Here is a 72,089-nt window from a genome sequence, read left to right as displayed (position 1 = left end):
ACATTGCATAGTAGGCATGATGAATGTCTCCATTGAATATCATGTGATGGTATTAGTATGGGTGATTATAAGAGGTGTGTCACTAAGACATTAGCATGGATAAACGGTTAGTGAACTATTTATCGAAAATAATCGATTACGATGAATCACATGGACGTGGTCAATGATGCATCATAGGATTATGCTAGTGTATCACTGATCCTTAGACTTGAGACATCACGGTCAAATTCAATATAAGATGTTTATGGTTCATATGGTGTATAAACACGAGACTAGTCATGTCTTATGTAATAAGTTTAGTTTGGTCATAAGTTATTCATGTGCGAGGACAAGTAATGGTCAAGATAGGATCCGTTAACTCAAAATAGTCCAATCTCAAGTTCCCAAATGAATGTCAATAAACATTGGAAAAGAGAAATCTCTGGCCAAAGTATAATAAATGTCAGATGAAAAGTAGTTTCATGTTGACGAGTTCCATTGTATCGATTAAAAATTCGATTAAAGATTAAGTTAAGGGTTTTGGCATACCATGAACCATTCTTAATTGGGATTAGATGATGGAAGGATTTTACTACACGATACGTATGATCAGAAAAGGTTCAATGGAGTTTACACTTCATTGCGGTTTAAGGGTTATGGAACATTGCTAGATGTCTACCATAATTAGTGGGAGTTTCAATTATAAAGAGTTATAACGAAACATATATTGGGCCCATGGCTAGATCACAATGAACCAAAATGGTCACACATAAAACCAAGCTCAAGGAGAAAGAAAGAATAATACATATAATTAATCAGATTAATGATGTTCGGACGTAAACAGTTGTATTCGAATTTACGTATTGGTGAAAAATGATTATCCATGGATAGCTAGCACTAACCAAGGGTAATAAGGATTTATTAAATACTATTATTGAATCGGATTTAATAATGGGGACAAAAGTGCATTGGTTTTATTCTAAAGAGTTAGAATATTAAATTGGATTAAAATTTGGGCTAATTATGAATTAACCATAAAGCCAAGGACTTGACATAAATGCTCTTTTCCAAGATTAATTTTAAATTGTTTGAGGACTTCCTAAGACAATTTAAAATTACACTTTATGCCCATGGTATATAAACCAAGTGTTATACCATTTTCAAAGAATTGAATCAATTGAAACAAGATCACTCTCTCATTTTCTCTCTCGACTCTCTCTTCCTTGATTTGTGTGGATCACATTTCGAGGTTCTTCAAGTTCACTTGAAGAATTAAGATTCCAAGAAAGAAGATTCAAGTGTTAAATAGCAAAGGAGTAGGTAATATTCCATCCTCACCTTGAAATTTTTTGGGCTTATGTGTTATGTTTGTGTTCTACCTTGCATCCATCATCTTGTTCATCCATTTTACACCATTTCCATGTTGATGCATGCAAATGCAACACCTAAAATCTTTCCCGCAGAGGATTTGTGAACTTAATTAATTATTTACTTCTAATGGGGTTTGTCGTGAATTATAAAATCTTAACAAAAACTAAAAAGAACTCAAAGCAAACAATGTAAATCAAGCAATTAATGATGATAGAGAAATCAATGAGATAAACGAGATTGAAGGTTTATTCGCCACCACTAGACACAGATTGCATATAATAAAAGCACTCTTTAACTTTCTACCCACTTGATCACATCAACTCAGAAAATACAAAAAGTTGATAAGTCACATCTCTCCTTACTGAGTCGTTGGACTAGACACGGTCATAACTCAATTCCCTATTCATTAAATAACCTAGGATACGATCTCTAGATTCAAAGTAATAAAAGCATTAAGTTGCGAGATACCTACTGAATCAAGGCTAAACTCATATGGTCGGTTTAGTTATCTTGAGTGATTACCCCCCATGTATGCAGGCATACACTTTACCACTAGTTATTTAGGTTAATAAAACAATTCCGTACTAAACAACCTAAATTGGCATTAATAGATTAATCCTAACGATTTAATTGGCCACTTAAACAATTAGAAAAATCTAGTTAGACCCTATTTTCAGAGAAATAATCACATAACCAAGAGGGATCAAAAGATAAAAAAATGCAGATTTTAATTATTAATCACAAGACATGTCTAGGGTTTTGAAATCACCCTTAATTACAAAAGAATTAGTTCTTCATGAATAAATATGAGAACATCATTGTATTATTCATAACAAATAATAATAACAAAGAAGAAGAAAAACTTAGTGAAACTTGGTTGGATTAATGAAGTTGATGATGATCTCCTCCAATTCTTCTTCTCCAAGCCTTCTTTAATCTCCCTTTTTCTTTAGTTCTTGAATAATCTTTTTTTTTTTTTTTCCTAAAAGAATTCCCTTAAAATAATGCTAAAAGACTTCTATTTATATCCCACAAGGGTCAGGGTTTTGTTTTTCTTAATTCTAGTTAGTTTAGGACTCTTAAACCCTATTTTTCTAGTCAAAAACGGAAGAAAAGTTCCCAGCTGTCATGACTGTGCTGCGACACAGTAGCTACTGGTCTTCTTCCCGCATTATTCCACTGTTCTTTAGAGATGGTGATTTTTGAACTCAATAACGATGAAATTTGAAAAAGTGGTAAACATATGAAATGTAGCCCTTTGAATCAGCTTTCCAACAGTCCAAGAATTGTCTTAATCTGAGTTCTAAAGCTCAATATATTCTCAAAATACCAAGGCATGCTCAAGCTGAAACGTAATCTAGAATCTTCTCTTTACTTCAACTTCCATAACTTCTTCAATTCAACTCCGATTCTCGATCCGTTTGTTTCCAATCATCAAAACTTCTCTCGCCAACATCATCTCTTATCCGAATATTATTTTTGAGCCTTATATTCCCTAAAAGCGCAACAAAAATACCCGTGATCCCGAAAAGTGCATTTATGAAACAATTAAGTTAATTCATGCGAATTAATCCTAATTTCCCACAAATAATACCTATAAACCACTAAGTATAAGTGTATTTTCAAGTACTTATCACATATCCAAAATGCATGAATCCCAATAGTTTGATCCATTAGTTATCATGTGATTTGAAGCACCAGAGTCCGTGTACCAAGACTGATCACTTAGAGTTTGTGGAGTATAGCTTGCACAATGGGGGCTGAATTTACTAGAGTGTTTTGAAGACCTCTTGGTGCAAAGTTCCCAAGGGTATCAACTGTTGTGCTATGATAAGTAGGTGCAGAGGTATGTTGACTATTTAGTGCAGATGGATAGGGTACAGCAGAATTAAGAACCATCTGTGGAAATCCAAAAGCTGAGTGATCATGAAAAGGGACAAAGGAGGTATTAGGTATGTGAGGGTTATTATAAGCAGAGAAATTGAGATTTGTAACAAGAAGAGCCTGAGATGGAGTATCTGATCCTTCAGTAAAAGTGTTTGATAAAGATACTGAGGGAATGTAGTTACTTTGACTATGGTGGATAATTGTAATTAGGAGCAACAAAGCCTTGATATACTTGATCAAATCTATGATAACACTGTATGGCAGAATGTCTAATCTTTCCACATACATTACAAAATAGTTTCGGTTTGAAGTAAACCCTACTCCTGCCTCTTCCTTTTACTATACTGTTGTTGAATTGAGGTCCTCCAGCAAAGAAATGTTGTGTATTAGGTGAATAGTAGGGTCTGCCAAATTTTTTTCCTTTAAAACTATTGTTACCAAAACCAAAGGTTAACCATGTGGGATAAGCTCCTGCAGAAGTATTAGTACTTGCACTAGAAGGAAAACCATAACCTGAACCTTGAGATGAATAGTTTGACATTGAACGCTTGACTTCAGATGGAGTATTTGGTGCAAACGTAGATGTATGAGGGTTACTTGGATCTTGTCTGGAACCAAGCAAAGGAGAAGTCATATGTTCATGAAAACTGGTTAGGCTTCTTTGTTGTCTTTCTAGCCTTATCTCATGTTTGTAAAGCATGAATTGAGCTTCCTGAATACTAGCTGAGCTATATTGTAAGTCAAGTTTGCTACTACTGCATCATATTCTGATCCAAGACCATCTAGAATATACAACCATAACTCCTCATCATTTAGACTAACACCACTAGCTACAAGTTCATCTCCTAATTCCTTCATTTTTAGGACATTCGTTGATGCTCAATGAGTCTTTCTTGGTAGTTTGTAACAGGTTCCTTAAATGCAATGTCCTAGCCTTCGAAAAAAGACTGAAAATGTAACTCCAAGGTATTCCAAATCTCATATGAACTCACACATTTTACTATATGTCTAAACATACCTTCAGATATTGAAGAAAACAACCAACTTAATAGACATTGATCTACTCTTTTCCAACTAAAATACTTAAGGTTAGGCCTTTTTACAATTTCTTCATAATCATTAGATTTTTCAATAACAAGCATAGGGGGACAAACATTCTCACCAATTATGAAGCCATCAAGGTCATGAGATGCTAAAGCTGGGAGAATTTGTGAGCGTCAGTGACTGTAATTCTTCTCTCCAAGCTTGATAGAAATGGTAGGTAACTGAACACCAGGATTTGTGCCATTTCCGGCATAGGTTTGTTCGATTTCTGATTTTGAAATAGAGTTTGAAGATTCAGGATTCGATTGAGCCATGGACATTGGTCGTAAGCTCTAATAACATGTAGGTTTTTGCAAAAAAAAAAAAAAAAAAATCAAGAAAGGTCTAGAAGCAAAGTTGAACACGCAAGTTAAGAGAGGGAAACAATAGCTAAACTGAAGAGAGAGAATGCTTTTTTTTTTTTTAAAGTGTAAAAGTAGTTACATCGATTTATATAATAGACAAAGCTGTTATACTAAAAACATAAGCACTAAACGATGACGTTTTTATATTGCTTTACATATTTACAAAAACAATCTCTTCATACTTCTAAAAGCGTACAAAATCAACCCTGTAACATATATTCAACATACTCAATAATACGCAGCTCTGTTTTAAGCCATAAAAATTTGTTTATGATGCCGTTGGGGTTTAAAGGATTAATATTATTCTGCACTAGGTTAGATTGAAACGCTGATAATCATCATAATTGAATCAGCAAAATGAGCAAAAAACCATTATAATTGGAACTGTTTTTCCACTGTTTGCCAGTCTGGTATTCAATTTATATAAATCCTGATAATAATAAAAAAAAAGAAAATCATCTCAATTTTAGAATCCGACATCGTTAGCAAACATTTATCTTTACCAATTTTAGAATCCGACATCGTTAGCATCTCAAAACACAACACAAATCGCCGAGCTCAGCAACGTGAGCTTTTGACCCAAGTGGGGGCAAATAAGTGATGGAACATTGGCTCAATTCAATTGAGTTGGTTCAAGCCAAGAGTTGATCCATGTGTTTCCGGTGTGGCTGTTTACTGGCTGCTGGTTTCACAAAGCAGCGACCTCCCGCTTTTAGCAGTGGAAGGATAACAAGCTAGTGCCACCTCGTCTAAATATGGCTCAATGGGTTGACCCAAAATTAACCATAACTTTTTATTTTTTTTCCCCACCTTTCTCTTTTTTAATAATAATTTATTTTCCTCTTTTTTATTCATAAAAACTGGGATCATCCAAAAGCTATGTTAATTGTATTATTATATTTGGACTAACTGGGTTGTTTTTGTATCTCACATCATCAAGTTAATGGGATGACCATTTTTATCCAACAGTATATATGTGTATTATTTAAGAGATAATAAAATAGACTCTTCTCACCAAAAGTTAACTAAACATATCAATCCTAATGGTTCTTTAAATAAAAGATTGATTAATTGGTAATTTATGAGGCTAGTGCTTCTTTTGAAGAAGGGAATGCATTAATAATCTGGCCAAATCATTTAATTTATGATAAATTTTTGGGACAAAATTTTATATAGAACAGTCTTACCATATCATTTGTTGATAACGTGGCAAATATCATTGTTTCTTCTTTATTTTTTAAGTTTTAATTATCTTATGTCATATGTCAATTTAAAGTTTCAAGGGTCCAGATTTAATATTTAACTTTCTCTCACATAAATGACCAATATTTAATGACTTAAACACATCAAATGGGATATTTGATCTAAAGAATTGACAAAATAAAAAAGAAAACCAAAATATTTCAGAAAAAAAAAAAGTACTAAAAACAAACTGTAACTTTTTTCAGTGACAGAATTTTTATAAAAACAAACTGTAACTTTTTTCAGTGATAGAATTTTTATAATAAAATTTAAAAACTTAAATAAAATACAAAAAAAAAAAAAAGAGCATATATTGGCTGTAGTGATAACATTTTTTAAATTTTAGACTTTTTAAAGAAAAAAAAAAATCAAAACAACGTGTATTCTTTTTGAACAAAAAAGAATTTTCATGATGAAATTTATATAAAACACTAGAAAATGAAGAAAGTTACATGTTGGGTTAGAGTTATAGCCTTCGTAAAATTCTTGTTTTATATTGGCTTAGAGTTTTTAAAGGAAATTTTTTTAATAGATAAATAAAATTTATTAAACAGAAAGAAGAAAATAAAGAAAGAGAAAACTTTGAAAAGGAAATAAAATAAATTAGAAGATTTGGCTCGAGGTCATATTACCTTACGGAGGTAATCTTCGTTTAATTTTTAAAATTCCCTTGTTTGGTTTGCAAGTAATAAAATATTACGGCCATTTTTTGTTGTAAATAGTGTTTACTATTGGCAACATAAGGGATAATTAGATTACCCCCCAGTGGGTGTTATTAAAAGATTATCGAGGTAATTTGATTTTTATACCTATTTTATCCTTAATTAAATATCATTTCGGACACAATTACCCTCAAATGTCTACCAAATAACTATTACTCAGACTCCCTACATTTGCAAATTTAGCTAAAACACTACAACCACAAAAAAGTTTAAAAGTTAACAAAATACCCCTAACCACCCAAGACCACTGCTGGCCGTAGAGACAGTCGCCGTAATGGCACACGACCGGTGGGATCTAGTTGGTCGTTCGACAGTAAGGTTGTTTCCAGATCTATGGTCAGAAATGGTCAGATTTGGTTATTTCTATGGTCGTTTCATGACCACATCTTTGGTTGGTTCCTCATTTTGCCAATTCAATTATGGTAAAATGATTGTTAGCATTTGAATCTAAACTAGTAAAGGGTGTAGAAAGCAAAATAATATTAATCCTTTAAACCCCAAAAGCATGGTTTGAATCTAACTTAGTAAGGGGTGTGAAAAGCAAAAAATATTAAGAGCAAACGACATGTTTCCACCCAAAGATTAGTGAAATGGCAAGTTTCCACTTCTAGTTTCATTTATTTTAGATTCTCACTCTTAAAGTGACACTGTAAGTGACTTTGGAGTTCTAACATAGGTGCAGAAGGTGTTATTACTAAACTACCCTTGAACCTTTAAAAAGTTTTTTGTGTTGTATTTTGAAATCTAGCCGTCAACCTTTTCGCCATTTTTATGACTTTTTTCACCTAAAACCACCATCATCTGCCTCCCTGAACCTCCCACACTAGAAACCCAACCTTTCCTCAGCCGAAACCAACCATTCCCACCTCGAAAACATCGGCCATAGTTGGGTTTTTTTACGTGTTGCTTGACTGTCCCTAGCCAAATTTTGGCTGATTTTGACAGCCTCAACCCCAAATGACACCAGCCCTGCACTCACAGACATCTCGCCTCAAAACCCCCAACCTTCTCGACCACAATTGCTTGTCGTTCACCGCCGCCACTCACCTTAGGGTTTTGCAAATTTAATTGAAATTAGGTTTGATTGGAGACTATTTTTTTTTTTTTTTTAAGTTGTTGAATTGGAATTTGATTAGGTTGTGGTGAATTGATTGTTGATTAATTGGGTTCTTTTTATGGCTTTTACCGTGCCATCGACCACCCTTTCTCTTGACCTCTTCAACGCCTGCCACTTGCTCAATTAATTGCCCCAACCAAATTACCCAACGGCCACCCTTTCAAATTATAATAAAATACCATTTTAGCTTTTAACTTTAAAAAAAAACCTAACGATGTCACTTTAAGGGTAGGAATCTGGAATAAATGAAGCTAAGGGTGAAAACTTGTCATTTCACTAATCTGTGGGTGGCAACAAGTCGTTTGCTCTAATATTTATCCTTTAAACCCCAATGGCATGATAAATATATTTTTATTGCTTAAAAAATAGAGTTGTGTTTGCTATGAACGAAATAGAGATAAAATGCGAAACCAAAAAAATAAACACACAAACCACAAACAGTAAAAGAAAGAAGAAGTATGTGCAATTTATCCTAATTCACCCAATTAATAAGCTATACCTAGCAAAGTTAATATTATTTCAATACTGTCTAACCTCTCTTGTTTACAATAAAGTAATTTGTCCTATAATTCATATCACTTATTACAAGAGAAAAGTGTGTTTATATACTATTTTTAAAAGACTAAAATATAAGATTACAAGGATTCATATTCTTAAGCCCAAACTCAATAAAGAATTAATAACTTAAAAAAATCTTTCGATGATTATCCATGAAAAAAGTCTAAATTGCCTAAGGGCTAGGGGGCGTTGCCCCCTCGATCCTGCCTGCTCACCGGGGAGTGGGATCCCCACCCATTGACCGAACAGGGAGACCTCCAAATATGTCTAGTGGCCTTTAGTGTTGAAGTAGTCGACTACTCCAACGTGCTACTTACAAAAAAAAACCCACTAGAAACAAACAGGCTCCATGAAGTAACCAGTGCGTCAGTATCTATTTTATTGTTAAGAGAAAATACAGAACGTGGCTTCATATGAGACGGCTTAAAACAGAGCTGCGTATGCTACTTACTAAATACCCACTAGAAACAAATAGGTTCCGTGAAGTAACCAGTGTGTCGGTATCTATTTTATTGTTAAGGGAAAAAAAAGAACGTGGCTTCATATGAGACGGAACACTACTACTCACCAGAAGGCCGTAGTGCTTACAGGAAACCTAGAACACCAATGGCCTCAAAATTCAAAATTCGCGAGTGACAATTTTTTTCTAGTAAATATGGTAGCCACGACATACAATTCCACCATGTTTGGTCAACCGAAGCCACGTGAACCACTTCACTGTCCAGAAAAATATCCAGAAGACGTGGAACCAAACTATCAACCACCACTCTTTACACCTCCTCTACTATAAATATCCACTGGTATTTGTCTAAACAGATTCACAGCTCTTGCTCAATTCTTCTAAGATTAAGAGTGCTCCTCATTGTGGTAGATATAAACGGTTGAGTCGGGCACTTGATCGTTCAGCATTGCGTCGTGAGATGGCTGCATCATTTTCAGTTGCTACTCAATCTATCCTGGGAAACCCAGTGTCCGGTGTTACGAACAGATCATGTGGAGTAAGCCAGTTTTTCCCGGTCAAGTACGTGCCTCGTCTAGGAAGAAATGCCGGCGTACAAGTCCGTTGCATGGCTGAGGTTAGTGATGATGACTTGATTACCATGCTTTGTTATTTCTTTGAACTCTAATTTATAGATCCTGTTTTGTTTGAGAGTAATTCTTAATCCTTCTTCTCAACTCTGCAGGAAAAACAGAAGGCAAAGGTGAGCACGAAGTTCTCAGACGTGTTCGCATTTAGTGGGCCAGCTCCGGAGAGGATCAACGGCAGGCTTGCTATGATAGGCTTTGTAGCTGCAATGGCAGTAGAGGTAGCTAAGGGTCAGGATGTGTCTACACAAATATCAGACGGTGGGCTTACATGGTTCATAGGTACAAGCGTTGTACTATCACTGGCATCTCTAGTTCCTCTATTCAAAGGAGTGACCGTGGAGTCCGTGTCAGAAGGGTTGATGACGTCGGATGCTGAGCTGTGGAACGGGAGGTTCGCAATGTTGGGTCTGATTGCTTTGGCTTTCACAGAGTATGTAAAGGGTGGTGCTCTTGTCTAGGCCTTTTCGCTTTGGCCCTCACGAGTATGTTAAGGGTGGTGCTCTTGCATTATAGGCATTCACAGAGATTATAATATCAAAAAATAAATAAATAAATAAATAAAAATTATGTAATCAATAAACAATTAATATTTTTCTATATAAATTTGTTATAATTGTCAAATAATGAGGAAACTCTGTTACGCTGAAAGGATTTAAATATTTTCTATATAAATTAAATTGAGAAGTATTATATGAAAGTTATTGTTAAATTATAAGTAAAAAAATATAACACAACAAATTACTATTTTCCTTAACTTAAAATTGGCTTGTTTGTACTAACAATATTTATCCAATTGATACGATCTTTTAAAAAAATGTTCAAATGAGATATACTTAAGGTTGTGAAAAATCTAGAATATTAAAAAAAATACTATATCAGTTATGTTACAAATCAATATTTATGTCATGATTTTTTTTCTATTTATCATTACAAATAATATGATTGATCATTGTTTGATTGATTGATTTAACATATTGACGTATGTATTTTATACTAGTAATCTCATAATGCACATACTTAGGTTATTTCATCTATTGGTTCAGAATTTTTAGTGGATTTATAGTAAATGATTATCTTCTTATTAACTTACGTTGTTTATGTCTCAACTTTATATTGGTATAACATTACTGATTTTTCTAATTGATTCTTAATTTTTTATTTTCATTTTTTAATTTATGAGTTACATATATTGTGATCTATGCTTGGAATTGTAACATCAAAGTGAGATTTTCATTAAATATTTGCAATAGATAGAAAGGAATAGCTTCTTATATGATAGATGCTTAAAACATATCAATCTTAATGGTTCTTTTGAATCAATTTCGAAATTAATTTTTTGTGTTCAGTTTGGTTTCAACCCTAGTTAGTAAATACGGGTACGGCAAAAAAACAATACGGGAATTATATGGGTATAATACAGTAAACGGTGAAAAATATGTTTATAAAAATTCAGCCATAAAATTCGAATACAGGAAAAATACGGTACTGGTATATACGGGTTTAATACGGTGCATTGTCAATAATACGTTTTGAAAAATACGGCAATATCAATCTTAGTTTTAACACTTTTATAGACTACCTGGTTAAAATCAACATAATATTTCAAATGCAAAGTATTCAATTAACCAATAACACAAATACACAATATATAACTGATATTCAAATTATAGTCTCCAGACTTAAATATAATATTTAGCCAAGATTCAACTATATTGTCAAATTAAACACATAAGTCATAACAGAATTGAGTTATGAGATGTGATAATTTTAACGCTACTGATGAGTGATGAACCCTCTTCTGCTTTTCAGGCCTTGGGATAAGAGGGTTAAAATTAATCTAGTACTATAATCAAACTATTTTGAAGTATATTGATTTATTGGTTAGAATTGGATTATATAGTATATTTATTTATTTGAATATAAGAAATAATTTTTATTTTACAATTAAATAATAGAGAGTCACATATTTTAATAGGCTGAATGACATTTTCTCAACCCAAAGTTTGGCGAATCTACATTTTCCCACCCATTATTAAAATTCTTACGTTAGTTTTAATGGTTAAAAGACATTCTTGTCAGTCTAGTCTGCACAAATTTTATTATAAAGTTAATATTACTTACAGCCCTAAAGTACAAATAGATGGTAATTACCTTCATTAACTTGGAAATTAGTCACTTAAACTCCTATCTTCAATTTCTATTAAAATTTTTATTTTTATTAAAAATCAGGTTATTAAATAAAAGAAAAGTTAAGTTTTATAAAAATAAAATAAAATAAAATGTATAAATTAATAAATAACCATTTTTAATAATTAAGAAAAAAATCAAATTTTAAAAAAAATATAAAAAAAAAAAAATTGCCCCATCCCCTTTTATCCTTCTCCCACACCCCACCGCCACAAAATCCTCCACCCCCAATATTCTTTCATAATTCACACCTGCTACGCACCTTCCCTCATCCCCAAAATCTAACAACCCTAGCGCCCCACCTTCATCATCTTTCGAAACCACTACGAACTCTAGCAGGGCCACCTCCTCTAATTTCTTTTCTTCTTTCTCTTCATTCTTGTTTTCCCTCTCTCACTATTAGTTTAATGTTTTCATGGATTTGTTCATTTTCAAGGTGAATTTGATGGTTGTTTGGGGCGCACTGCTGACTGCCGAAGAACTGAAGAAGAAGGACTAAACCAGATCTGTTTTAATTTTTTGTATAAACCCACTAAAACGACGTCATTTTGGGGGTGTGAGATTTTGTTTTTTTTTTCAAAAATTCGCGAATAATTCGTAAATTATACGCAACTTATACAGGAAACCTTATTATACATGAATTATACGATAGATTTTATAAAATGCATATACACGCGAATTATACGACTGTCCATACAATTCGCGTATAATACATGTTTTTACTAACTGAAACTTTCAGCTAACATATATTTCCACTATTTATTACTAAGAAAAAGACAAAAGAATCTAGAATACCACATCGATAACAAACAATTATTTTTACCAATTTATAAGCATCTTACAACAGATTGCAGATTGCCGAGCTCAACAACATGAGCTTGTGACCCAAGTGGGGGCAAATAAGTGATGGAACATTGGCTCAATTCGATTGAGTTGTGTCCGGCGTGGCTGTTTACTGGCTTGCCCGTTCCAAGCCAAGAGTTGATCCATGTGTTTCCGGCGAAGGCTAGAACCACATGTGTCTTAGAGTGGAGGGCACTGCGTGAGGCTGGTTTCACAGAGCAGCGACAACCTCCCGCTCTTGGCAGTGGAAGGATAACAAGCTAGTGCCACCTGGTCCCAATATGGCTCAATGGGTTGACCCCAAATGAACCATCACTTATAATTTTTTTCCTCCTTTCTCATCTTTAATAAAAACTTCTTTTTAATGTCTACTTCATTTGTTCTTTTGGGCAAGACTTGCATGTGTTACCTGGTCCCAATATTTAACTCTCACATAGTTGTACAAATTTAATCTTCTAATTTATTTTATTTTCTTTTCAAAGTTTCCTCTTTCTTAATTTTTTTTCTTTCTTTCTAATAAATTTAAAAACATTTATTAATACTATCTTAACAAAAATATTATCTAAAATCCAATGGAGGTTCCCTTACATGATCTAGAAGTGTTTATTTTAACTAGAATGCTTTTGACACATCCGGTCCTTGTCTCGATCTAGTAGATTTAAATAATCTGCTCAAACGGTCATCGGCTCACCTACCCTCCATATATACCTGTATTATATGCATGATCAAACTACGTATCTCAACCAAAAGTGTACACACATAGTATGCTTTAGTTTATCTTGAAGCAACCTGGGAGCTTAGCAATAACACATTTTTGGGAATTTAAAATATATAAAACCACTATGAAATGTATTTTTACTTTCTATAATAACAATAACATTCATGTTTCAAACATTTACCGATAAAATACAACTTTCCTGAAAATGTTAATAGTTAAATGTATCCACTCATAAATAGGGATGTTCAATTGTTCATCTCCACCTAACCTCTTAATGCTCTTCTGACTTCTGAGTAGGAGTGGACAAAAATACCGCGCAACCGTACCCATTATCTTTTTGTTTTTTATTTTGTTTTTTTTAACATACCTCCTAAAATACCAAAATCCTCTAGAAATATTATAAAACCTTCTAAAAGATTATCAAAAAAAAAAAAAAAAACCTACAAATGTCAAAAGCCCCCACTGAAAAACCAAACGGTATCATACTCATTTTTTTGGTTCGGTATGGTTTAGTTATATTACTTATAGGGGGCGTTTGGATCATATAATGTTTTTTTATCTTAGTAATCAGATTACCGCAAAGAAAGATTACCTTGTAGATTACCGGGTTTAAATTATTATTATGCTTGGTTCAATTGGGATGTATTAATAATTAATGTGTTTGGTTGACAGTAATAACAGATGTCCTGAAATACTAAAATGCCCTTTAGATGATTATTAGATATAAATAATTAAGGGCTTGTTTGTTTTATTATTTGAAACCTTATTCTTTATCATATTCCTAAAATACTTATTTGTTTAATTATTACTTTTTGGTTTAACTATTTTGGGAAATACTATTCTATTTTTTAATTACTTTTAGACCCCTTGAGTTTATTAACCTAATTAAACACCCCTAGAAAAGAAAAGTTTAAAAATTAACAAAAACAACCCTACCACCCATAGTTGTCAGATTCCGGCAACCACCGTCAGTGGTGGCCGGAGTCTATCACAACGGCCTAAAAACAACCGAAAATGGTCATTTATTCACCGATCTGGCATTTTCCGGCCAGATCCACCATAGATCCGACCGGAAAAGGCCAGATCTGGCCGTCAGCGACAGCCAAAGAAATGGCCGTCGTTGACGGTTAACGACGGCCAACTCTTGGCTGTCGTTGACAGTCAACGACGGCCAACTCTTTGGCCGTATCTGACGGCCAGATCTAGCCTTTTTCGGCCGTCGATGGCCAGATCTGGCCGAAAAAGGCCAGATCGGTGAATAAACGGCCAGATTTGACCACTTTGAGTCGTAACGGCAAATTCCGACCAGATGCACTGTGGTGGTGGGAGTGTTTTTTGTCATTTTACAAATTGGGTGTTTTGTAATTATTAACCAAGCCAAGGATACTTTCGTCTGCATAATATACTGTTTAGGGGCAAGATTGGACATAAATTATGATTACCCGGTAGCGTTTTAATAACAGCCCCCCATGAGGTACAAATATTCCCGGCAATTTACCCCCCTTTGAGCACTGTTTGTCATCTTTTTTTCCCGTAAATTTTTTTTTACAAAAATGCCAAACACAGTAATCTGCTAAATTAAACAAATAGTACCCTTGTTAAAAAATTTAAACCCGATCCAAATGGGCCCATATAGTATGACTTTTTTACAAAATTTGTGGTACAATATGGTTTGGTTCAGTTAGAAAACCGAATCGTACCTCATTTGTCCACCTTTACTTCGAAGTTCCTTATTGAATGATACCAAAACAATCAAGCGATGACTGAAACCAATGACAACAAGTGATACGAAAAACCACCGTCGAATTATATCAAGATTCAGATACTAAATAATTTGAAAATTCTTCGGTTTTTCAATACTTCATTAACATATAATAAGCCAAAAACTGTGTTCTTAGAGCTGAAACAGCCTTTCAATAGTGCTCTCCTAAAACCTAATGAAAAAACTAAGGAAAAGTAGGTTCAACAATCATCACAAAATTTACAAAAACATCCAAAAAATTATAAAAACACCCCTAAAAAATATAGAAACGTTCAAAAACCCTTCCGAACGAAGTCTGAAGGCTAAAAACTGTCCACCCTCGTTACAAAAAATATGAGTTTTGCTCGTTAGACCGTTTTGGAGTGCTCGGTCAAAGATCATGGCATTCTAACACCGTCAATTCACCCTGTGGGGTCTGCATCATTGAAACTCTTTTAATATTGCCTTTTCTCTCTCTTCTTCGCTTTTTCAATCTTCAAGATTGAGCTAATGAGCTGCATCATTGTTATGTGCTTTGCACCGCTTAAGCATGAAGGTCAGTAGCCACTTGCAAGTGCTTCTAAACTTGAGCAGAGTTGGTTGGCTTCACGTGAGGAAACGGTCCACGAGATTTTTTTAATTTCTAAAAATTAAGTATGATAAATTGCATTAAATATTAGTATATAATTGAGTAACGTACTTGAAGAAAAAAAATTTAAAAAAAAAAAAATAAAAAAAAAAAAAAAAAATTAATAATAATTAAATTTAAAAATAAAAATTAAAAAAATTTTTTTATTTCCACTATTCACACTTTCAACAAAATTATATTGACACTTGGCTTTCTTAGCTGGATTAAAGTTACACTCAAACTAACCCATGTGCAGTAAACAAATAAAATTTAAACAATAAAAAATCATTCCATTACCTCTCCATTAAATGTTTTCTAATCTTTAATGAATCTCGTATCAAAATAACAAAGCATCTTCATCAAATTAATGTAAACAGAAAATGGTCGGCTGAAAATACTGGGAAAAAATAAAATTTTAATCTTATAATTGTTATTATAATTAAATTCTTGTTATTATACATTATCTTGAATGTTTTGATTAGTTTTTTTCTAAATCTTTTGATCCCAATAAATACTTTTGTTTCTTTTCTTAATATAATTTATTATAAATTCAATTTATTATGTGAATATTGTTTTCATTTTTCGTCCTTTCAAAAACAAATTATACTTCTTATATAGTAAATCTCATTATATTAAGTAATACTTTCCTAATAAGGCACTTTCTTCTTATCAGAATATGTGATAACTTTTTATTTTAAGTTTACTAAAAAAAAAAAAAGTTTACAGCCCTCCCGATACTTAATCCTGGTTCCGGAAAGATATAATTTCATGGAGAACATTCATTGATAAGCAGATTGAAGTCCTATAAAATTCTTCATCTCTTCAATCAACAAAGACGACTCGGGAATCTGAGTGTGAACATAGAAAGAGTGACCACAATTAGGGTACTCAATCAAATAAGCTTCTTTTCCACTTTTCTTCAACCCTTCATAGTACCTCCTTTGCCAATCTTGCAATGGATCAAACCCTCCAACAACAACCATCGTCGCCGGAAAGTTTAGCCCGGAAATATCAACCGAATTTGGCCCGAAAATGTTCGTCGCTGGATGGTCTCTATTTGAACCTTGAGGCAGAAACGCCTTCCACATCCAATCAGTACGGTGCATTGGCATTAATGTAGATTTTTGAAGCCTAATTTCTGACTCTGTCCTTTCTTCTCCGCCTAAAAGTGGTTGAATCGCTATAAGTCCAACGATTTTCAGCTTCCGAAATTTTTTCTCAATGGCTCCAAGTGTTACCTGATGTGCCAAGTTCCCTCCCGCACTGTCTCCAGCAATGAAACATTGCTTGAGATTAGCATAAGCAGGGAGGTTTTCAATATTTGTTTCGTCAATAAACTTGAGCACATCAACGCCATCTTCTCGTTGACATGGATGTCGATGCTCCGGGGCGAGGCGGTAGTTGACTGAAACTATAACAGCACGGAGCTCCCTGGCGAGCCTTCTGCAATACCTATCAAAGCTAAATGAATTTGCAGCCAAGTAGCAAAAACCTCCACCATGGAAGTAGAGAACAATCGGCATGCAAGCACCGCCCCCGCCACCGTGAGTTTCAGGCGTGTAGAGGCGGAACCAGAGATTGCGAGAGGGGTCAACTTTGATATCTGAAGTTGCAACGCCATTGTTGGGTTTTTTTGATGCTGGAGCTTTGAAGTCGAAGAGGTTGAAGAGACGGCGGTTGACGGTAATGTTTGGGCGGCGAGAAGTTGAGGTCGACAAGGAAGGCGAGGAAGGTCATCAAGAGCCGGGGAATCCATGGGAGGTTTGGTGAAGCTTTAGGGTTTTGGGACATCTTGTACTTCTTGCATAAGATGGGAAATAAGGTTTTAAATAGTTGTAAAGCATTTTTTTTTTTTTTCGAAATATTCTTATATAAAAAAAGTATGAGTTGCAAAGATGTGGGATTAAGGAATTAGTTATGATTAAGATAGTTGTTATGCCTGAAAAGTTAGGGCTGGCGTAGACTTATCAACAAGAGCCAATCATGGTTCAGGAAGGTGTTTGTGCCATTCAGACGCTGCCACGTCGCACAGTGATGGAAGAGCATGTTCTTGTCAGTGCAGCAGGTGAGTGCATGTGAGTGCCAGGCTTGCGAGTGGTTAGGAATTATCCACTTGCCCGAGCCTTGAGCATTTGAGGATATTTTTCATGCAGATAACTAATGGGATGCAAAGAATGTTTGCATGAAACCTACCACTTACAGACTTGTAATCATTACCTTGAACTCTCCCACTATAAATAGAGGACATCTCTTCATTTACGGGATTGGCTAATCTTAGTCTAAAACAACTTGTACTCTCTCTCTCTCTCTCTCTATCTTTGTATTCTCTTTAGATTATAACTCAGTTTGCCTCACGTGACCTGATTTTACTCATCTATTAATACAACTCTCTCTCTATCTTTGTATTATCTTTAGATTATATCAGTTCGCCTCACGTGACGATTTTACTCATCTTTAAACAATAGCAGTGGACGTAAGATTCACTTTTGAGCATCAAACACTTTAATATCGCTTCTCATTCATTGTTTCATTTTATGTTTCCTTATCACGTGTGATTTTTAAGTCCGCTTAGTACTTTGCACTGTGAATCATTGGTATCAAAATCAAACATCACAATAGTTGACCCCTGCGGACCAGCAAGAAGGAAAGTAAATGACTTTTGCTTTTTTTTTTTTAATCTTTATTTATTTTTAAAATTCTTAGACATGTGCAAGTGTTGTATTGGATAAAATTACTTTAGTTGACTCTATTTTGCTTTTATTTTCTTTATAACTTGTACAATTATTGATTTGCCTAGTTTCCGATTAAATGTGACTACAATTAATAGTAAGTGTTCTTAGATGGAACAAAGTCATCATTCAGTGTCCCAAAATATTGAACAAATTGAAACTTGTGTTTGTTTGTCCCTAAATTAGATTTAATAGAGAAGGGTTAATGACCTTCTACCCTCATCCTCCATATAGTAATAACCTTAATTCGCTCAACACTTCCTCGCCTCTTCTCGTTGTAGCAGTCCTCACCCATCGGAAATCCGATGCCACTGCTCCAATATTACTGTCCTGAATATGGTCATTTTCTCCCCCAAAACAAATATCTCCTTCAAACAACAATTAGAAAAAAAAAAAATAGTTTGATTATAATAATAAGGGGTATATTATAGAAATTTACTTGACATTATTATTACAAGTAAAAAAATTATAAGGCCAATTTTTTTTTTTTTATAAAAATAATAAATATGGTTTGGATTAGGATAAATCCCTTATATCTTAGGATTTATTCTAAATTATTGTAATTTAGTTTAACTTAATTAGATTTTTTTATAGGTTTTTTAAACTGTATTGACAATAATCGTTTTCTAAACATTAAAATGCGTAAAAGAAAATTGTAATTTTATGTAATAAAACAATTAACAATAATTATTAAAGTTTTATCATTTATTATTATGTTGAAAGATAATTATATTACTTGTAAAAATTTGAGGATATTTTTCATGCAGATAACTAATGGGATGCAAAAGAATGATTTGCATGAAACTACCCACTTACAGACTGTAATCATTACCTTGAACCTCCCACTATAAATAGAGGACATCTCTTTCATTTACGGGATTGGCTAATCTTAGTCTAAAACAACTTGTACATCTCTCTCTCTCTCTCTCTATCTTTGTATTCTCTTTAGATTATAACTCAGTTTGCCTCACGTGACCGATTTTACTCATCTTAATACAACTCTCTCTCTATCTTTGTATTATCTTTAGATTATAACTCAGTTCGCCTCACGTGACCTGATTTTACTCATCTATTAATACAATAGCAGTGGACGTAAGATTCACTTTTGAGCATCCAAAACACTTTGAATATCGCTTCCATTCATTGTTTCATTTTATGTTTCCTTATCAGTGTGATTTTAAGTCGCTTAGTACTTTGCACGTGTGAATCATTGGTATCAAAATCAAACATCAACAATAGTTGACCCTGCGGACTAGCAAGAAGGAAAGTAAATGACTTTTGCTTTTTTGTTTTTAATCTTTATTTTATTTTTAAAATTCTTAGACATGTGCAAGTGTTGTATTGGATAAAATACTTTAGTTGACTCTATTTTGCTTTTATTTTCTTTATAACTTGTACAATTATTGATTTGCCTAGTTTCGATAAATGTGACTACAATTAATAGTAAGTGTTCTTAGATGAACAAAGTCATCATTCAGTGTCCCAAAATATTGAACAAATTGAAACTTGTGTTGTGTTTGTCCCTAAATTAGATTAATAGAGAAGGGTTAAATGACCTTACTACCCTCATCCTACATACGTAAAACCTTACTTCGCTCAACACTTCCTCGCTTTCCTCGTTGTAGCAGTCCTCACCCTCGGAAATCCGATGCCACTGCTCCAATTATAGTCCTGAATATGGTCATTTTTCTCCCCAAAACAAATATCCTTCAAACAACAATTAGAAAAAAAAAATAGTTTGATTATAAATAAATAAGGGGTATATTATAGAAATTTACTTGACATTATATATTACAGTAAAAAAAATTATAAGGCCAATTTTTTTTTTTTTTAAAACTTAATAAATTATGGTTTGGATTAGGATAAATCCCTTATTATCTTAGGAGTTATATTCTAAATTATTGTTAATTTGTTTAACTTTAATTAGATTTTTTTATAGGTTTTTTAAACGTATTGACAATATCGTTTTCTAAACATTAAAATGCGTATAAAGAAAATTGTAATTTTATGTAATAAAACAATTAACAATAATTATTAAAGTTTTATCATTATTATTATGTTGAAAGATAAATTATATACTTGTTAAAAATTTGAGGATATTTTCATGCAGATAACTAATGGGATGCAAAGAATGATTTGCATGAAACCTACCCACTTACAGACTTGTAATCATTACCTTGAACTCTCCCACTATAAATAGAGGACATCTCTTTCATTTACGGGATTGGCTAATCTTAGTCTAAAACAACTTGTACTCTCTCTCTCTCTCTCTCTATCTTTGTATTCTCTTAGATTATAACTCAGTTTGCCTCACGTGACCTGATTTTACTCATCTATTAATACAACCTCTCTCTATCTTTGTATTATCTTTAGATTATAACTCAGTTCGCCTCACGTGACCTGATTTTACTCATCTATTAATACAATAGCAGTGGACGTAAGATTCACTTTTGAGCATCCAAACCACTTTGAATATCGCTTCTCATTCATTGTTTCATTTTATGTTCCTTATCACGTGTGATTTTTAAGTCCGCTTAGTACTTTGCACGTGTGAATCATTGGTATAAAATCAAACATCAACAATAGTTGACCCCTGCGGACTAGCAAGAAGGAAAGAAATGACTTTGCTTTTTTTGTTTTTAATCTTTATTTATTTTTAAAATTCTTAGACATGTGCAAGTGTGTATTGGATAAAATTACTTTAGTTGACTCTATTTTGCTTTTATTTCTTTATAACTTGTACAATTATTGATTTGCCTAGTTTCCGATTAAATGTGACTACAATTAATAGAAGTGTTCTTAGATGGAACAAAGTCATCATTCAGTGTCCCAAAATATTGAACAAATTGAAACTTGTGTTTGTTTTGTCCCTAAATTAGATTTAATAGAGAAGGGTTAAATGACCTTACTACCCTCATCCTCCATATACGTAATAACCTTACTTCGCTCAACACTTCTCGCCTCTCCTCGTTGTAGCAGTCCTCACCCATCGGAAATCCGATGCCACTGCTCCAATTATACGTCTGAATATGGTCATTTTCTCCCCCAAAACAAATATCTCCTTCAAACAACAATTAGAAAAAAAAAATAGTTTGATTATAAATAAATAAGGGGTATATTATAGAAATTTACTTGACATTATATATTACAAGTAAAAAAAAATATAAGGCCAATTTTTTTTTTTTTTTTATAAAATTAATAAATTATGGTTTGGATTAGGATAAATCCCTTATTATCTTAGGAGTTATATCTAAATATTGTTAATTTTGTTTAACTTTAATTAAGATTTTTTTATAGGTTTTTAAACTGTATTGACAATAATCGTTTTCTAAACATTAAAAGCGTAAAAGAAAATTGTAATTTTATGTAATAAAACAATTAACAATAATTATTAAAGGTTTATCATTTATTATTATGTTGAAAGATAAATTATATTACTTGTTAAAAAAAATTTGAGGATATTTTTCATGCAGATAACTAATGGGATGCAAAGAATGATTTGCATGAAACCTACCCACTTACAGACTTGTAATCATTACCTGAACTCCCCACTATAAATAGAGGACATCTCTTTCATTACGGGATTGGCTAATCTTAGTCTAAAACAACTTGTACTCTCTCTCTCTCTCTCTCTATCTTTGTATTCTCTTAGATTATAACTCAGTTTGCCTCACGTGACCTGATTTACTCATCTATTAATACAACTCTCTCTCTATCTTTGTATTATCTTTAGATTATAACTCAGTTCGCCTCACGTGACCTGATTTTACTCATCTATTAATACAATAGCAGTGGACGTAAGATTCACTTTTGAGCATCCAAACCATTTGAATATCGCTTCTCATTCATTGTTTCATTTTAGTTTCCTTATACGTGTGATTTTTAAGTCCGCTTAGTACTTTGCACGTGTGAATCATTGGTATCAAAATCAAACATCAACAATAGTTGACCCCTGCGGACCAGCAAGAAGGAAAGTAAATGACTTTTGCTTTTTTTGTTTTTAATCTTTATTTATTTTTAAAATCTTAGACATGTGCAAGTGTTGTATTGGATAAAATTACTTTAGTTGACTCTATTTTGCTTTATTTTCTTTTAACTTGTACAATTATTGATTTGCCTAGTTTCGATTAAATGTGACTACAATTAATAGTAAGTGTTCTTAGATGGAACAAAGTCATCATTCAGTGTCCCAAAATATTGAACAAATTGAAACTTGTGTTGTTTTGTCCCTAAATTAGATTTAATAGAGAAGGGTTAAATGACCTTACTACCCTCTCTCCATATACGTAATAACCTTACTTCGCTCAACACTTCCTCGCCTCTTCTCCGTTGTAGCAGTCCTCACCCATCGGAAATCCGATGCCATGCTCCAATTATACTGTCCTGAATATGGTCATTTTCTCCCCAAAACAAATATCTCCTTCAAACAACAATTAGAAAAAAAAAAAAATAGTTTGATTATAAATAAATAAGGGGTATATTATAGAAATTTACTTGACATTATATATTACAAGTAAAAAAAATTATAAGGCCAATTTTTTTTTTTTTATAAACTTAATAAATTATGGTTTGGATTAGGATAAATCCCTTATTATCTTAGGAGTTATATTCTAAATTATTGTTAATTTAGTTTAACTTTAATTAGGATTTTTTTATAGGTTTTTTAAACTGTATTGACAATAATCGTTTTCTAAACATTAAAATGCGTAAAAGAAAATTGTAATTTTATGTAATAAAACAATTAACAATAATTATTAAAGTTTTATCATTTATTATTATGTTGAAAGATAAATTATATTACTTGTTAAAAATTCGCCGTGGCTGCGCCACTAACGTCAACTATAAACCAACAAGCTCAAATTCACTGAAGACCTTCTACACTCTCTTTAATGGCACAAAATCACTCTCTTCGATGGCACAAAAATCGAAATCTAACTTTGCTTCCTCCCAAATCCGCTGGCCATAAAACTTTCCTTCTTAACCAAAACTAACGCAATATTCAATCAAGAACAACTTTATCATTCACCTCAACAACGAACAACTTATCACCACCCTCTTTTAACACAATATGCACCCTTTTGTCGCTGAACTGATTTTTGATAAGATTCAAAAAAATTTCCATTCTCCATGATCATCTTATCACAATGATCTAATTCACCAAAAAATTCTGTTAATTCTCCATAATACATGTAAAATAATGGCAAAGTGTAAGTTTTTCTATTTCACCATATGTCTTCATATACACGATACATTAATGAAATTTAGGAGAGAAATCAGCAAAAAAATAAGCTAATCTAGCTAAGAAGGAAATACAACTAATATTTATTAAATAAAAGATTCAACAGCTAATGTTTATCTCCAATACAGCTAATGCATATCTCCAATATAATGTTTATCTCCAATATCCCCCCTCAAGTTGGAGCATGAAGATTACGAATGCCCAACTTGTGTAGTAGGAATATAAATTGATCACATTCGAGGGCCTTGGTGAAAATGTCTGCGAGTTGAAGTTGTGTAGGAACATATCGGGTGCGAATGTCATGAGATTGCAAGCGTTCACGAACAAAATGACAATCAATTTCAATGCGTTTCATCCGCTCATGAAAAACGAGGTTAGCTGCGATATGAAGGGCATCTTGATTTTCACAATGTAAATCCATAGGTTGCAAAGGAGAGATAGTGAGATCAGTAAGTAACCGTCATAACTAGACAAGTTCACTAGTGGTAGATGCCATGGAGCGATATTCAGCTTCAGCAGAGGATCTAGAAATAATTTGTTGCTTTTTTTTTTTATTTCCAAGTGATAGGGGAGGAGCCAAAGAAGATAAAAATAACTAGTAATTGATCTTCTAGACATCAGGCAACTGGCCCAGTCAGCATCACAGTAGCCTTTAAGACAAAAATCAAAACTGGAGCTAAAGAAAATTCCTTGATTAGGGGAGGCTTTGAGATATCGAAGAACATATGTAGCTGCATCATGATGAGGTTGACAAGGTTTTTGCATGAATTGAGCAAGAATCTGAACAGCATAAGCGATGTCGGGACGAGTAATCGTAAGATAAATTAGACGACCAACCAAGCGACAGTATTGTCCTGGATCCTTCAAAAGTTCCCCACAATCGGAAGATAAATGATTTTTTTTGTGGAAGAGGAAAAGATGCAGGTTTACAACCGATCATGCCCGTTTCTGTCAAGATAGCAAGGGTATATTTTCTTTGGCAAAGAAGAATCAACATGCAACCTCTAAGCCAAGAAAGTATTTAAGATGACCGAGATCCTTAATAAAAGAAAATCATTGAGATAATGCTTGAATTCTTGAATATGTGAAGCATCATTCCCAGCGATAACCATATCATCCACGTAAACTAAGAGGGTAAGGAAGGATTTTCCCTTAGTCAAGGTAAACAATGAGGAATCATTCTTAGACTGTCTGAAACCAAATTTCTGCAATGAGGAAGAAAATTTATCAAACCATTGGTGAGAAGCTTGCTTCAAACCATATAAAGACTTATGGAGTCGACACACACAAGTATCCCCTGATGTTGTAAAACCGAGAGGTGGAGACATGTAAACCTCTTCATGTAAATCACCATAAAGAAATGCATTGTTGACATCTAATTGGTGAAGTTCCCAATTCTTAGCAGCGGCGACAACCAACAAGCATCTAAAAGTGGTCAATTTTGCTATCGGTGCAAAAGTCTATGTGTAGTCTAGACCTTCAATTTGTGTATAACCTTTTGCCACCTGACTTTGTACCGTTCCACAAAACCATCAAAGTTGTATTTAATTTTAAACACCCACCAAGAGCCAATTGGGTTCGTTCCTTGAGGGAGATGTTCTAAGCTCCAAGTATTATTTTTCTCTAAAGCAGAGATTTCTTGTGCCATGGCCTCACACCATCTCGGATCCTTAACAATCTGCGAATAAGATTTAGGCTCACTATGAATAGAAATGTTAGCAAAGAAGGCTTGATGCGACAAAGCAAAATGAGAATAGGATAAATGACAAGAAATAGGATAAGGTTTACCTGAAGAAACTGCATTGGACGTAGGTGGTGGTAACTTTTCTGCTTCAGGGAGCTGACATACATAATCCTTAAAACGAGTAGGTGGACATCTTACTTGTTGTGGCCGCAGAGGAATAGAAGGAGGAGATTGCTCCTCGGTCAATGGTGGGGGAGAACAGGAAGTAGCGGCAACAAAAGGTATGCGAAGCCCACTGAAGTAGTATAAGCCATCACACAATTCACCCATTCCAATCAGCTTCTTCGAGGTGAGGTCTTGCAATATGCAAAATGTAGGAAACAAAGTCATGGAGCAATTAAGATCTCTTGTCAGTTTACTTATGGAAATAAATTACATTTGAAAGATGGTACATAGAGAACATTGTTTAAATTGATGTTGGATAACATCGTTTTACTATGAGAATGTATAGGCAAGGTTGACCCATTGGGTAATCTAACAAGTAAGGAATAGTCCGAAGATGTTATATAAAAAAGAAAGGATTTATTGGAAGTGAAATGTTCCAAAGCACCAGAATCTAGAATCCAATCAAAAAGTTTTGTAAGGGGTTCAGATATGTTACCAACATAATTTGCTATGTTAGGATTTCTATCAGAAGACTATAAGGACATAAGTTGACCATACTGTTCTTACATAAGAGTAAAGCCCGCATTCGAAGACTGTTGAGGACCCGAAATGATGTTGTTGACAGAGGCTGGATCTGTTCCCCCTTTGGTGAATTTCTTTTTGCTTTACCATCCTGGTGGGTATCCAACAATTTTAAAACATGTCTCCTTTGTATGACCTATGAAACTACAGTGCACACACCTATTCTTGATAGCCCCTCGTGATTGCTCTTTCCAGATATCAGCCTTGGGATGACTTGTGTGTTTAGCGGCAAAGGCGGTTGCCTCCACTATTTGTGTTCGAGTTACAACAACACTTTGCTGCTTCTCCTCTTTTTTCACAAGTGCATAGGCTTTGCTGAGTGTAAGGAAAGGCTCCATGTTTAATATTTGGGAACGAATGAGTCCATATTGATCATTTAGACCCACAAGGAATTAATGAGTATTCTCTTTTTCCTTTTCTGCTAAAATCCCCTTTCCAGCCCCACAAGTGCAAGATGGAACCTCAAAATAAGTAGCCAACTCATCCGAAAATCCCTTTAATTTCATGTAGTAAATTGCTACAGAGAGGTTCTTTTGTTGTACAAGACATATTTCTCTCTTCAGTTCGTGAATACGTGGGACATTTCCTTGATAGAAACGTTCTTGTAAATCGATCCACATCTCATAAGCTGTATCTACATATGCAACACTATTATGTAATTTTGGAATTAAAGCATTAAAGATCCAAGAGATTACCATAGAATTGCATTTTTCCTAGGTTTGTATCTCATGTTCTTCTACTTCTGACTTCGGTAGAGATCCATCAACGAAGCAGAGCTTGTTCTTGGCTCAGAGAGCATTCATCATAGCGCGTCTCCATGTGGGTAATTGTCACCACTGAAAAGGCATGAGACCAAGACATTCCTAGGATTGCCTGAGGAATTAAGGAAGAAAGGAGAGGAGAGGTCATGTCTGGGTATCAACTTTGATGACAAACTTTTTGTGGTTGCCAAACTTTCTAGGGAATGTTCTGATGTCTTTACACCATCCATGTCTCCAAGCTTTGGATCCATGACTGAAGGTTTTTGGGAAATCAATATTGATTTCTTGTTTGCTCTGATACCATATAAAATAATGGAAAAGTACAAGTTTTTCTATTTCAGCATATGTCTTCATATACACGATACATTGATGAAATTTAAGAGAGAAATCAGTAGAAAAATAAGCTAATCTAGATAAGAAGGAAATACAACTAATGTTTATCAAATAAAAGATTCAATAGCTAATTAATGTTTATCTCCAATACAACTAATGTATATCTACAATAATACACAAATAGTGTTCTGCCATTCTGTTTGGCAGAGAAAACCCTTTGATTTAAGGGAAAAAACATGTAACTCATCTTATCCATCATAAAAAGCTTTAGAAAGGGATTTCCAAATATCTCGAGCAATGGTTAAGCGAATGTACTGCTTCATAATTTTTGGGGATATAGACATCATCATCCATCTCTTGACCTTTTGATTATCTGTGTACCACATTTCTCATATCAATCATCCATCTCCGTGGGTATTGATGAATTCCCACGAATAAAAACTCTCATTCTCAGCAATATGCGTCTCCATGATTTGAGACCACAAATCATAATTTGTCTCATTGAGTACTATCCCTGCATTGAATGAGGAACCTTTGGTTTGAACAATAATGGGAGAAAATTTGGTTCCAGATGCTTCAGCTTCAGAATCTGACTTGCCCACGGTGGTGAGGATTCAATGAGGGATGGAGGTTTCAAAGCTTTGGGTGTGGCATAGATGGAGGATGAGATAGAAAAGAGGCAAGTCCTTTCGTAACCTAGGTATATACCAACTTGAATAATACATTTTGAGGAGAAGAAGAAAAAATACTCATGGTATCATAATATACTAGCTAATATGGTAATGTAAAACACACAATATCAAATATACATGGTAACTTAATTTACTAGCTAATATGGTAAAAATAATATATTGCATAATCATGGTGATATGGTAACAAAATATACAACCAATATCTCAACATATTGGTGAGGGAGGAGGAGAGGACCGATGATTGTGGGAGAAGAAGGGACATATTGAAACAAGTCAACAACAAAATACCTTCAAACAAGACTCCTAGTTCCTTAAACATATAACAAGTTTGATTTCAATTTATTTATCGAAGTTTGCATTTTAAATTATTACAGACGATCGCTCCTAATTCCTTAAACAGATTTTGTAACATTTTAATGCATTGTACTCTTTGATTCTTTTTAATTCTTAAAATGCCATGCAATTTTAATGTAGTAAACAGTAAATATTTTAGTAAAATGCGAGCCTTTCCAGTTCAAGATATTTAGTCTGAGTAAACTTATAAACTATTACAAGTGGTCAAATTTTATCCATTTACTTAAACCTTTTTAAATCGCTTTTGGTCCAAAAGTACAACAGATTACATAAATACCTCTCCTATTGTCACTTTCCACCGTTAGATCTAACTGTCAACCAATGTTAACCAATAAAACGACAAATACCCCTTGCTCGTGAAAAATGAGTTTAAGGAGTAAGACTTGATTTGACATTTTGTTATTGAAAAATGGGTAACAGTATATTGACTCAAATCTCTTGTACTGTCATTTAATATTCATAAAACCAAAAAAAAAAAACTCAATTTACTAACTAAAAAGTGTGTAGCGGCAGTATTAAATTTATACCCTTTTTTTTTATAAAATAAGAAATAATAATAAAGATTGCCTTAAATCCTTAAACATATAATTTATAATTTTTTCACTTTTGTTCTAACAATGTCATCAGTAAAATGTTTTTTTTTTTTTTACAGATTCATCGTGTGATACGGAAGTGCAAATTGTTTTCTCAAGCCAAGGGTGTTTTAGTGTTACCCCTTTGTTTTTTTGTTTTTAGAATAGTATTCTATTTTGAATAAGATTTAATCAAATATGATATGATTTTGAGAATGTGTTTGGTATATTTTTGGAAAATATTTAGATTATTTTTTACCTTTTACATTTGTTAATTTAACTAAACATCATTAGAGGTGGAAAAGTAACCCGCCAAGTCTGACCCGACCCGGCCCACTGTGGGTTACGCAAATTGGCGGGTCGGTCCTGACCTGCCCGCCAACATTGGTAGGTCGGGTTAGGCCCACCAATTTTGGGGGATTGGCTGGCCCAACCCGGCCCGCCAACCCTAACCCGTCGGTTTAGGCTGTGGGTCGGGCCGGGTTAACCCCCTCTTTGATTTTTGAATTTTGTTTTGTTTAAGTTTAAATATTTAATTAACTTTTCAAATGAATAATTAACAATTTATAAATGAATAATGTAATTGTTTTTAGTTAACTTCTTTTCAAATATCAATAATTCAATTAAATTAATTTTTTTTTTTTTTGTTAACATTTCAAATATTAATTCAATTTTAATACATTAAAATTGTAATATAAGAAAAAATAAATTTATTCAGTTATCAAAAAATAAAATAAGAAATTACAATAATTATTACCTCGTTAAAAACCTCACCAAGAAAAACCCAATGGGATAAAAACTTGGTAAGGAAAAAAGAGTGCAATAATTGACAATTAATTTACAAGTTACAATTTACAAAACAACTAATTTTGGGGTTGACTAGGATCTCCCTCATCCGTATCATCTATATTACAAAATTGAAATGATTCTATTAAAGTATCGTCGAGAACCTCGTATTGATCTTGATGGCGCGACCGTTCCCAATCTCGAAGACATATGAGGACTTCAATCATTTTTTGTGAAAGTTTAGTCCTCCTTTCATTTAAAATTCTTCCACTTACACTAAATGTTTGTTCGGATGAGACGGTTGAGACTGGAACAACAAAAACATCCAAGGCAAGTCTTGATAATACCGGAAAAATACATTTTCTGGTTTTCCAATATTTCAAGACATCAAAGTTGGCTCTTTGTTGTGGATTTGTTGGTAATATTTCAGGAGTTCCCAAATATTGTTAAAGCTCGTTACTCTGTGACTGCATGGCGGACAGTAGATTCGTTGTTGCCGTTGGTGCTTCTGAAGAGGAGGCTGCGTCTGTGCTTCGGGTTCGGTTCCTCTTCGGCCTATTAAATGCACTCCAGGTGTAGAAGTCTTCATTTGTTTCTTCTGATGAAACTTCCCTTTGTATTTCGTGTCTTTGTGGGTTCCCATACCTGTTTTCATATTAGAAATATACCTATGGAAGACAATTTTTTACCTCTTCTATTTGATTGACAAATGCTAAGTTTTGTAAATTTTCAGTTAATGTCTCTAAACCATTTTCTAAACCTTCTTGTTTAATTCTAGGATAAAAAATGACACATAAACAATAAAGAAAAGGAATGGGTTTAAAATATTTTAAAAAAAAAATTTCATTGCCTTTATTGGTTCTTTTAAAATTTCATTGTTTTTGTTTTTTGTAAATAACTCTGAAATTTTTACAATTGTATGTATTACCAATGGACTAATAGGATAATACACATCAGAAAGTTGTAAAGTGGATTGGTAAAATTTTTTAAGAAAATAATGAAATACTTTAGCTATTTGTCAATCATTTTTTATCAAATAATGAGGACCTCTATTATTTACTACAAAATAACTAATTAAATTAAAATAAGGTAAACATGAATCAATCATTAAATAAGTATTATTCCATCTAACAGGCATGTCTAATGCAAATGTTCTAGGAGACATATTTAATTTTATACAAGCATCTTGAAATTCAGCATTTCTTTTATTACCACTAGTAATCCAAGCTAAACAATCTATAATTCTATCAATATTTTCTTTAATTGTTTTCATACCACTTTTCATTATTAAATTAATAACATGACATGCACAACATTGGTGAAAAAACTTCAAATTGTTATATAAAAAATAATTACTTTGAAAATAATATATAGCTCTACTATTAGAACTTGCATTATCTAAAGTTAAACTTATCACTTTACTAACAATATCATAATCTTCTAAAACTTCAATAATTTTATTATAAATTTGTTGACCACTATGATCAACACCCATTAATCTAAATCCTAATAAAGATTTATTTAATTTACATTCATTATCAAAATAATGACTAGTCACACAAATATAATCTTGCCATTCCAAATATCGGCAGTTAGAGCCACACTAACATGACAAGTATGTATTTTATTTTTTAATTCTAATTTCATTTTCTTAAATAATTTTATTAAATCATTTCTAGTTGCAGTTTTAGAATAACTTTTAAATCCTAGAAAAAATGAATTTTTAATAAATCTTTCAAAATATTTATCTTCAACCATATTAATAGGTTGATCAGTTGCAGCAATATATAAAGTTAATTGTTCCCTATATACATCAGAATTATAACGTCAAGTAATACCCATATTAGTTATTTGAGTTTGATTGATTTCTCTATTTCCATGTTGAGCAATATGTTTATTAGCATGCCTTTTTAAAGTACTAGTACCATTACTTGAATTAGCTTTATAAACATTTCCACAATACTTGCATCTTGCTTTCTTCACTTGAACTCCATTTTCTACCTCGTAAAACTTATCGAAATGCGTCCAAACGTCTGATGTGTATTTGTTGTTGCTTTCGACAGCAGTTGATGAACCCGCTTCAGCTTGAGATGAAGTTGGACAAGGACGACGATTACGAGGACGACTTCTAGAACCACCGGGAGCTATATGGGGAGGAATCGGGGGCATATTTTGAGGTGTATCGGATTCTGAGACTGGGAAAGTTGCGGGACTATTTGAATCTCCTGCATTTATGTTAGTAAAATCAGCAGGACTAGGACTAGGATAGTAGTTTTCTTCATCATTGATATTGATGGAAGAGAAATATCTATGCATTGTAGTTGAAAAAAAAAATTGATGTAGAAAAAATAAAAAATTAAAGAAAGAGAATTGGAATATGAAAATTGGAAATATGAATTGAAAATTGCAAAAACTAATAAAAATTAAAATAAGAGCAAATTGATAACAAAAAGATTAAGAGAATAAATGAATAATTGAGATATTAGAGATTAGAGAAAATGACAGAATGAGAGAATTTGAGTTGTGAGAAAAGATGAGAGTTTAGGGCCAATTTATAGAAAAAAATGGGAAAAGAAAATGATGAAAAAGACCCCTCCAACGGCTATAAAACAGCTATATTTCAAGGGTAAAAGGGTAATTGGAAAAAACAAAATAATTTTTTTTTTATTTGTTTTTCGGCCAACCCACCGGGTTGGCCATTGGTGCAACAGCCAACCCGCGGGTCAACTCGGCGAGTTGGCGATTCTTTCTCTAGAAAGGAGAAAACAGCAACCCGCGGGTCGCCGGGTTGCCATTTCTCAACCCGGCTATCTCGGGGGTTGCTGGCGGGTTGGGTTAAACCCGGCTTGCCTTATTGACGGTCCAGGTTGAACCCTCTTGAATGCGGGCCAGGTTAGAGTTGACCCGCTTAACTCGGCCCATTTGTTCCACCTCTAAACATCATCTACAATAAAAGTTTATAAATTAACAAAAGCACCTCCACCCACCCAACTATTGTCGGCAGCTGGCCACCACCACCGAACGATGGCCGGAAGTTGCCAGAATGGCACACGACTAGTTGGATCTTGCTAGTCATGTGTTGATATGACTTTTTTGGACCAGACCCACCATGGATCTAGCCGGAAACTACTAGATCGACAGCCAAAAATTTGATTGTTGATGATGGCCAAACAATGGCCAAGATTTCAGATTTCCGGTTGTCGTTTTGTCATCAACGATGGTTAAGATATGGTCGTCGTCAATAACTAGATCTAGTTGTCAACGGCTAGATCCATGGTAAATTTGGCCAGAAACAGTCAGATCAATGCACGAACAGCTAGATCCAACCGATCGTATGTTATTCCGATGACTTTCAGCATCGTTCAGTGGTGGTGGCCGACTACCGACAACAATAGTTGGGTGGATAGGAGTGTTTTTATTAATTTATAAATTTTTATTGAAAAAAGTTATTGATAAATGTTTTGAGTTGAATATAATAAGATTGGATTTTGAATTGAATAGTTAATATTAAAACAAACATGTATTTCACTAGATTGAATAGGATAGGGTTTGAAAAGTTAAACCAAAGGGGGTAGCCTTTTCATCAATCTCCTTGAACTTCTTTTTCACAAACCAAGGGTATCATCTTTTCATTAGTCTCAAACTCGTTTTATTCAAACCTTGGCCTTTTTATTGGTTAACCGTTAGATTTAGGGTTGCATTCATTAAACATAGAACTTTAGTCGTTTTCATCGATGATTCATTTAAGGAGATTTATGAGAACGACAAAAAAAATTACAGATAGAACAAATTTAGAAGAACTCATCGATTCATCAAACAGATTCTGTAACATTTCCGTATCAGTAGTAGCTCTTGTTAATGCAATGTACTGTTTGAGATTTTGATAATTTTGCAACTACTTCTTATTTCTTAAAATTGCATCTAATGGATTCGATACAATTAGAAAAACCATCATCTTTAATAGAATGAATTGATAGATATTTTTTATCTTTCTAAAAAAATTGTTTCTTAACTGTTTTGAATAATTTTTGATATTTATTAACTACAAAGATTTGTTCAAAAATAAATTATAATAATTTTTATTTGACGGTTGTAGTTTCAATTTTGTGACATTTTTTTTAACTGTTAATTAAGTCGAAAAAACAAACCCCACCCCCTCCCCGCGTTGAATTCCCACCCATTTTGCGACAATCAATCTTCTTCTCAAATCTTCTCAATCAATCTTCTAATTGCTCTTTGCTTCTCAATCTTCTTCTCGTTGGGATTCGTGTAATTGCTTTGTTCTACTCAATCTTCTTCTCGTTGCGATTAGGGCAAAAGGTTTTACTTCATCTCGAAAGTGCTTTTGTACTTTTATGTTTCATAGTATTTGATGCCACATTTCTTGCTTTGGACCTTATTACTTGTGCTTTTAATTGCGAAATCACTGAATGACATTTTGAAATTGCTACCATGTGCTATGTAATTGTGATGGTTTCTCTATCAAGCTTCCTTGATGTCAACCGTAGTGCTTATCATTTGTTTATTTTTTGAATTAATTTGATCAAAGGTCTCTCTCTCTCTCTCTCTCTCTCTCTCTCTCTCTCTCTTTTTGGTCAATCAAGCTGCTCTTTCATGTTTTGTACTTCTTACTTCAATTCATCGTCAACTTCTATCCGGACATTTAAATTGAAGGTGTTTCATTTCAATGATTATCAGATGAGTTTTGTGGCTGATTCTCCAGTAAATTCATCCAGCAGCGACGACTTTGCTGCATTTCTTGATGCAGAGCTGGGAGGTAATTCAGCCTAGTCATCACCGGATGAAGAAGCTGAAGATGATGACTTTAAAGATGAGGAAGCAGGGGATGAAGAACCTGAGGATGAGGAAGCCAGGGATGAAGAAGCTGAGGACGAGGAGGCTGGGGATGATAATGACCTCAATAACAAGAGGTATTTGTATGTATATTTATTTATTTATTTTTAAATTCTTTTTGGGTTGTGAATGAGGCACGTTTGGAAATGTTGTGATCTTTTGGAAGTTCACTCTTTTGAAATTTAGATATAACAAGATTTAGGTGTTTGTATCATTTGACCTGCTCTCTTCATGAGTAAAACTTTTCATGCTTTTAGTAGGTCTACTCAACATTTCAGATTTTAATTTACTAGCAATGGTGTCTTCTTTGGTTTTCATATTGATGAAATTGTTGGGTTGTTTGAAGGTATGTTAACATGATATAGGTCTGGTATGAGAGCTGTTTACGCATATTATTTAAGATGATATACTTGTGGGTAGAGTTTTATATTATTATCTGTGTGCATAGAAATTACTGTGCAATTCTTGCTACAGAAGTACTCTTTCAATTTTCATGGCAGAATTTTAATGCTTTATTTCATTGTGTAGTATTATCTTCATTGAACATCAATGGTTTGATTCACTGAGAAAGTAGAGATTTATTTTCGCCTAGTATATTCTTTGTTTCATGACAAGTTGTCCTAATTTTTGTGATGTGTGATGCGTCTGTCCAAACTTTTATCTTTTTTAAGTTGTCCACTTATGGTTTAGTTTATATCACATGCTCGATTCATTTGGCATTGGGGGATATATGGAGATTGACTTTAATGATGTAGAAGTGAGAGATTATTTTAATGGCCGAGGTATCTAGTTGCTGGGAATGTTATTGAAAGAAGTGAGGATGTATTTGGTGTCAAATCATCTCAGCATGTGATGATGCTGCCTTTGATTGACTTTTTGTAGATACCTATACTCTAGGTCTTTTAAGTTTATAAGCTTTAGTGGTCAAAATACATGCACATTTTTTGTTTTTTAATAAATATTCTTCTCTTGTAAATTCATTTAATGATTAATTGCAGGATAAAAAGGTGCAAGGTGGAAGTGTTGGAAAGCATACACAAACAGGGGTCAACTTCTTATGCAACTCTAGAACAGCAAACAGGTATAGTTTTCTAATAGAATTTGGTGTGTCTTTCAGTTTTGTTGGACCTAACACTCCACTAGTCCCACTTGATGAACTGCTGGAGACTTATTTGAAAAAGAAAGATCTAGCTTGTGCTTATGTCAGGCATAAATTGTGTTTCTCTTTCGTTTGAGGTTTACTTTCATTTAGACTAGCACTAATTTGGCTGGATTAAATTTCTTTGAACAATGTTATGATGTGCAGAAGCAACTGCAAACGTGGACATATGCACACATCCAGGATCCTTTGGAGAAATGTATTGAATAGATTTCTTTTGCTCCGTTGTTTCTTTCTCACTATTTGTAATAAACATTTCTCAGGTTGCAGAGAAGCCTAGCATCACTCTCTCAATTGCTACTGCTCTCTCATGGCAAAATACTTGCCCTTTGCTCTCTTTCGTTGTTTTTGAGATAATTAATTCAATTTCTTTTAATACTACAATGTTTATAGCTCAAGAAAACAAGTGAATTTGGTGTATCAAGCTTATTACGTTTCGGTTGAATGAGAGTTATTGATAAAACATATCTTTGATAATAAGTCTTTTATAACTAGTTTTGTGCAAAACTTAGAGTAAGGAATTTTGGATTGACAGATTGATTATTTTTCATATGCCATATTTTAGACCCATTAGTTAGTTTCTATACTTTAATCCAATTGTCTGCAACTTTAGTTAAGATTTGTGTGAAATAAGCTCTTGGTCCTAACCTAATGCTAGTTTCATGTTACTTCACTTCTTAATGGATTTATTTTAGGCTCTACTAATTTCTTGAATGCCATGTTTTTTGGTATCAGTAATTTACAAGGTTTGAATTCCATGCTACAGATGTTTACAAGGTTTAAGTTCCATGCTACAGATGTTTACAAGGAAGGATAGTACTGAGTTTCACGAGTTCGATGCTGTATTTCTTGGATCTCAAGCGCATTACGAAGTCACATTGGTCATTGGACATGTTTTCAGGTCAATATTTTTTCTAATTATGTTGACTAAAAAGGGAAAAAGGTATATATATAGATCTCAAGTGCATTATAAAGTCAATCGGTCATTAGGCATGTTTTCAGGTCAATCTTTTTTCTAATTATGTTGACTAAAAAGGGAAAATCTGCCATTGCCAGGTCTGCAGTTGCTTACACTTGTGATTTTCAAGGAATCATTTCCTTGTAGAGTGTGTTTAGAATACTTGAAGAAATGAATTTAATTGAATCCCTCCCTCTTATGGTTTAGAGTCTTGTCAATTGTACTAATTTTATACTCTAGAATTTAATTATTTTGGGAATAAAATATGTAATTCAATATTATTTTTTATTTCAATCAGATAGGTGGGAATAATTAGAAATGGGGGGAAATTAGAAAGACTATCTCTACATGTTAGTTCCAATTCAACCTCTACGGATATTTTATGTGTTTCAGTTTTATGCCTTTTTTGTTGTGATTCTTTAAGATTTTGTTTAGAGGTGAGCTATGTAATAAGCAAAATCAAATTCTGGACTTAGAGAGTAAGAAATGAAAGTTAATGATAATTATGCAAAGTTTGCTATGCTGTGTCCATAAACTTGTCGCAATTTGCTTCCAGAAAAAGAACCTTGCTATTATGTGTGTGTGCCTCTCCCTCATGCATGGTTGGTCATGGAGATGTTGTTTCTTGGAGGTGTTTTTTTTTTTTGGTTTATTTGTCAAGAAACGAATAAGAAATTTTTGAAGATGTTAGAGCAGAGGAGGCAATTTCTTGTGGGACAGTTTTATTCTTACATTTTTATGGGCTTCTGGTGTTGGATAAGTTTCAGAATGGCTTGAGGTTGATGTTATTTTTTATGCTACTTTTTTGTTTTTTCCTCGGGGATATTTGTTAGGGGCAGAGAATAATAGAGAGTGTGTGTGAGAGCTTTTCAAGTACTCAGTAATTTTGCAGATGGGTCATTATTGATGATAAGAACAATCTAATGGCAGACTGATTGGATCTATCGAGAGAACTCTAATAACAAATTATGTGTTCAAGATTAATAGATAAGGTTCTTTGTGGTGGAATACTGGTTCACTTCCTTTGAATCCTTTCTTTCTTATTGATATATTGTTTGTTATCAAATATATATAGTGCTGGAGGTTCAACATAGCCACTCCTTCCAATCAATACTCCCTTGCTCACCATCTTTCTTTTTCATGCATACATTTGATGCTTAAGCTTTATCTTGACATAAATTCTCATTTCCTTTGTAGTTTTGCAACATCATCACAGTTCTTAGTTCATTGTTAGGAAAACCTAAATGATATTAGGTTCTTTGTGTTGTAGGACATATAGGAAGGATGCATAGGGCTATTTGGCCTTTGTCTTTCTATATTTTAAGACTGAGCTGTCTTAGTAATGATAGAAGGCCTTATTTACAGCTTAAAAAAACAAAATCCTAATCAAAATATTTTTTACTGTCTATGTGTGTCTAATGCTGCATCTATTATTGTAAAAGAAGGTCATGCTTGATGTTATTGGTTATACATTCTATGATATTGCTGTTTGAGGAGAAATATGTGGTCTACTTTCAGGTGTTGAAGGGGGATTTGACAACAATGAAGCTGAATATGACGAAACTCATAATATAGTCATATTGCCTGATTATGTAACACTTCCTTTTCCTTATGTGGAGTTACCCGAGAAGGTAATTGTTGTTTTGCTTTCTTATTATTTTTGCTGTAAAACTATTTCTATCGTCTCAAGCAAAGATCTTATTATGATTGTTCCATGTGAAACATTGCAGGTAAGGTTGGCAGTGGATGCCATCTTAATGGCTGAGGGTGCTGAGCGGAAAGACCAGTTGCAGCATGGACAGCTAATCAGAAGCAAACCACTGCATATGCAATGAATTTGCAACAGATCGACAATGGTGTTATTGATCCGCCAGCTGGGTGGAAACGTGCTAAGTGTGATAAAAGGGATAATCTCTGGTTGAACCTTACCGATGGCAATACTACTATCGATCAATTTCGTTTACTAAATCAATTGAAAGATTGTTGAATGTTTAAGTTTATTGTTGAATTGTGATCATTGTTGTTGGTTGAGGAATATTATGAAAAATTTCATGAATTATTCTATTATTTAATTGGTAATAATCAGGAAAATAAACTAATTACAAAATAAAAATATTTAAAAAGAAATATTTACAAAAAAACTTTTTGACAGTTTTTAAGCTATAAAGGATGGATTATTATTATTATTAATAAAATTTGATTAATATTATTATTATTCAAATTTCTTATTTTTTGGTTAATCCTTTCTTGACAGGGGTTTTAATGATAGTTTAAAAACTGTTAAGGAACACCTTTCTTAACAGGTAATAACTATTAATTAAGAAAGGAGGTTTTTCTAGTACTGGCAATAATCAGTTACCGTTTTAATAATTAGAAAGATCACTACACTGTACAAAAATATTATATCATGAGTTGCATAAAATATTGAAATATGTATTATTTATTGAACACTTCTTGGCTGCCTTAAAGTAACAATGAAATTATGAAAATAACCCATTTGCATCAATCAAGTAGAGAACACAAAATCATTTCCTTCCTATCAACAACTCTTCAAATAGTTAAACAAAAGGGAAAAAAAAAAAAAAAAAATTACATCGGACAATCTTACCACCTTATTTGGCTGACATGATGAGAACATACAATAAAGAAAAGGACACATATTATTAATTTTGAAACCTAACTCTTATAATGGATAGTTATTTGTGAATCTTGGTGACGGATGAATAAAAGAGAATATTTGACAAAAATATGATAATACATACCATTATATTATTGGATATCTCACTATGTCAACCATGTGAGGTGGTAAAACTATCCCATATAAGTTCTCTCTAAAACAAGAACTTGCAAGGTAATCTGTGCTCTAGTAATGCGAATGTTTGCATTTGACTATTTCCGGTTTCGGTAAACTTAGAATTAGTTTAGGATTGTTTAACAGTAGTCTAGGTTTATTGGGCGGTATATATGTGTACTTTCCAGGCATAATAATTGAGCTCTTTTTATCAAATTAACTTTACCATCTCACTTGGTTGACATGATGAGAACATATAATAAAGAAAAAGACACATGTTATTAACTTTGAAACTTACCTCTTATATATGATGGTGGTTTTTGATGAATCATAATGGATAGTTATTTGTGAATCATGCTGAGAAGACATTTGACAAAAATGGGATAGTACATACCATTATATTGTTGGATGGTATCAATGTGTCAACCGTGTGAGGTGGTGAAACTGTCCCATATAAGTATTTCTACAAAAACGAGAACTTACAAAATTACATATCTAGTTGGTAAATGATAATCCACCCTTTACTAATGCTAACGTTTGCATTTGACTATTTCTGGTTTCAGCAAACTTATAATCCATTACATATGATCAATTTTCTTGCCAAAACATGAAAATTTTAACGCATTATAAATGCAAAAAATGTATAGATTATAGCACCATATCACATATTTCATTGAATGAACAACACACACAGTTTTATTCAAATATTCAGGGAAATAACATGTTTTACTATTTTCCACCATATTTCCTATCCTATTTTCAGAGTGAGTGTTTGTTTTATTATTCATAAAATACGATCTTCAAAATTTGATTCCTCACAATTGTGACCGTTGTCTGTCTTTAATATGTTGACATTTTGCAATGCTTTCTTCTTCTTCTTCTTCTTCTTCTTCTTCTTCTTTCTTCACTTTTTTTTTGTCTTTCTTCTTGTTCTGTCTTCACTCCTTCACCACGGTCACAAATGATCTTCTACTCAATTCCCAAATCTATCTCCAAACGATCTTCCACTTGAATCAGAAAAAAAACCCAAGATCTTGCAGCTCTCCTTTCCCAAGATCTCTGTCCCAAAAACGGCCATAAAAATTAAATCTGTTCCACCCACCGCACATTGTCTGTCTTCCGCCACCACTCATCACCGGAAATCTCTCTTCCTCCTCCATAACCATTGAACCTCTTGCAATGCCCACATGCTTTAGCCTTGGACCACCACCGTTGCACGATCTCCAAGATCCACCACCATCGTCGGCCATCCTCCTTCAACCCTAGGCCACCGGCTTCCACCACCACTCATCACCGTCGTGTTGTCTTCCAAACACACCACCGTTCAAGATCTGCCCATTGCCCAGACGTTTCAGGCTTCAAGGTCTACTGTCGCACGAACTTGAATAGCCACCACCATCGTCAGCCACTACAATTTATTCAACTCTATATATTATCCTAAATACTTTACCAAACATCAAATTATATTCTCATAATAATAACCCAACTAAATACTCTACCAAACACATATTTTTGAAATCTTATTCTCGAAATAATAATCCAACTCAATTTTACAATAATATTTTAAAAATACCACAACTAAACAAACGCATAACTTTTTTTTTTTTTTTTTCAACAGATACACATAATAATGCGGTAACTCTATATCACCTAAAATCATTCAATTAACTTTTAGCAGATTGAATTCTTATAAAATCCTTGCACTCCTCAATCAGCATAAATGACTCAGGAATCTCAGGGTGACTATAGAAAGAGTGAACAGCATTAGGGTACTCTATTAAATAAGCTTCTTTTCCACTTTTCTTCAATCCTTCATAGTACCTCTTTTGCCAATCTTGCAATGTATCTAACCCTCCAACAAATACAATCGTCGCGGGAAACTTCACGTCCGAAATATCAACCGCATTCGGCCCGAAAATGTTCACTGCCGGATGGTCTTTATTTGAACCTTTTGGCAGTAAAGCCTTCCACATCCAATCAGTCCGCTCCATCGGCAATAATGTAGATTTGTGAAGCCTAATTTCTGATTCTGTCCTTTCTTCACCACCAAAAAGCGGTTGAATCGCTATAAGTCCAATGATCTCCAGCTTCAAAAAATTGTTCTGAGTGGCTCTAAGTGCTACTTGATGCGCCAAGTTGCCACCCGCATTGTCTCCAACAATGTAACAATGCTTGAGATTAGCACAAGAAGGGAATCTTTCAATGTTTGTGGTGTCAACAAACTTGAGCACATCAATACCATCTTCACATTGACTTGGATACCTGTGCTCTGGGGCGAGACGATAGTTGATAGAAACTATTACGGCATGAAGCTCCTTGGCTAGCCTTCTACAAAACCTATCAAAGCTAAATGAATTGGCTTGCAAGTAACAAAATCCTCCGCCATGCAAGTAAAAAATGACAGGCATGCTAACGTCATCTCCACCTCCTTTTTCAGGTGTATAGAGGCGAAACCAGAGGTCACGAGAAGTGTCAACTACGATATCTAAGGTTGCAACGGCGTTAATGGGGTTTTTTGATGGTGGAGATTTCAAGTCAAAGAGGTTGAAGAGACGGCGGTTGACGGTAATGTTAGGGCGGCGACTGGCGTCGACAATATAGGCGAGGAAGTTCATCAAGAACCAGGGCTTCCATGGGAGGCTTGGGGAACTTTTAAGGTTTTGAGACATCTGGTTCCTGAATGTAGTTGATTTTTAAAGAGAGAAATGTTTAGGGGTTTAAATAGTTGCAGAATAAAACTTTTCAGGAAGTCTACTTATATAAACAATGATTTGTAGGACTAATAAAAAATTTATAACCTAAGACAAATCAAGTTTTAAAAATAATTAATGTTATTGGAGTAATTAATAAGAGAAAATCTAGAATATCTCTATGTTACCACCTCAACATTTTGAGGTTGTACCACGAACCAATAGAAAATTAACATTTATTTATTGAAAATTATTATTTAAGCTTTTAAAAATAAGCCATCTCAACTATAGCCTTAATTTATGATTTTTTCATTGAAGTTGATGAAAAAGATGAGGTGGCATTGGAAGTTTTTACATGAAGAAATTATTTATAATTAGAATATATACAAAGTTTTAGAATATTTTTATTTTACTTTTAAATAGGGTTTATTTTATTTTTAGCTAGTGAATGAAAATAACTTGGATATGCTATATAAGAAAGTTCAATAGTTGTATCATAGAGAGTATTCAATAAAATAAATATTTCTCTACTTAATAATATTGACAATCTTTATCTCTTTCAGTTTTTCTTCAATGTATTATTCTTGAGAAGTGTTAATTAATTGATAAATAAGAGTCTGTTTATTGACAAAAATACAATTTGTCAATGTTTCCTTTCCTTTGGTTTTGTTTTGTTTTTTTTGTTTTTAAATGTCTCCCCATTAATAATTTTCGGATTAATACTACTTACCCAAGAAATAAATTAAAAAACAATACGACATTTTGAAACAAAGTAATTATTCCTGCATTTTATATAATAAGTTAAATACACCCACTTTTCAAATTATATTCAATTTTCATAGTTTTAAGAAATTCATTTTTCAATTAGTTTAATTTGGTAATGGATGATAGACTTTCATTTCTAATTTTAAGTATTTCAGTTAAGGATGAATAGACTTTCATGTGTGTTGAGTGTATTAAAGATAAATACCCTTGTGATTAATTACTATATGATAAAATTAAAACTAGAGATACACATCTTTAATATCGCATGTGTGTTGAGTATAAAGATAAACACCCATGTGATTAAATACTATATAATAAAACTAGAGATACACATCTTTAATATCACATGTGTGTTGAGTATAAAGATAAACACCCATGTGATTAAATACTATATAATAAAACTAGAGATACACATCTTTAATATCACAGTGTCTTGAGTGTAAAGATAAATACCCATGTGATTAATTATTATATAATAAAAATAAAACTAAAGATAGACATCTTTAGTTTCACATTTGTGTTGAGTGTAAAGATAAATACCCATGTGATTAATTACTATATAATAAAAATAAAACTAGAGATAGACATCTTTAGTTTCACATTTGTGTTGAGTGTAAAGATAAATACCCATGTGATTAATTACTATATAATAAAAATAAAACTGGAGATACACATCTCTAATATCAAATTTTTTTACCTATTTGTTTAATTTATATTTCTTATCACATCAATTCATCATTAATTAGTCTTGATCCTCGTAAGAGATAATATTTTATAGAGTAAACCACATATTCCCACCGCGATTTGACGATGCGGTTACATTTATTTTAAATTCTCACATTCAAGTGATGAAAAATTGTTTAATATAATAATAAAGGGGTAATTAGTCATTTTGTAAGAGATGACGCACGTTAGCAGATTACTGCTTCTAACAAGACTCCAATGCATGTTAGCAGATGTAGCCCTCAACATTTTTTACCCTTTTCCAGTGATTCTTCCACCTAAAATCACTATTGTCACTACTATTTGAACCACATCCTTCCCTTTAAAAAACCTTATCATTTACAACCCCTTATCACTCGCCGATCACCGACCATGGTAGCGGTGTTGTGTGACTTTTTTTGCCGATTTTCAGCCATTTTGAGTGACAACAATCCCAACCAACACCATCGTTTGACTCCCTACAAAACCCTTTACCTTCCTAGCCACAACAGCTCATCGTTTGCTAGCCACGATAGCTCCAAAAAATGTGATGAACACGAAACTCTCGGCCGACAAACGATGACTAAACGGTTGCTGGGGACATAGGGGTTTTGTAGAGTTGGAGACGCTGGTTGCAGTGGTGGTGTCCAATTGGATTGTTGCCGTCGGAATCAACCGGAATCCGACAAGGAATAGCAATACCCTAAACCTAACGGCATCAATGATTGGAGGGGCCACTGAGTCAAGAACTAGAGGGGTTTTGGACGATGGGCTATGGGGAAGGTGATGGAGGTGACCACGGGGTTCAATGCCGTCAGAAACAGCCCAGATTGGGGAAAAACTGATAGGGTCTGTAGTTTTCGAGGGTGTTATTAAAATAATTTGAAAATAAGATGGTTAATTTTATAATTTTACTATTTAGTAGTTAATAAGTATTTATTAATTTATTTGTTAAGCGTATTATGGTAATAGCACATTTCTTTATCCTAAAAATTGTTAATAGTGTTATTTTAAGAGTGGGAATTTGGAATAAATGGAACCAGGGTTACCAACTTGGGATTTCGCCGAACTTCGGATGAGAATATGTCGTTTACTCTATTCTATACTACAAAATTATCATGGAATATTATCTCAAACTTCTCAATCCTAAATAATGTTTAATTAATTTATATTAAATATCACATCAATTCATCCTTTATATAACATGCCAAATGCAAAATATTCAGGATCTTAATTAAAATACAATCTCAACCTTTCGTATCATTTACAAAAAATAAAAGTATCTTTATTAACCAACAACAGCAAAAGATAAGTGGTGTATGCTTCAAGTAATATCACAAGAGACAAGTTCATTGAATAATAATTTTAATTTTGTGAAGTTCAAGCAAGTAAAGATAGGCATTAAATCATTTAGAAACAGAAGAAATTGAGATTAAATTGAATTAATACACCATTACGCTTTTGTATTTTGTCAATCAATCTGTGCGTGCAATTTTCTCTTTTTAATTTTATATCTCCTTTCCTGTTATTCTTTTAATTGCTAGAGTTACAATTTGAATTTTTTGCTTATACAGTAGTAAAGCAATATATATATATATATATATATTACGACAATCTATGTATGCTGGTGCAACATAATTTTTTTTTTTATTGGCCATTAATTGCGACTTGGCGCTTCTAGAAGGCATCTTAGTTTGTTGCCATTATAAGATATTCTTTAATTCTTTTAGTTGTCTTATAGATCTAATTTTAGTTATAAAACAAAAGGAGATACATACCCACCTCATAAGATAAAGAGAAACGTGAAATTCTCTAGTTTAAAAAGAGAGGTTATTTTAGGTTGCAATTATGCGATTTGTTCTTAACTTTAATGATTATACTTGTTATGTTTATCATTGCTTAAGGTTAAGTGCAGAGTCTACAAATCACCTACTGTTTAGAAATGCCAAAAATTGTAACAACGCTTATTCAACCTTGAAATGTAGTCTAGAGGCCTAAGCCTACTATTTCAACCTTTAAAAACTTTAAATTTAAGAATATATATATTAGACTGAAATATAGAAACGAAATAATTAATTTGATTGTGGTGTACTTAGTGGACTTAATTTGAAATGATTATTGTTGATGCATGATTTTGACACCAACAAAACGCATGTGTAAAATGTTGAGTTGACCCAAAAGACACACGTGAATAGAAAGGAAAATGACAGTCAATGCAGTGAGAAAGCAGTTTTAAAGTGGTTCGGATGCTAAGGAAGCAAGTCCTACGTCCACTGATGTTTTTGTTATTGATAAGGGTCAGGTTGTTTTAGACGACTGACTTTACACTGAGAATACAAGGTATCAAATGCTGTTTATTCTAGAGAGAGAGAGAGGTTGGTCAAGAGTAAATGTGCGAATCCCTTTAATGAGAGAGGAACTCTCAACTTATATTGGGATGCATTGAGGTAATCATCACTGAATCTGTAAGTTGGTGGGATGATCCGTGCAAATCATTCTTTATGTCACATTATCCATCTTCTAGAGTAATTCACATGATTTGCTATAGGGATTGGACACGCGGGATCATCACAGCTCCTGGCTGGCTTGACGTGCACCCACTATTCTGACGAAAGTAGGCTGTGGGTGTAACCATGATCACACGACGCGGCTGCGCCAGAATGTCAGTAAACTCTTCCCGAGGTCTGACCTTTCGCACTTAACTGGGCACCACGTCAACCATATTCTCCTAGGCATAACAGAAGTCCCCTGGTTTTTAAGGTTTGAGAATCGAACATTGGAAACTACCAGTCATGCCGCAATTGGATGATTCCTGGAAATTCTGGTGATTCCGACCTGTTTGAAAGTAGGTCGGGACAGCACTTTTTTGTGAACACGACCTCGCATGATCATTGTTTGCAGAGGACGAGCAACCTGATTTCGTTAGACGTCACCTGTTGTGCTTTTGATATGGGTGCATTTAATGAAATAGTCTTTGTGCTGACAGATGTGCCTTGTGTGTGATAAGTGCCAACCAGATGCATTAAATGCATTGTACGCTGACACAGTACGCCTTATCAGGACATTAAATGCATTATACGTTGGAACGACACCCCTTATCAGAGCATTAAATGTAGATTTGAGACGCAATTAATGCTTTGAGAAAGAGAAATGGCCGTCGTTTGAGCTTTTCAACGGGAAAGATGAAGGTTTGACTTTATCCCGTCGTGACGCTCACTCTTTCCTATTGATGTGTGACACGTGGCTGTGATCAACGGTGAGAAACCTTTGCCGCCCAAACGCCGTTTCGATTCCAAGAAATCCAAACGCCGATTCATACGCTATAAAAAGCTCGAGTCTTTCTCAGGCAATGTCACTAGAGTCTTTTTCACAGAGAGTAAAAGATTTTCACAAACCTGGAACCTTTGCCTTCCAAACTAGCATTTTTCTAGTATTCGAAGCGGAAGCTATTCTCATACTCTGAGAGGTAAGAGTTTCTCTCTGTTTTTGTTCCATTATTTTCCATGGTTAAATGGCGTCTGTCTTCCGGTAGCCTATCGGAGACGAGATGCTTAGGTCAGGTTTGAGCCATGAATGGCGACTCGAATCATGCCATTAGGGTTTCCTTTGGGACTTAGGGAGTTTGTTTCCTCCCACGTCATCGTACGAAATAGCGTACAGCGGCTAAATGACCCTTCTGCTTGTCACTTTTGTAGACCAGCAAAATGGACCCCTCAACAACCAGATCCGACAGGGAACCGGTTCGTCCCCACAGGGTGCTCCAAGTATCCCTATCGAGGTCTTCTCGGTACTTACTGAGGATGAGCTCGAGAGGGTAATAAAACAGTATGGTATCGAGGTGGACGCTTTCCTCGACGTGGCACACTCATCGCAATACCCGCTAAGTGGTCTGGCCGCAGTCTCCGAGGAGATCATCAAGGGTGGGGGACTGATCCCCTTCCACCCTTTCATCAGGTCGCTTTCAGACCACTTCGGGGTCGTACCGATGTAGTTGACTCCGAACGTGTATGTCATTGCCGTTGCAATGTACATCACGTGCCACGAGAATAGGCTGGGCGAGCTAACCCCGACGGAGGTCGGCTACTCATATTTTTTGAAAAAGAGCAAGGACAAGGATTCTTATTACTTATTCAGGCGACCTACTATCGCCGAAAGAATACACAGTTATCCAAGCAACACGGGGCCTATGAAATGAAGTTTTTCTTCTTTCATTATGACAGCCATTGCCGCTTCGAGGAACCGAGTAGGCCTCTTTTTTTTTTTTTTTTTTTTTTTACAAATTCATTACATTCGAAATGTGCTCTTTCTAACGACCTGATTCCTTTCTGACAGTTAACAAGACTACCAACTTAGGGCTGCTATTCGATAGAAGTAGGATCGTGCATTTCGGCTCCCTACTCGAGGACAAGCGCGACGCGAAGAAACTCGTGACGACCGCGAATTTGCGAAAATACAGTTTCTTCAACGCAAATGCGTCGTTAGAGCCCCCATTGAATAAGTCCTGCTAATTGATCCTTTTCTGGTCGTGAAATGAGATATCTTTACTAATGATGCTTTGCATGCAGCAACCATGCCTCCGAAGGAGTCAGAGTAGTCGCGACGAAAGCCACTCAATTTCCCTCGGTTAAGCAAAGCCAAGGCGACCGATGCTACTCTGACCGTTCCCCTAGCTGAAGGCGCAATATCAGGCCCACCGGCGTGACCTTCTGGAACTTCTCAGGCACAACCGTTAGAGGACGCACCAATACGAACCATGAAGGTCTCCCAGCAGTCGCCTGCTTGCCCGAGGCTGAAGACAACGGCCCAGCGAAAGAAGAGGAGACAGATTTAGGTTGAAGAGTCAGAGATCGAATTTGAGGGCGATCAACCCAAGAGGTCGCAGCCGGACGTGAGAAGGTCGGGTAAGGAACTGATGGACGACACGACCACTGCTGAAGCCACGAAGAAGGATACTCTAGTGTTGGACTCGCTGGGGAACCTGTTGGAGTACCTGCAGCTGGTGGTCTACACCTTATTGGAATGCGAACTCTCGGAATCATTCGAGCAGTTCGCAAGTTCCAATGATGTGGACCTAATGTCCACATTGGTCCAACACTTAAGCAAGGTTAACAAATTGTCCTCGGCGAGGACTTCCTTTAGCTTCTTTTGATTAGCTAACTCTATCTTTCTTTGTTCGCAAACTCTTCTTTCCATGCGAATGTCCCTGGAGAAGGTTCAACTAGGAGCCACAAAGGGAGACGTTGCTCTGAAGGAAGAGAACGCAATGTTCAAGTGAAGCCTGGAAGTCGCCGAAACAGAGAGAAACCTGTCTTCTGAGTCGGCGAATCGGTACCTGAACGAAAGAGATGCGGCTGTTCATACGGTGGACTTTCAAAAAGTGTAGCTCGAGAAGCATGGAGAGGAAATAAAGGAGCTACAAAGGACCATAGCCAGACTCTCCAAGGAGACCGGGGAGAAGGACCAGGAGCTCAAAGTGACCTCTCCGCAAGCCTTGCGAACAGAACAAGAGAGGGACGCCTCCGAGAAGCGAAGGCCGCCTCCGAGAATCGAAGGCAAGGTCTCGAAGTTGAACTTCAGGTAAGTCAAGGAAAAGTTGCTTCCTTGACACAAGAGATGCATAATCAGGCAGCAGAGGTAGAGGAGAAGACTGTCGAATGGGCGATCGAGTCTATTTATGCCTTGCGACCGAAGAATCCACGACTTGACATGTTCAACCTCTCGGAAGACTGGCGAGATACACTTATGTCCATGGCGCGGGAGGATGATGAAGCGGCGGCCTCCCGGGCAGGAGGTTCGGGATACCCCTCGGATAAACCCTCAGCTGACCAGCCCTAGGACAATGAGGTCGGCCCTCTAGGAGCCGGATTAGTGCTTGTAGTCATGCCATTTTGCTTGTTGTACTCCACATTAATGAAATACATTTTTGCTTTTACAATTTCTGTTCGCTTTATTATACATGAGTACTTCCTGATTGCTTACATTTACTGGAACAAGTGTGATAACATAACACATTCACACGAACAAGATTACAAGATTGTTACAAGCGCACAAAATGATACTTTACAAGGAAATTATTTACACAAATCACAAGTTAATTTATAAGGAAAACTGAGTTCGGAATTACTGATAGTATGGTCGAAGGGGCTTAACATTCCAAGCTCGGGGCACTTTGGAACCGTTCAGCCTTTTGAGATGATAAGTCCCCGGTGTTATCACTTTGTCGATGTGGTATGGACCTTCCCAGTTTGGTCCTAACACTCCCGCACTTGGTTCCCTGGTACCAAGAAGAACTTCCTTTAACACAAGGTCGCCGACCTGGAAGTCTCTTCGCCTGACCTTTGAATCGAAGAAGCTCTTTGCACGTTGCTGATAAGCTGCTATCCTTAGCGAAGCCTTGCTGCGATGTTCTTCAACAAGATCTAGGTTTGCTCTCATAAGTGCTTCGTTGTCGGCCTCATTATATAAGTCCCTCTGAAGTGAACCAGTTCCCACCTCTACAGGGATCATCGCTTCGCATCCATATGCTAGCGAAAAAGGTGTTTCTAAGGTGGAGGTTCTTGGAGTTGTTCTATACGCCCATAGGACTTTAGGGAGGTCGTTGGCCTAATTCCCTTTGGCTACGCCAAGTTTGGCTTTCAGAGTGTGCTTGATGGTTTTGTTGACAGCTTCAACTTGGCCATTTGCTTACGGTCTTGCAACTGAGGAGAATTTTTTATGGATGCCCAGCTCGTCGCAAAACTGCTTGAATTCCTCGTTGTCGAACTGTTTCTCATTATCCGAGATGACGGTATGAGGAATTCCGTAGCGGCATACAATATTCTTGAAAACGAAGTCTTTGAGCTTTCTGGTCGTGATCGCGGCTAATGGTTCGGCTTCCACCCATTTGGTGAAGTAATCTACCGCGACCACGGCATATTTGACTCCCTTTTTACCGACTGGCATGGGACCGATGAGATCGATCCCCCACATGGAAAAAGGCCAAGGGCTAGTCATGGTTATCAGTTCGTGGGAGGGAGCTCGCGATATATTACACCTTTTGACAAAGTTGTAGGTGTCATCTTAGATTCGAGGCCAATAGTACCCCTGACGAACAACCTTGTTCGTAAGAGATCGCGGGGCGGTGTGATTACCGCAGATCCCTTCATATATCTCCCTCATAATGTAATCCGCTTCTTCGCTGGTTACACATCGGAGGAAAGGGGCACTAAACCCTCGCCTATACAGCTGGTCTCCAATGAAGGTGTAGCGAGCAGATCTTGTTCGTAGAACCCTTGCCTCGACCTTATCGTCAGGCAAGATCCCATCCTTGAGATACCGAGTAATGGGGATCATCCATGAGTCTGAACCCGTTACATTCACGGCCTGTTCGATTGGGCTGATACTGGGGATTTCAATGAATCGAACAGAAATGTTCTCCAGTGCATCCGAGTCTAATGATGAGGCTATCCTTGCCAAGGCGTCCGCCACAGAATTGTTTTCTCTGGGAATTTGAGTGATCGTGAAGTGCTTGAACGACTCAAGTGCGACCTTAGCTTTCTTCAGATAATTGATCATGTTATCTTCCTTGGCTTGATACTCTTCCAAAATCTGGTTAACGACAGCATGGAGTCACTGTGGACGCTGATCGTGGTTGCGCCATTTCCTTGGCCAACCTAAGTCCAGCGAGCAGGGCTTCATACTGGCCTCATTATTAGTTGCTTTGAAATCGAACCAGAGAATACCATGAATGCGGGCCCCTTCGAGACTCAACAAGAGAAGACCCACTCTGGCCCTCTTTCTGTTTGATGATCCATTGACGTAGAGGGTCCAGGTAGAGAGATTTTGAACAGTTTCCTGGATGACTTCGTTGGGCTGTTCCGATTTGTTCGCAAGATGATGCAAGAACTCTGATATGAAGTCGGCAACAGCCTGCCCTTTAACAGTTGCTCTTGGTTTGTAATAGAGATCGAACTGGCTAAGTTCCATGACCCATTTGAGCAATTTACCCGACGCCTTTGGTTTTGGAGGACCTGCTTGAGTGGGTAATTAGTCAATACATGAACTGTATAGGCATAGAAGTAAGGTCACAACTTTCAAGAAGCGATCAGCAAGGCATAGGCTAATCGCTCCATTTTCGGATACCGCATCTCGGCATCCAACAGACGCTTGCTCGTGTAATATACTGGCCATTGCGTTCCGTTCTCTTCCAGAACTAAAGCTGCACTAACCGCGAACTGTGAGACGGACAGGTACAAAAGGAGGATCTCTTATGGGAGAGGTTTGGACAGAAGTGGTGGCTTCCCGAGGTGTTCCTTTATTCTCTGGAAGGCCTGTTCGCACTCGAGAGTCCATTCGAACTTCTTATTGGCCCTGAGTACATTGAAGAATGGCAAACAGCGATCTGTTAGCCTCGATATGAAGTGACTTAGCACTGCTATACGCCTGTTTAGGCTCATAACCTGTTTTTTGTTGGTCAGGTTCTTCATATCGAGAAGAGCTTGGATTTTTTCGGGGTTGATCTCAATTTCCCGCTGGTTAACCATGTACCCTAGGAACTTTCCCGAGGATACTCCAAATGAACATTTGAGGGGGTTCAACTTCATTCGGTACTGCCGGAGGATGCCGAACATCTCAATGAGATGTGCCACGTGATCTGAAGCAACATGCGACTTCACCAGCATGTCGTCTACATAGACCTCCATCGATCTACCTATCTGTTCGGAGAACATCCGGTTAACTAATCGCTGGTAAGTTGCACCAGCGTTCTTGAGGCCGAAGGGCATAATTTTGTAGCAGTACAGTCCCCGATCTGTAATAAAAGATGTATGCACTTCGTCTGGCCCGTACATCAGAATTTGATTATATCCTGAGTACGCGTCCATAAAACTTAGTAGCTCGTGCCTCGAGGTTGCATCCACGAGCTGGTCGATCCTTGGCCGGGGAAAACTATCTTTCGGACATGCCTTGTTCAGGTCGGTGAAGTCGACGAAGGTCCGCCATTTGCCGTTAGGCTTCTTTACCAGAACTGGGTTAGCAACCCAGGTCGGATAGAGTGCTTCTTAGATGGATCCATTTCAGAGGAGGTTATCCACCTCAAGCTTCAAGGCAGCATATCGCTCCAGGTCCATCGCTCTCTTCTTTTGGCGAACTGACTTAGCTTCACTGTCGATGTTTAATGCATGGCAAATAATATTCGGGCTGATCCCGACCATATCTGCGTGCGACCATGCGAACACATCGATGTTTTTCCTGAGGAAGCTGGTCAGTTCGATAGCGAGCTAGGGATTGAGATTTTTACCGATCCTTAACACCCTGCTTGGTTCGCTCTGGTCGACCAGTACTTCAGTCAGGTCCTCAACTGGCTCACTGGAAGGGCAGTCCTGAATGCGAGGATCTATATTATCCTCGGCTAGGCTAGGCTATGGCTCGATCCGGCTAATTGCCATTGTCTGGTTGTGATCGCCGCGTGATGTGCCTTTGCCTTTGCACGCCATCTGCATTGCTTTCACATAGCAGTCCCGAGCTGAACACTGAGACCCGCTAACTTCCTCAATCCCCGTTGGGGTGGGGAACTTTATCTTCAAATGCTATATTGAAGTGTCTCAGCAAAGGTCGCTCCAGGATTCCATTAAAGGCGAATGGACAATCCACTATCAATAACTCAATTATCCTGGTCACCTCGTCGAAGTCACCCAACGTGACTAGGAGGGAGATCGTGCCCTTGGGGAGCAAGTGGTCCCCTGTGAAGCCATATATAGGGAACGAGGCAGGTTTCAGGTCGGCCTCGTCCAAATTCATTCTTTCGAAAGTTGAAGCGAACATGATGTTCACAGCACTTTCGTTATCCACTAACATTCTCTGGATATTATGGCGCCCTATGAGGGGCGTGATCACAAGGGCATCATCGTGAGGACGATGCAACCAGGCCGCATCTTTTTCGGAGAAGGAAATTTTCTCCTCCTGGTGAACCTTTTGTGGTCACTATGCCATGCTCATCATTCTGATGGGCAAGTGATATGCCTCGCGAGCATACCTTTCTTGCGCATCTTGTGAGTTCCCCGCGAAGTGCGGTCCCCCGAAAATTAAATTGAGGGTACACACTCCTTTCTGATCGCGGCGCTTTTTACTTGGCTCCCCCTGATTTTTCTCTTGTGAGGGAGCAGAGTCATCAATATACTCCTTGAAATGTCCCTACTTGATGAGGTTTTTGATCACCTGCTTGAGAGCTCGACATTCATCGGTATGGTGCCCATTGTCACGATGATAGCGACAATATTTTTTTATTGTTTCTGGTAGTTGCGGGAGTTTTCACGGGCTCGGGCTCTCCGAGCAGGCTGGCCTCCTCGGATTTATCAAGAATAACCGATACAGATGCGTTCAGTGAAGTATATTGATTTCTGTCGCGATCGCGACGAGGGACGAGAGCATAGGACTTTTTGGGCTCGTAACGAGGTTTCTTCCCTCTTTGTTGATCGTCTGCGTCCCCCCTGCTATCAGCTCTTCTACTATCTCGCCGACCAGGTGTACTGCCCGAAGTGCCGAGGTCGTGACGGCGGAGTGCCGCCAATGAATTTTCTATCCGGAGGTACTTCTTTGCAAGGTTTTAGAATCCAGTTAGGGAAACATCATCCTCAACCTATAATTCTTTCCATAGGTCGGTCTGTGGACGAACTCCGGCTATGATGAGAGTCCGAACAGACTCTTCGGGAGTATGAGCCACCTTGTTGAGTTCTCTGTGAAAACGATCAATGTAGGATTAGAGGGATTCATCTATTTCTTGCCTTATATTGCTGAGGTAGCTCAAAGGCATCGAGAATTTCCGATTTGCTTAAAAATGCCTTAGGAACGCCGCGCTCATTTGAGGCCACGAACTGATCGATCCCGCTGGGAGCGACCTGAACCACCGTTTGGCTTGAGAGGTCAAAGTTACTGCCAAACAACGGCATTTTGCTAGATCTGAGACATGGTGAAGCTCCATCAGGTTGTTAAATTCATACAAATGATCCTGCGGATCGGAGTTTCCATCAAACGCCCGCATGTCGGGCATCTTGAATCCTGATGGGAATGGAGCGGCTAACACTTTGGTAGAGAAGGGGGACGCAGATGTGACCTGCCCTTGCTCGTTTTGTTGAGCTCGTAGTTTATCTAGAGCTTGCTGCAGCTCCTCAATTTGCGGTAATGGAGCCGCTTGGGGATTGCTTTCACCCATGCGAGTTTGACCCTCACGATTACGATTGAGGAAAGTCCAGAGATCCGGTTCCTCTTCGCCTCGACCGACGGTTCCGGCCACTCTCGACACACGCTGGCTAGAGGTATGTGATGGCGATGAAAGGTGCGGGGTATTTTCATGACCTTCGCGGTGGTAAGAACCGCCCCGCGAAGTGTGGGACTCTCTCGCACGGTGACGATCAGGATCGTTTTGCTGGCGGTGATAAGAATCGCCCCGTCCAGCACTTTTATGGGTGTGACGTGGCATGGGACAACTCAGGCTGCGTCCTTTCACCGAGTCTTAACGAGATTGGTATTCTGCTTGGGACGCGGTCAGAGTTTGCTGGTCCTTTGGAGCCCGTGGGCTTGTTTTTTGCCACTTGCTTACCCTTTTCGTCATGCACTGCAGTGCTTGTGGCACGGGCTATTTCCCTTTGCCACGCTTTCGCGCAACCTGCAGGCATTTTTGGCGGTTGTACCGCCGCAGCTGACTTGGATGGCACGCCGTGGTCTAAATGGTCCAGCCTTCGGTTAACTGTCTAGAGAGTATTGTCAAACCTCTCCAGGTAGCTTTTAATAGCGGGGTCAAGCTGTGAACTTGGCAGGATATCTCCTGCAGCATTTTGCGGGGCTGAAGGTTTTTTGGAAGAAGTGTCCCCCTGAACTTAGGGGAGCCCCTCTGCGCCCTGGTTGGTTTGCTCAGGTTCTGGTTGGCGGGCCATTTGTTGTTGTAGGACCGGTAGGTTGGAGATCTCCTGATGAAGGATGAACACTAAATCAGCCCTCCTTCTAGGCCAAACTGTTGATGCGTGATTTTGACACCAACGAAACGCACGTGTGAAATGTTGAGTTGGCCCAAAAGACACACATGAATGGAAAGGAAAATGACAGTAAATGCAGTGAGAAAGCAGTTTTAAAGTGGTTCGGATGCTAAGGAAGCAAGTCCTACGTCCACTGATGTTTTTATTATTGATAAGGGTCAGGTCATTTTAGACGACTGACTTTACACTGAGAATACAAGGTATCAAATGTTGTCTATTCTAGAGAGAGAGAGAGGTTAGTCAAGAGTAAATGTGCGAATCCCTTTAATGAGAGAGGAGCTCTCAACTTATATTGGGATGCATTGAGGTAATCATCACTGAATCTGTAAGTTGGTGGGATGATCCGTGCAAATCCTTCTTTATGTCACATTATCCATCTTCTAGAGTAATTCACGTGATTTGCTGCAGGGATTGGACACGCGAGATCATCACAGCTCCTAGCTGGCCTGACGTGTACCCACTATTCTGACGGAAGCAGGCTGTGGGTGTAACCATGATCACACGACGTGGCTGCGCCAGAATGTCAGTAAACTCTTCCCGAGGTCTGACCTTTTGCATTTAACTGGGCACCACGTCAGCCCTATTCTCCCAGGCATAACAGTTATCATAATCATTGATGAAATATTCTAAATACTTGATTGTCAATGCAATTTAATTTTGCGATACACAAACATTTAAAAAAAAAAAGAATAATAAGAATACAATTAGAAAATTATAACATTTTTAAAATCTAAAAATAGGTTTTGATACACAACTTTCTTTGTAAGTATTTTTCTTGATATTTCTTTATGAAATGAGAGAACTTTGGATGGTTCATTATTTTCTAATAGAAGAAATTCAATGCAAACAAACCCACTAAAATTACTTGTACTCACAAAACAAAGCTAGATGAGTTTCCAATCACAATTTTTGTACTAAAATGGGAGATTATTAATTGGGTGGTTCTATTGGCATCTCATTGATACACCAAGGAAAATTTATCCGTATTAAAAATATCTTTAATTGTTTATTCTTTGCAAATATTTTTAGCACTACACTTCTACCTGATAAACCCTAATTCTTATATGCTATTCATATCATACTTAGAAAAAAACAAATAATTTGATGGATGAAGAAAATTTGCAGTGAGATATATCAAGTCACAAGTTTTTAATAGTTTCTGAATGTTTTTATGTTAAATTTAACTCATATCTTTGATGAAAAATTAGAGATTTCATATTATCAAAACATAGTTTTATGTCATTATTTATTTATTTATTTTTTTTGTTTTTGAAATTTGTTTATTCATATTCTACTAACATAATGGTGTTTATAATATATATATTTTCTTATCATATCTTACGCATATATAATATTACCAAAGTATTTAACATCAACTATTATTTTCTTTTTCACTAGATGGTAGACAAATAAGTCAATATCAAATATTTATTTATTTTTTTCAAGTTAACATCGAATAGTATTTTCTTTCTTATTAGATAGTTGTCTATGTCCACACATTTTTTTTTTTTTTTTCTAACTAGATTCGTAATGGAAATGAAATGTTTACTCTTTTAAATAATAAAAAAATAGAATTAAAGGCATTCTTAGAATTTATAGGATGCAATAAGAAAAAAAATTTAATTTTCAAACTTTTAATGGGGTGCTTTGGAAATAGGGTTTCTTTAGTCTATTAGTGTTGGGCAATAGAAAGTGCAATCAAGCTAAGTCAAGTACTGAAAAACTTGAACTCAGCTCAGTTGAAATAATCGAAGCTCGAGCTCGATAGGTATATGATCGGCTCGAGCTTGACTCAAGCTCGATTCGATTACAACCGAGTCAAATTCCACAAACCCATAAACTCCATAAATCCACAAACCCACAAATTCATAAAACACAAAACATCAGCTGCACGGAAGAGGCTACCCATGAGTTGGGATGGCGGCGGCGTAGCCAGCCCAGCTTGCAATCGGAAGCGACGACACTTCCAGCTCAGTTGCAAGTTGGAAGATACTAAGATGGGAGGTTGTTAATGGAAAGGGAAAGGGAAAGAAAAAGAAAAAGGAAAAGAAAGGAAAGGAGAAGAAGGAGAAGGAAAAGGAAAAGGAAAAGGGAAAATAAAAAAGAGAGAGGAGAGGGGAAGAATAGAGAACGAGCTCTTTTAGATCTACGGTTATGAAATTAGACGAGAAAGAAAGAGGAAGAGGGAGAGAGAAGTAAAGGAAAAAAAATCTAATTTTATTTACCCTTTTTTTAAAGAGAAAGGACTATATTGCCCATAATTTATATATTTTATTAATATAATATTAAAATATTTTATAATATGTTGAGCTCGAGATACCTTACGAATTGCCCCAACTGAGTATTGGGAAGCTCGAACTCAACTCCACTTGAACTTGAGCTAAGCCCGAGCAGCTTCTGAGTGGCTAGGCTCATATTACACCCCTAAAGATAACCACTCCAATCAATTTAGGTTAGATTTTTATTAAGGAAGACAAGTTTTAAATCATTTAATTTAGGACATTCAATAGTAAATTGATGTTTCTCATTTTAGTCAAAGAAATCAGGTAAAGTCCAAATGGGCCCAATCAAAAGAGTAATCCAACAATGCTTCAAGGCAAAGAGATCCAAAGTCATTCAGCATTTTAGAAAACCCGGTTATGAAATGGGTTTGTTTCTCTTAAACCCATTTTGGAGATCGGTGGACCTAAACCTTTTTAATGGGCAATTTTTTGTGTGCTATAGTGTGACAAGAAAGTCTAATGAGACTTATTAAAATTAGAATATTGTTTTGAATTGGGCTCACTCCGAGACCCTAATTAAACATTTTGATTTTAATAAGCGTGAACACTGTTTTCATCATAAGCCTAAGAAATCTATATTAAATTATATAAATCCTAAAAATCTCCTAAAGTTATTTCAATCAAATTTTATTATCATTATTATTATTTTGCTATCATTTTAGATATTAAGAGAGCTTTTTTTTTTAACCTTAGGTTATCCAAAAATCAGATTTTATTAAAAGTGACTATTTGTTAGCTACGGTATTTTCAGGTTTTTTAAAAATTCAATTTTCCATGATTTTTTATATTTAACATTCATTGAAAATTTTTATAAACTACAGTTTTAAATTTCATATTTTAATTTTTTCATATTTTATTTTCTATGATTATTTCTTTCTATGAATTCAATAGTTTTAGCATACAACATCCCTATTGTTTGATTTTTTATTTTCAACTCCTTTTCAAGAATGTCCATTCAAAAAATAATATTGGTTAATTTAGTATTATTAAAGTCCCTTCAAAAGAATTTATTTTTGTGGGGATTAATATATATTAATATTATAAGGGTTCTATTTAGAGTCATTGGTCTTAGTCAAAACTGCTGTATTTTTTTTTTTTTTACTATTTATTAAAAGCGTTATTATTATTATTATTATTATTATTATTATTATTATTATTGGTTTTTTTAATATCTTTTATTCCCTTTTGTGAATGTCTCAATGTTCTTTCTCAAAGAATTTAATTTCTTCAAATTTTTCAGACTTGGAAGGATGCCTTAACATGTTGTCCAAGTCTTATTTACTAAGAATTTCATTTATTCTAAAGTCTAAACCTTTATTTTATAGTTATATTACTTATTTGAGTTTTTATTTATTTGTTTAATAAATTTATTAAAGACCTGAAGATAAAAACTCTAGCATTTCTTTATCTTTGATATTTCATTTGTCTTGAATTAATATCGGAAATCCGGAAATTAAATTATTTTTATGTTTAATTTGGAAATTATCTCACCATAATTTATGTTTAATTTTTCCTTTAAATTGATTTTATTAATTAAATTTTTATATCAAGGATAATTTTCATAGTTTATTCATGATAAAAGTCATTTGATATATCATATTATTCTCCCTATTTATTTTTTTCAAATAAACCTAGGCCTTTTCTAACATATAAATTTCCAAGTGAATTTCTATTATGTAATTGATTATCTTTTCTCTCAACAATGATTTATCTAATATAAAGTTCTTCGTTTTAAATAATATTTTCTCAAATGAACCTAAGCCTTTTCTAGTCTCTATTTTATAAAATTTATTTTATTATTTATCTTCAATAAATCTATTTGATCAATTATATTTATTTTAGACATTTATCTCCCTTTTAATTATTTTCTTAAGTGATTATCTCATTTACTTTTAGCCTTCAATATCAATGCTGACCTATGAATCACATAACATTTCTCATTCATTCGCCGATCATTCATGTTCTCTCATACCAAAAGAAAGCCCCGGTGGCAACAAGCCGAGCTACTCTTCCATTCCTTCGCCTAAAATTTCAACACAAAATTAGGATTTGTTTAGAGGCTGGCTAAGTGCTATGATTTTGATTATGTAGGAGCTTTGATCGGAGAAAGAGAAATGGCGACTGAAGAAAGACCGGAGCTGAGCTGTTAAAGAGTGAAGAGTAGATTGAACTTTAAAGTAAGACTAGGGTTAATAAAATTAATTTTGATATATGATGAGCTGAGTTGAGCTGGAGTAGGCTCACAAGCCATCGGGCCCAACATCCTCTAGCTCAAGCTCGGCTTGTATAAGATTTTGAGCTGTTTGAGCTTGAGCTCAGCTCACGAAATATTGAGTCGAATTCGAGCTTGACATGAGCCAAGCGCGAGTAGCTTGCGAGCTACTTGGCTAAGCTGTAGCCCTACTCTTAATCACACTAATTAACTAATAAGAATACAATAGTAACTACTACTTTTGTTGAGCAGTCTTCTTAAAACCACAATAGTACCATAGTAACTTTTATCAACACTCCATATGTGTGCTTTTCAAAAGAACAAATTCTTCACAATTTTTCTCTTTTTGTTTTCTCCCCTCATAAGTACTCACAAAATGATAGAGGGAAGAAAGATTTTGTTTATACGATGAACAGGACCTCCAAAGAACAAAAGTTGAAAGAAGTTGGATTATCAATTTTCTTATTCCCAAATGTAAAGTTTTTAGGCTTTATATAGCCTGACAACCTAACTCTTCGCTATTAACAAAAAGACCCTTGCATAATAATAAGACCTAATTCTTTATTGACTTCAATCCCTAATACTATTCTCTATTGAATAAAATACTAATAATATTCTAATAATGATCATTTGCCCATGCATTACGGCTCTTTGAACGCATGGACCTTCGAACCACACTCCATCATGATTGTGCCAGTTCCTAACACAAAAATACCTAAAAAAAAAGTTAAAAAAAAAAAAACCAAAATTGAAGGCCATTGGGAAAGTTATCCGCAATCCAATTCTAACCTAACCAATCTAGGATGAAAGTGGGACGCTGTCATTTGAAGCCAAACAAACACAAAATGCAAATAATGCTGACCTGCATGACGTGTATATATATATATATTATTATTATTATCATCAGGGTATTTGAGTCAATTTGGGTGTACTTTAACTAATCTTTCAGGCATTGGAACCATTGGTTGGATAAGAGTCTTAATGATCATCCCTATAAGTATCTAGGGAAACTCGAACTCAAGAGCTCATAGAACCTCCTTTTGGTCTTTTATCATCAGACTACCCAATGATGGTTGACACACAATTCTTTGGATACGCTTAACAAAATTATTTTGCTGATTGATTTCTTGTTATAGTGCTAATAGATAACTTTTACAATCTAAAAAATAACAAAAAAATAAAAAAACCTTAATTAAATAAATAATTAAATTTGATGAACCGAAGCTAATTAAATATATGTTAGGTTCGAGTAGCTTGCATAAGGGCAACTATATATCTATTTAAATAAACAAAAATACCAAACTTCTGAAACACACGCATAATTTTTTTATTATAGTCTTGTCTCAAAAATAAATATATAGATAAGTAAACCGCTTGGTTTTTAGTTATATAAGAAGGCTGCTGAAGTTTTATTCACACTCATAAATTCATGGGGGCTTCACAGCAGGAGAATGGGGGCATTTTATCTGTAAAAGGGTTGGAACCCATCTTTATCCAACCTGAAACAAAAGCTTGTAATGGGGCCCATCTCTTGTCCAATCTAGATATCGTTGTCATGAGCATGGTGAACACTGTTTACATTTACAATGTAGACGGCGAGACAAATAGTGAAGCTACTTGTGATGTGATAAAAAATGCTGATGGAAAACTTTTTGTTGATTGCGTCAATACCAAAGGCGTGCCATTTGTTGAGGCAGGCGCGGATTTCAGCATCGACAAGGTCGGCGACATCACCGTTCCCGATACTCCAATGTTGGAGAAGTTCATTTATTCAGTCCCTGGAGTTGAAAACATACTAGAAATGCCTCTGATGACCGCTCAGGTTCGTAAATATGTTAGTATGCACAGCTTAAATAATATATATTTACGGTTTTATTCATAAGCAATATTACACATAAACTATTCCTTACGAACTTATGAGACAACCCTGCATGTTTGACGTATCTTTTATTTTAATTTGTTTAAATAATCTCTAATTTAAAATCATATAATCATATTAAAACACATTAATTTGTACGTATAAGTTTACAAGTTTATATGTAAGAATAGTTTGTATATTTGTTGGAGTCCCACACCGATTAAGCACGCTCAAGCCTATTGGGTTATAAGAGGGGGTAATCCTCCTATTCAACAATGCTTTATTGGGTAAGGAATCAGGCCTACCTCAAATTCTATCATGGAATCAGAGCCCAGGTTCAGTTGAGTTGAGCGCTTGACTAGCAGGTGAGGAATTAGAACTAGCAACTACCTCCAATAATAAACATGACCCAACATATGGGCTTGACCGTGAGAGAGAGTGTTGGAGTCCCACATCGACTAGGCACGCTCAAGCCTATTGGGTTATAAGAGGGGGTAATCCTCCCATTCAACAAGGCCTTATTGGGTAAGGAGTCAGACCCACCTCAAATTGGAGTCCCATATCGACTAGGCATGCTTAAGCATATTGGGTTATAAGAGGAGGTAATCCTCCAATTCAAAAAGGCCTTATTGGGTGAGGAGTTAGGCCCACCTCAAATTCTATCATGGTATCAGAGCCCAGGTTCAGTTGAGCTGAGTGCTTGACCAGCGGGTGAGGAGTTAGAGCCAGTAACTACCTCCATCAACAGGCATGACTCAACATATGGGCTTGACCGTGAGGGGGAGTGTTGGAGTCCCACATTGACTAGGCACGCTCAAGCCTATTGGGTTATCAAAAACTCCAAGCTTGTGAAGTAAATATGAATGTTGTCGACTACATAGTGGCTTTGTGAAAATGTCTGTTGGTTGCTCTGAGGTTCGGATATGCTTTGTCTTGATTACCCCTTCTTGAACTTTGTCTCGAATAAAATGACAATCAATTTCAATATGCTTTGTCCTCTCATGGAAAACGGGATTTGCGGCTATGTCATTGGCAGCCTTGTTGTCACAATGTAAGATGACGGGTTTATTTGTTTGTATCTCCAAATCCTTTAGTAACCCAAGAACCCAAACAATTTCACATATAGTTTTCGCCATAGCTCTATATTCAGCTTCTGCTGAAGATAGTGAAACTGTCGACTGCCTTTTTGTCTTCCAGGAAATCAAGGATCCCCCAAGCGTTATGCAGTAACTAGTGAGTGATTTCCTTGTCATTGGACATGTACCCCAATCTGAGTCGCAGAAGGCTGCTATGTCTAAGTTTCCGTTTCTTGGCAGAAGAAGTCCTAGACTTGGACAACCTTTCAGATATTTGAGTACCTTAGTTGCTGCCTCCATATAGGATTCCTTTGGGCCATGCATGAATTTGCTTAAGATGTGGACAACATAACTTATGTCTGGTCGTGTCATGGTGAGATATATTAGCCTTCCCAGGAGTCTTTGATAGATGGTGGCATCTTTTAATGGAGGATCATCTTCAAAGGATGACATTTCTTTATCTATTGCTGGGTTGTGAGTTTGATGTTTTGTTCTACGGGAATCACACTTGGCTTGCATGCAGATAATCCAGAATCTGACACTAGCTCAAGAACATATTTTCTCTGACTGAGGGATATGCCGGCGGGGGACCTTGCAATCTTGATTCCCAAGAAATATTTGGGTTCTCCCAGATCTTTTATACGGAAGTGTTTATTGAGGTGTTCTTTTAAAGCTTGAATGGCAGGTGCATCATTCCCTGTGATAAGGATATCATCCACATAAATGATTAAAGCAATGAATGAAGTACCTTTGTGCCATGTGAAGAGAGTATAGTCATTTCTGGATTGAACAAATCCTAAGTCTGTAAGTGTCTTTGTGATTTTAGCATTGGCGAGATGCTTGTTTCAGACCATAGAGGAACTTTTGCAGCCGACATACATTATTCTCTCCCTGGCGGTGAAGGCTCGGAGGAAGGTCCATATAAATTTCTTCATAAAGGTCGCCATGGAGAAAGGCATTGTGAACATCCATTTGGTGGAGAGACCAATCACGAATAGCAGCAACAGACAGAAAAGCTCGAACAGTAACATGTTTAGCAACGAGAGAAAAAGTTTCTTGGTAATCAAACCCTTCCCGTTGAGTGAAGCCTTTGGTAACTAGATGAGCTTTGTAGCGTTCAATGGATCCATCTGCTCGATGTTTGATCTTATATACCCATTTGCAACCAATTGGTTTCCGATGAGAGGGCCGAGGTACAATGTCCCAAGTATGATTTTGTGCCAGAGCATGAAGTTCATCGGCCATGGCTTGTCACCACTGTGCATGAGAAACAGCATCGGAATAGCAAGAGGGTTCTTGATTTGTAGAGATCTAACTGATACAAGTCTTGTGGGTAGAAGACAGTCTATCATAGCTCACATAATTGGTAGTAGGGTAAAGGGTACTTGAAGTATTCTTAACAGTGGGGTAGACATAATCAACTGTCTAAATGGATGGTCGGGTGGACCGTGTGGACTGGCGAGGGGCTGGTTCTGAATGATTAGGAGAACTTTCTGAGATAGCAGGTGAGGAGTCGACTGATGGGGAAGACTTTGTGGAAGGATTTGTGGGAGCAACAGCAGAGTCAAGAGCATTTGGAGAATTACCCAGATCTTCTGCATGTGGTATCATAAAATATGTGTCGGAAGGAAAGGGTTGATCTTCCAGGAAAAAAAGATGTATGCTTGGAAGTAATGTTGGGTTGATTATGAGTATCCATAAATGGGAAGGAATCTTCATGAAAAATCACATCTCTGGAAATTAGGAATCTGTTTTCTGTCTGATCATATAAACGGTAACCTTTTTGATGCATAGGGTAGCCCACAAAAATACAACGAGTGGCTCGAGGAGCAAACTTGTCACGAGCCCCAAGATTAGTAGCATAGCATAAACAACCAAACACTCGGAGATGACTAGTGTCTGGGAGTTTCCCAAAAAGAAGTTCAAAGGGAGTCTTACCATTAAGAATTCGAGTAGACATCCGATTGATTAGGTGAGTAGCTGTGACCACACATTCGCCCCAAAAGGAGACCGGTATGTTGGCTTGGTGTTTGAGGGCTCTGGCTACTTCTAAGAGGTGTCGGTGTTTCCATTCAACTATACCATTCTGTTGAGGGGTGTAGACATAAGAACTTTCATGTATAATGCCTAGAGATGTAAAATATGATGAACAATGGTGATTAAAGAAATCACGGGCATTATCTGTTCGGATTCTCTAAACAAAAGAATTGAATTGTGTTTTGACCGTGGAAACGTATGCCTGAATTTTGGAAAGTGTTTGGGTTTTGGAGTGCATGAGATAAACCCATGTCCCTCAGGAGAAGTCGTCAACTATGGTAAGAAAGAATTGGGAGCCATCATGGTTAGGTGTGTGATAGGGCCCCCAAATATCTATGTGAATAAGGGAAAAAGGATGAGTAGTGTTTGATGTGCTGTGTGGAAAAACAGTTCAGGATTGTTTGGCAATGGGACAAATTGGACAATGAGGTTGTGGAATAGAAGCACTGTGACCCAATCTTTGGTGCAAAATCAAGGAATTTTGTTTGAAATTTGTATTACAATCAGATAATTTATTTTAAGTAATACAAGACAAAATATTTTGAGACTTTTCCACGGAATCAGTGATCCAATAGTAAAGACCGTTATGAACCTTACTCGAGCCTATTAGTTTCCCGGTCAAAAGGTCCTGAAATTCACATATGTTAGGAAGAAATTTTAAACAGCAATGGTTATCTTGACAGTTTTTGGAACAGAGATAAGATTAAATCTAAAGGCTAGGACACATAAAACATTATGGAGGACTAAGGTTTTGGTAAGTTGAACAGTCCCTATTAGGGTAACGGGAGCCATGGTGCCATTGGGCATACGAACATATGTGTATGATTTTGTTGGTGTATAGGTACTTGGAGTGACAAATGATGTGGTCACTCGCCCCTGAATTAATTATCCAAATATAATCTTTATTTAAATTGAAACAACAAGATGTACCTGCATAGGATGCCGTATTAGCTTGGGGAAGTTGATTGATCATCTGAATGATTTGTTGATATTGTTCAGGACTAAAAGTGGGTACAGGATTGCCTGTGGTGTCTGTTTGGTTGACAGTGGACCCAGATTTCTTATTAAAGGAGCGTCCATGCAGCTTCCAACAAGTGTCACGAGTGTGATTTCTCCATTTGTGATAATCACAATAACGTGCATTTCTTCCAGACTTATTATTTCCTGACCCATTTGACCCACTTGCTTGAGATGGCCCATTTGAATTAAACAAAGATGGCCCATTTGAGGTGGAGTAACTCGATCCATGTGAATTAGTAAAGGAATTGGGCTTGACATTATTTGGACCATTGGATTGGGAGAAAGAATTTGAGCCATTGATTTTTGCCCCATATAAAACAATCTTATCATTCACCTACCTTTCATGACCCATTTGTTCTCCATGGCCGCCATTACTTTTCTCTCCTTCACTAAATGGTCTCTGTTTCACGTTGAAAGCAAAAATGTCACCATTGTGAGAGCCATCGTGGGAGCTCATGCGTTGGCTCTCATCTTGTATAGCCAACTGGAAAGTGCGGTGAAGTTCGGTGCCGGCGTGGTGGCAAGCATCTATGTTCTAAAAGGTAAAAAACTGTCATTTAAACCCATTAAAAAATGGATCAATCGATCTTGATCTTTTACTCATTTGACTTGTTGAATCACCATTGTAGGCGCTTTAAGAGGCTCGGCTACAGCATCCAATTCATTCCAAACTGCCAATAAGCGGTTGAAATAGGACGTCACCGATAAGTTATGTTGTTTGATTTCAACGAGAGATTGTCGTAAGTGAATATCTTAGCCAAATCAAGCTGCCCGTACATCTCATGAATGTTTGCCCACATTTCTTGGGCATTTCTGTTTGTGATAGCCCAGCGGCAATCTCTTGGGTCAGGGAGTTGCTGATCCATGCTCGGACAAGGGTATTGTAGCATTTCTAGTGCTTGAGGAGATGTGTTTCAACTGGCAGAGGAAGAGTTCCATCGATGAACCCTTCTTTATCCTTTGTGATCAACGATCGGCGGAAGTCACGGGCCCAAGTGGCATAGTTTTTGGATCCGATGAGTGGTTGCTTGACCAGCACCAACTCAGCGCCGTCGGATGCTGGGGAGTAGAGAGGGTCGTCGGGTTCTGGTCGATTGGGATGATTTTGGATGATTTAGAATGTCGGGTTAGATGTTTGACCCATGAACCCAAATGGGTTTGGTTCGGATTGGTTGTGGGTTTTAGCAGAATTTTGACCCAGTCCAGAATCTTGGTTTTGGTTTTGGTTTTCAGTTGACTAGTGTTAACCATGTTACCATGCAAAGCAAGCTGCAACTTTAAGAAAACTCATGCAGGTCTTTTTGTCTTTTTACAATAAAATTAGTTAGAGCAAGTTGGCTTTTAGCGCTAGTTTTTCAGTTCAGCACGTTATGTGTTTTCCAACAAAATGCAAGTGGGAGCTCAAGTGGCAGAGCAAGTTGTTGATCTAATGGTGGAAGATTGCAGCTAAAGAATAAGTTCAACGGAGAAGATTGCTTGAAAGATCAAGTGGCTGTGTATAAATTGTAGTCACTGTCAAGATTCATGTACAAAAAGTTTTTCTGTTATGAAAGAATCATAAACACGTATTCTTCATACTCTGCTTTTCTGCATTTTTTTTTCTGTTACTTCTTTTTTTTTCATGGTATCAGAGCTAACGACAGACGTCAATGGCAGATCCTAAGGCATCTTCTTCTTCAGCTTCAGTTGTAGACGAAATGATAACAACCTCCATGTCAACCTCACCTTTAAGCAATACGCTTCCAACTATTTCTGTAAAACTAGGAGAAAGAAATTATGCATACTGGAAATCTCAGGTGCTTCCAGCCTTGAAAGCTTATGATCTAGAAGGTTTTGTAACAGGTGAAAAATCCTGTCCCTCATCTTTTAGTCTTGTTGATGAATCCAAAAGAGAAGTAAATTTTGAATATATAATGTGGAAGAAAGTTGATCAGTTCTTGTTTGGTTGGTTAAATTCATCAATTTCTGAAACAATGTTCCGGCATGTAGCAAACTGTAATACTGCGTATGATATATGGCATACTTTAGAGATGCATTTTCTTACTGATTCTAAGGCTAGAGTGCTGCATTTAAGAAATCAATTACAAACAACTAGGAAGGATAACTTAAGTATAAACGATTATGTACTAAAGATGAAAGAAATTGCTGGCTTCTTAACCACCAGTGGTGTAACTGTTAGTGATGAAGAGCTACTACTTTACATTCTTGATGGTCTTGGTTCTGAATATGATGCCATGGTTGCCACCTTAACGTCAAGAAGCAGCGAAGTATCCCTACAGGAAGCACAGTTTCTATTGCACAAACACGAGATGAGGTTAGAAAAGCAACATTTAGCTTACTTAGGCTTTCATGAAGCTGCAGCATTTCTTGCTCACAAACAGTCGTCTTCTCCATCCCAAAATATGCAAATGAACAACAATACAAATCAACAAATATCACAAGACTCACAAACTCTACCTTCACATCAAGAGGAATACAAGAATATCTATAACAGCACTTAGCAGTTTCAATCTTTCAATCCAGCCTATGGTAGAGGCAGAGGTAGAGGACAAAATTTTTACAAACCACGACTGATTTCCTAGTTATGTGGAAAGCCAGGTCGTATCACTCTTTAGTGTTATCATCGGTTCGACACAAACTTTCAAGGACATCAAAATCACCTACTCCCATTATACCTTCACCTACTCCAAAACCACCTGTACCATGTTTGGAAGTTGATCTCCGAGCCTATAACATTTCCTCTCAGCCCTCCCATTTTCCTCCACTCAATGTCCATCCTATGCTAACCCGCAGGAAAGCTGCTGCCCTTATCTCTGAATAAAAAAACCCAGTTCCTGATCCCTCCTTTTCCTCTAAGATTCATAAAGAACCCTCATCTGTCACTACTGCATTACAAAATCCTCTTTGGGTCCAGGCCATGGCTGCTGAGTTTACTGCACTACAAAAAAATCACACCCGGACGTTAGTCCCTTATACTGATACTATGACTCTAGTTGGTCATAAATGGGTTTTCAAAGTCAAGTTAAATGTTGATGGCAGTCTCCAGCGTTACAAAGCATGTCTTGTGGCTAAGGGTTTTCATCAAACTCCAGGTATTGATTTTTCAGAAACATTCTCTCCGGTTGTTAAGGCTTCCACCATTAGAGTCATCTTATGCTTAGCTGTGCACAATGGGTGGGAGATTCAACAAGTAGACGTCAATAACGCATTCCTAAATGGTGACCTTACTGAAGATGTTTTCATGACACAACCTGAGGGATTTATTGATCAATCTAAACCTCATCATGTTTGCTGGTTGCACAAAGCTTTATACGGCTTAAAACAGGCTCCCAGGGCCTGGTTTGATAAACTTAAAACTGTGTTGCTGAGCAAAGGTTTTCAGAACTCTACTTCTGATTCGAGTCTTTTCTATCTTATTCAGGATGCCATGATTATTTATCTTCTGGTTTACGTTGATGATATACTATTGACTGGCAATAATTCCTCTTTTATTCACTCCATCGTGTTAGCTTTGGATACTGAATTTGGTCTAAAGATTCTTGGTTCTGTTCATTATTTTTTGGGCATCTCTGTTGTTCATACTTCTTATGGATTATAGCTTAATCAAGCAAAATATGCTCAAGAAATTCTCTCCAAATTTGGCATGACAGACTGCAACCCGTGTGCCACTCCTATGATTCTTGGATCCAAGCTCCATTTTGAGGATGGTCCTCTCTTTGAACAGCCTTCACTCTACAGAAGTCTCATTGGTGCTCTACAATATCTTACCATGACCAGGCTTGATCTCTCTTTTGCTGTAAATAAACTCAGCCAATTACTCAAAGCTCCCACTATCACCCATTAGCAAGCCTACAAGAGGGTTCTCCGGTATATTCAAGGCACACTCACTCATGGTCTAACCTTTCACCGCAGTTCCACACTTCATCTTGAGGGCTATACGGACGCCGACTGGGCTAGCAATCTGTCTGACCGAAAGTCTACTAGTGGGTATTATCTTTTTCTTGGTTCCAATTTAATACAGAGGGGCTCTAAAAAGCAACAAGTTGTTGCTTTATCTTCCACTGAGGTCGAATACAGAGCTTTAGCTCAGGCCTCTACTGAAGTTGTTTGGCTTCAAAATCTATTCCAGGAGCTTCAAATTTCTATTCCAGGTTTGCCTGTCCTCTGGTGCGACAACACTAGTGCCGGTGCTCTTGCTTCCAATCCGGTCTTCCATGCTCATACAAAGCACATCGAAATATATATCCATTTTGTACGCGAAATGGTTCAGTCTAAACGACTAATGGTGCAATATGTTGCTTCTCAATTTCAGGTTGCAGACATTCTTACCAAGCCTCTCTCTGGTTCTCGGTTTCAGACACTTCGTGAGCATCTTCATGTGTTTAGCTCTTCCTCTGTTCTTCAGCTTGAGGGACGATCTCAGGGACAAGCTTTAGCACAACTCGCTAAAGGGCCTGTGAGAGCAAAATTTAAAGACAACGAAGTGTTTTTTTGTTGTTGTTGAGTTCTTAGCTTGAGGGACGATGTTGACAGAAGAAGATGTTCAAGCATCAAAACTCAGCAAAAATATGAACTAGTTTCTTCTTGAAGAATGACAGGCAGTTTTTTTTTTTTACGAAGAACGACATGCAAGTTTTCCAGAATTTTGTTTTTGCTTAAAGTCTCGCTTGAGGGACGATGTTAACCATGTTACCATGCAAAGCAAGCTGCAACTTTAAGAAAACTCATGCAGGTCTTTTTGTCTTTTTACAATAAAATTAGTTAGAGCAAGTTGGCTTTTAGCGCCAGTTTTTCAGTTCAGCACGTTATGTGTTTTCCAACAAAATACAAGTGGGAGCTCAAGTGGCAGAGCAAGTTGTTGATCTAATGGTGGAAGATTGCAGCTGAAGAATAAGTTCAACGGAGAAGATTGCTTGAAAGATCAAGTGGTTGTGTATAAATTGTAGTCACTGTCAAGATTCATGTACAAAAAGTTTTTCTGTTATGAAAGAATTATAAACACGTATTCTTCATACTCTGCTTTTCTGCATTTTTTTTTCTGTTACTTCTTTTTTTTCAACTGGTTTGAGGGTGGTGGATTTGTGATTTGCGGGTTGGTGTTTGGATCCATGAGGGAAGTTGTTTGGTTAAAAAAAAATGATAATACTAAGAATTTTTGTGATTTCAGTAAAAGATAAATACTAACCCAAGTGCATTGTCTACAACTTCCGGAAATCTGGGAAGGAAGGATTTGCTGAGAAAATAAAATGCTCAATCCAAAGGCCTTGATTCACTTACATTGGAATTGTTGGCTAGGAGGGTTGCTAGGTGGAAGCAAGATAAACCGGATGCTTGATACCATGTCAGAGGATGAGCAAGGAGGGCAAAAGGAGCAATTGTAGTTGCTGAAGAATGCCAGAAAGAGAAGAAGAAATGTATTTCTTGTATATTTGTGTTTACAGTATTGTGTGAATTTATACAAAAAGTAAAGCATATAAGGAATTTAATTAAATGGTGTAATTACAAAATATTTCATAAAGGATTTCCTAAACTCACTCCTGGATATATGTCAATTACTTGATTCCAGGACACATAGTTCCAGCAGTAATAATCTTCTTTCCATATTACATCAATATGATTACTAATCTTTATTCTTTTCTTTTGTGGGATTTTATTATAGCTGAATTAAAATATTAATTGTTAGTGTTATTGGTGAAGTGGTTTTTAAACTTTCATGTTGAAATTCTGTGAAATTGCAGTTAACAAGGTTCAATAGTGGAGCTTTTGTTTTGGGGATGGCAATTAACCACAGCATAGTTGATGGACAATCTGCAATGGAGTTTGTGAATTCATGGGCAGAAACAGCAAGAGGCGTATCACAAACCATCCCACCAGTTCTTGATAACTCTGTCTTTACATCTAGAAAACCATCTACCCTTAACAAAAACCCGACCGAGAAGCTCAATCTAATTGATATGACTGACGTTTCAAACTTAGAAAGCTTGTACCAGAAAGAGAACACGATATACAAATCATTCGGTTTTGAAAAAAACAGGTTGACAAGCCTAAAGAAATAAGCATTGGAGGAGGATGGAGAGTTAAAATACTGCTCAAACTTCTCAGTAATTGCAGTTTTAGTGTGGCGTGCTCGAACTTAAGCACTTAAAATGGAACCTCATCAGCAAACAAGGCTTTTATTTCCGATTGACATAAGATCCAAGCTTAATACACCATTGCCAAAAGGGTTTTTCGGCAACGGGATCGTAACGAG

General features: G+C 36.1%; 3 protein-coding genes and 1 pseudogene across 8 annotated transcripts; 2 read left to right on the top strand and 2 right to left on the bottom strand.

The window, feature by feature from the left end:
* Positions 1–9,168: 9,168 nt before the first annotated feature.
* On the top strand, positions 9,169–9,933 carry LOC116129079 (early light-induced protein 1, chloroplastic-like). Its single transcript, XM_031414840.1, has 2 exons — positions 9,169–9,400; positions 9,509–9,933. The coding sequence occupies exons 1-2, from the start codon at positions 9,245–9,247 to the stop codon at positions 9,869–9,871; spliced, it is 519 nt and encodes a 172-aa protein (XP_031270700.1). The 5' UTR covers positions 9,169–9,244; the 3' UTR covers positions 9,872–9,933.
* Positions 9,934–16,259: 6,326 nt separating this feature from the next.
* On the bottom strand, positions 16,260–17,321 carry LOC116128957 (annotated as a pseudogene).
* Positions 17,322–33,597: 16,276 nt separating this feature from the next.
* On the top strand, positions 33,598–38,425 carry LOC116129061 (ubiquitin carboxyl-terminal hydrolase 14-like). Of its 6 annotated transcripts, none has more exons than XR_004127842.1 (6): positions 33,598–33,747; positions 34,126–34,358; positions 35,280–35,362; positions 36,207–36,341; positions 37,917–38,029; positions 38,129–38,425. XR_004127842.1 is itself a non-coding variant. In XM_031414813.1 (6 exons), exons 3-6 carry the CDS (start codon positions 35,751–35,753, stop codon positions 38,231–38,233), a joined length of 330 nt encoding a protein of 109 aa, XP_031270673.1. In that variant the 5' UTR covers positions 33,598–33,747; positions 34,164–34,358; positions 35,280–35,750; the 3' UTR covers positions 38,234–38,425. The 6 variants fall into 6 exon arrangements, 5 of the variants coding, with proteins under 5 accessions (XP_031270673.1, XP_031270674.1, XP_031270671.1 ...); XM_031414813.1 differs by having other exon boundaries at positions 34,164–34,358; positions 35,280–35,758; positions 36,238–36,341; XM_031414814.1 differs by having other exon boundaries at positions 36,238–36,341.
* A 2,428-nt stretch (positions 38,426–40,853) lies between these two features.
* Positions 40,854–41,858, bottom strand: LOC116128985 (probable carboxylesterase 18). The gene has a single exon (XM_031414728.1). It carries the CDS (start codon positions 41,856–41,858, stop codon positions 40,854–40,856), a length of 1,005 nt encoding a protein of 334 aa, XP_031270588.1.
* Between the last annotated feature and the right edge of the window lie 30,231 nt (positions 41,859–72,089).

The sequence above is a fragment of the Pistacia vera genome, unplaced genomic scaffold, assembly GCF_008641045.1.
Source record: "Pistacia vera cultivar Batoury unplaced genomic scaffold, PisVer_v2 Contig206, whole genome shotgun sequence".
In the NCBI taxonomy this organism is placed as follows: Eukaryota; Viridiplantae; Streptophyta; class Magnoliopsida; order Sapindales; family Anacardiaceae; genus Pistacia; species Pistacia vera.
This window is presented reverse-complemented; position numbering and strand designations above follow the sequence as displayed.

Coding starts and splice junctions, on each gene's coding strand:
- LOC116129079 (XM_031414840.1), top strand. CDS start 9,245: ATGGCTGCATCATTTTCAGTTGCTACTCAATCTATCCTGGGAAACCCA. Junction 9,401..9,508: donor AAGTCCGTTGCATGGCTGAG/GTTAGTGATGAT, acceptor TCAACTCTGCAG/GAAAAACAGAAGGCAAAGGT.
- LOC116129061 (XM_031414813.1), top strand. Junction 36,342..37,916: donor GTCATTGGACATGTTTTCAG/GTCAATATTTTT, acceptor GTCTACTTTCAG/GTGTTGAAGGGGGATTTGAC. Junction 38,030..38,128: donor ATGTGGAGTTACCCGAGAAG/GTAATTGTTGTT, acceptor GAAACATTGCAG/GTAAGGTTGGCAGTGGATGC.
- LOC116128985 (XM_031414728.1), bottom strand. CDS start 41,858: ATGTCTCAAAACCTTAAAAGTTCCCCAAGCCTCCCATGGAAGCCCTGG.